This window comes from Muscardinus avellanarius, assembly GCF_963383645.1.
Source record: "Muscardinus avellanarius genome assembly, chromosome: 10".
Lineage (NCBI taxonomy): Eukaryota > Metazoa > Chordata > Mammalia > Rodentia > Gliridae > Muscardinus > Muscardinus avellanarius.
Genome location: NC_137796.1, coordinates 91,276,622 through 91,347,518, shown reverse-complemented (window position 1 = coordinate 91,347,518; position 70,897 = coordinate 91,276,622). Strand labels below are relative to the sequence as shown.

General features: G+C 51.3%; 1 protein-coding gene across 1 annotated transcript; it reads left to right on the top strand.

Moving 5' to 3' along the window:
• Positions 1–26,363: 26,363 nt before the first annotated feature.
• Positions 26,364–44,466, top strand: IL4R (interleukin 4 receptor; the record flags this gene model as incomplete). The annotated part of the gene is made up of 10 exons (XM_080703917.1): positions 26,364–26,433; positions 27,108–27,249; positions 29,378–29,529; positions 32,361–32,512; positions 35,419–35,575; positions 36,647–36,746; positions 38,045–38,123; positions 39,424–39,473; positions 40,251–41,700; positions 44,398–44,466. The coding sequence occupies 10 exons, from the start codon at positions 26,364–26,366 to the stop codon at positions 44,464–44,466; spliced, it is 2,421 nt and encodes an 806-aa protein (XP_080560043.1).
• Positions 44,467–70,897: the final 26,431 nt, after the last annotated feature.

Sequence of the window (70,897 nt, the reverse complement as noted above, 5' to 3'; positions counted from 1 at the left end):
TATCAAAGTTAATCACCAAACAAGCATGGGATCGAGGGAGGGGGAGGGAATGGGATGGGGACTGGATGAGGCTAATTGGATGATGTGTGCTTGTATATCCTCTCAAGTCTTGTATTCCAATGTGATGTACGATTACAATGCACCAATAAAAATAAATTTAAAAAATAAAGTGTTAAAAGGAACCCCATGAACCTAAAATCTTATATCCAGCAAAATTATCCTTCAAAGATTTACAAATACTTTATTCAGAGATTTAGAAATACTTTCTTGTGGGGGGGGTATTTCTGGGGATTGAACCCTGGGGCTTTTTACCTCCAAGCTATACTCCCAGCTCCCCCCCCCTTTATTTTATATTTTGAAACAGGATCTCGCTAAGTAACTATGCACTGGCCTCCAATCTGAAATGCACTTGTTTTAACCTCCCAAATACTGGAATTACAGCCATGCACCATTGTACCCAGCTGAAAAAGTTTCTTAGACAAGCAATAACAAAGGGAACTTATTGCCAATAGGACTGCCTTCTAAGAAATGTTGAAGAAAGTTTTTTTTTTTTTCAGAGCTGGTGTAGTGCCTGTAGTCCCAGTACTTGGGAGACTGAGACAGAATGATCACAGATTTGAGGTCAGTCTTGAGGTCAGTCTTGGCAATTTTGCAAGATCCTTTTTCAAAATAAACAATAAAATAGGGCTGGGCATGTGGCCCAGAGGCAGAACACCCGTGAGTTCAAACCTTATTACCATACACACACACACACACACACACACACACACACACACACACACACACACACACAGGGTTTTCAGAGAGAGGGATAATAATGTAGGTCAGATCAGATGCTTTAATCCATGTAAAAAAGTCCGGAGCCAGGCATGGTGGCACATGATTGTAATGCCTGCATTTGAGAGGCTGAGACAGGAGGATCATGGTTCACGGGCAGCCTCAGTTACTTAGTGAGGCCCCTAGCAACTCAGTGAGACCCTGTTTCAAAATAAAGAATAAAAGAAATCAGGGTGTATTCATTTCGAGTCACCCGCCCCCCATGCCATTTTGGCATGGGGCTGTATTTCTATTTTCTGTATTTCTGTCTTTCTAATAAACTTCTTTAAATCTTCAAGATTTAAAGAAAAATCAGGGCTGGGAGTGTAGCTTGGAGTTAGAAAGCCCCCGGGTTCCATCCCCAGGACTGAAGGGAAAAAAAAAAAAAAAAAGACCATCAGACAACGAATAAATTTAGGCAGAATTTGTACTGGGTGATCATAACCTAGAGAAGTGAAATGAAAGGCAGGAATGGCGCAGGAGCCAGGAGGGAGGGATTGCAAGCACCCAGTTACAGGACAGTGTTATTGAAAGTGATCTGAAATTAGTTTGTAAGTGTATCTTGCAAACTATACAACAACTACCAATTTTTTTTTAGCAGTGTGTGTGTGTGTGTGTGTGTGTGTGTGTGTGTGTGTGTGTGTGTATTACTAGGGATTAAGCCCAGGGGCTTTCTACCTCTGAGCTACACCTTCAGCCCTATTTAATTTTTTTGTTTTGAAACAGGGTCTCACTAAATTGTTGAGGGCCTCACTAGGTTGCCGAGGCTGCCACGAATCTGTGATCCTCCTATCCCAGCCTCCCAAGTACAGGGTTACAGGTGTGCATCACCATAACCGGCTGCACAGTATGATTTATTCACTGAGAAATGAAAAATCTATTTCTAGATGTTTCTTTCTTAAGTATACTTCATTTATTTCTATTAAAAAGCAGGGTCCTGTATGGAGAGACTTCACCTGGTCCTCGCACTGGGATCTCTTTTTATCTTGACTTATCTCCAACAAAGTTCATATGTTTCTTAGTCAAATGAAGCGCATGAGCTGATCACAGTGATTACTAACATATTTCTTGGTAAGATATTCCAAATGCCTCTCAGGGAATCATTTTTCAGAAACTGTCATTTTATTCCGGAAACATTTAATGTTAACAGCATTGAGGTTTCCGGTTTTACGTTGACTTTAAAATTCTCCGTAAAAATTGTCCCCATTTTAAAATAGAAAGAAAAGTAAAACTAGCGACTAAAACCCCTAGATATGTATGAGGAAAGCTATCAAAATTTCCAGAATCAAAATTCCTCATTTTGGAGGTCATACACCTGGGCAGTACATTATTAGTTTGCCACTAGTTTGCTGCAGATAACACCTCTTTCCTGTGGGTTATGAGGATAACCCAGCAACCTGACTGTCACTTTTGCTAAAAAACACGGACTCTTCCCTTGTGCCCACAGATGTCCACGGGCGACGGGAACGGGACCGGCACAGCAGGAATCTCTATCTTCACGCTGTGTCGGGTTCCTTTGTTGACCAAACCTTTGGCTCAGATTCTACTCAGCTCAGCATGGGGACAGGTTGACCATTTGAGAACTATTCTATCCCAAACTATAATCTAGGTGGGCGTGGTGGTGCACGCTTGTAATCCCAGTACTTGGGAGGTGGAATCAGAAGGATCACAAGTTCACATCCAGCCTCAGCTACTTAGCGAGGCACTCTGCAACTTGGTGAGACCCTGTTTCAAAATGAAGAATAAAAAACTGGGCTGGGGTGTAGGTTGGAGGTAGAATGCACTGGGGTTCAATCCCTAGTACCACAAAAAAAGAACTGGGGGTATAGCTTGGAGGTCAAATGTCCCTGGGTTCAGTCGCCAGTACCGCAAAACAACAGCAACAACACTATAATAAAGAGCTAACTTGACCTAGACTTGTCTGGCCTCTCCCTCCACCCTCCTGCCAGCCACTAGAAAGAAGAGGCGGCACCTGAGGTCCTGGAAGATCTCCACCTATTCCCAGAAAAGACATGAATATTCCTCCCCTGTATTAGCCTACTTCTCTCCTCTGTCTGTAAATTCTCAGCTTCCGGGAGCTGGGAAGCTGATTTGTGAGTAAAGCTCACCCTTCTCCATCCTTTGGCCACTAAACAAAGCCCTCCTTTCTCCCCAGCATGTGCCTCTCAAGATGGGTTCTCCCATGGGGTGAGCTTCCAGACCTGGGTTCGGTAATCGTTCTTTGGGAGAAAAAAAAAATTCTACTCATGCTAACCAGGAAGATGAGAGAAGACATAAATTAATATTATCAGAAGAGAAGGGTGGGTTCTTCACCTAGAGCTTAATATACCTAGAGCTCAGTCCTTGGACTTTCTCCTTTGAAGGAGTTGGGAGGAAATTGTGCTGCTATAAACATGCTGATTTCAATCCCTTTGGGAAGATCCCCAAAAGTGGTATGGCTAGGTCATATGATGGCTCCATTCCCCCCTCTTTTGTGGTACTGGGGATGGAACCCAGGGACATTCTACCTCTGAGCTACACTCTCACCTCTGTTTTTATTTTTTCTCTTTCTTTCTTTCTTTCTTTCTTTCTTTCTTTCTTTCTTTCTTTCATTCATTCTTTCTTTCTTTCATACTGTGGTGGAACCCAGGGGCTTTTCTACCTCCAGGCTATACTCCCAGACCTATTTTATACTTTACTTGAAAACAGGGTCTCACTAAGTTGCTGAGAGCCTTGCCAAGTAGCTGAGGCTGGCTTCAAACCTGTGAGATCCTCCTGTCTCAGCCTCCCAAGTGCTGGGATTACAAGCGTGCGCCACCACGTCTGGCTTATTCTTTATTTTGAAACAGGGTCTTTCTGAGTTGCAAAGGGCCTCACTAAGTAGCTGAGGCTGTCTGTGAACCCAGCCTTATTTTCTATTTTTTTATTTTGAAACAGGGTCTCACTAAGTTTCTGAGGGGCTCCCTAAGTTGTTGAGACTGGCCGCGAATTTGTGATCCCCGTCTCAGCCTCCCAAATAGCGGGGTTACAGCACCCAGCCCTAGCATAACGGATTTTTAAGGAGTCAAGACTATTCTTTTGTTACTGTCAGTAGATACATGACATTGCACAGTTGTCAAAAGCCATAGAACTATACAAGAGAAAGAATAAAAGTCAATGTGAGCTCTCTCTCTCTCTCTCTCTCTTTTTTTTTTTTTTTTTTTTTTGGTGGTACTGGGGTTCCTGGAAGCCCTTCTACCTCCGGGCTACACTCCCAGACTTATTTTATATTTTGAAACAGGGTCTCTTAAGCCAGCACAGCTGGCTTCGAACCAGCACGATCCTCTGGTCTCCGCCTCCCAAGCGCGGGGATTACAAGCGTGCGCCACCACGCCCGGCTCAAAGTGAGCTCTTTAATAATAATATACGGGTCCATCACTGTGTGTGTGTGTGTGTGTGCATGTGTGTGTGTGCGTGTGTGTGTCCATGTGTGCGTGCATGTGCGCGCGTGTGTGTGTGACTAGGAATTGAACCCAGGGGCATTGTACCTCAAAGCTACACCTCATCCCTTTTTTTATTTTTGTTTTGGAATAGGGTCCCCATAGGTTGCTGAGAGTATTACTAAATTGCTAAGGCTCTCCTCAAACCTGTGATCCTTCTGTCTCAGCCTCACAAATACCGGGATTACAGGACCGCGCCACCATGCCCAGTGGTTCACCGCTTTTAACAAATGCACCACACTAAAGCAAGACGTAACCAGTAGGGGAAATTGTGCATGAGGGAGGAGGAAACTTGGGAGCTTTCTACTATACACTCACTTATTCTATCAATCTACAACTGTCTCCCAAAGCAAAACTATTATATTTTTATTTTATTTTATTTTTGGTACTGGGGATTGAACTCTGGGCTATTCTACCTCTGAGCTACACCCCCTGCCCAGCCCTATTTTACTTTTTTAATTTTGAAAGAGGATTTTACTACGTTGCTGAGGCTGGCCCCAAACTTGCAATCCTCCTGTCTCAGCCTGTCAAGTACTGGGATTACAGGCGTGTACCACCACACCCATCTGCTTTGTAAAATCTGGGATTAGAGGCATATACCACCAGGCCCAGCTAAGTCTATTTTTTTTTTTTTAAGAACCAAAAGGCAGGCTCAAAAACAATGAACCGTGTTGAGATGTAACATGAGCTTAGTTTATAATGATGCAGGACAGACTTGGGAACCCCCTGGTTTGGGAGACAGCGTTTATTATTTGGGGACCAAGACAGAGCAGCCACGGATACAACTGGAACCACTGCACAGTGGACCTGTACATGAGAAGATAAACCTTCCACTACCATCTCTTTTGGGCCTCAGCACAATGCCTTGTTTTCTCTGACTGTTTAATTTTGAACTAACCTCAGAATTACACAAAAGTTGAAAAAAAAAAAAGCACAAAGAATTCCCATAATCCCCGCTCCCCCCGCCCCCATCCAGATTTCCCAAACATCTTCCTATCTGACCACATCTGTGCAATCCTTTCCGGTCTTGTCATTGAAATTCTCATTTCACAACCTAGAAAACGGGCGGGAGGAGCAGGCTCCGCTTCTCATCCTTCTCAGCTGCCTTCTAAAGGGTTTGCTCAGCCCTTTACAGGTGCCAGGCATCCTGCTAAGCACTTTTAAAGTGTCCCTCCCTGTTCCCCTCACTAGCCCTGAGAGACAGGTCCAATGTCCTCTCTACTTCACACAGAAGGACACGAGGCCCAGAGAGGCTGGACCACTTCGCCCAAAGTCACACAGGCAGCAGGGAGCAGAGTCTGCATGCAGGTACCAGTGGTTGTGTGGCAGAGGAGGAAAGGACTTTTTCTGGGGAGAGAAGAGGGATGCTGAGGATTGAACCTGGGGCGGTCTACCTCCAAGCTACATCTCCAGCCCGATTTTAGATCTTATTTGGAAACAGTCTCACTAGGAAGCTGAAAGCCTTGCTTAATTGCCGAAGCTGGCTTTGAATCCAAGATCCTCCTGTCTCCGCCTCCCAAATAAAGGGATTACAAGCGGGAACCGCCACACCCTGCTAAGATGATTTAAAGACTCCAAAAAACAGGCAGGGAAGCCAGGTATGGGGATGCACACCTGTAATCTCAGTACTTGGGAGGCGAGACAGGAGGATCACGGGTTCCAGGACAGCCTCAGCAACATAGTAAGACTCTCAGCAACCTAAAAAGACCCTGTTTCCAAATAAAAATTATAAAGGTCTGAGGGTGTAGCTCAGAGGTAGAATGTTCCTGGGTTCAATCCCATTACCACATGGAAGGAAGGAAGAAAGAAAGGCAGGCAGGCAGGCAGGCAGGCTGGGAGCCCAGCTTGGGGGCCAGGAGGGCTAGAGCCCAAGCCACACATTCCCAAGAGACTTTGCAGGCCGACTTTTTCTGTGTTTCTCTAGAAGAGATTGGGTACAAACGTAGCTTTGGTCTTTAATGGGGGAGGGGCTTGTGGAGCTGATCGCTCACTGGCTGGGGTCCCTGTGCGTGTGTGTGAAGGTGAGCCAGTGTGGACAGCAGTGCGGGTCACTCCCACCTCTCTTGTGCCCTCTGCGTGGGCACCTGGATGAGTAAACACAGTGGCCTGGATCTTTCACCTGACCCTGCCCGGCCAGAACCCCCCAGCCTGGCAGCGCAGTCCGCATCTGTCTGTTCCTCAGTCCCGCAGCCCCAGCCCAGCGCTGGCACACACGGGCATCCAGGAATAGATGCTGACAGATCCCGCTGCCCACACCCAGGTGGCTCACCTGCAGGCATCTGCTCGGGCTGCCCCTCACCTCTCCATCCCAGTGTCTTCCCTCCTTCCCACCCTGGCCCCCTTCCCAGGATTCCCAAGGTCACCAATGAGAGGCCGCCTCCTCCAGGAAGCCACTCCCATCCCACCGTCCTGTGGCTTAGGTGGCTGTCTGGCTCACGGTTTGGAAGGTCTTGGAGGCAGGGCCTCTGTTTCACATCCTCCTCTCTGCACCCTCCTCATCTGTCAGAGGGTTAGGCCCACAGTAGGGACCAGACCCAGAGGGTGCTTGAAGGAATGAAGTCCTGGGAGCCTCCCCTAGGAAGCCAGCCTTCCTTGCCCTCAGACCAGGAACAACTCCAGGGCAGGATGGGGTCACAGCACTCTCCCCCCAAGCCCAGTCTGCACATCTCACACTGGACATCTCCCCCTCCCCTCCCTCAAAGCTCTACAGACACCTGGCTTCAGGCAATCCCTCCCTCAAGGCTAGGTTGACCTACCCCAGGGCCTTGGCACTTCACATTCTCTGCTCCTGAGGCAGATTTCCCTAGGTCCTTAGCCTCCTAGGTCCCCCTCTCTGTCTTACTTTCTTCTTGGAGCCTCTTGTTACCTGTTGAACTTTGTTCCGTGGTTTGGGTTTCGTTTCTTTTTCTACCATCTAGCTCATTCGGGGCTTTTATGGCGTCCACTGGTTTGTAGGCCTGAGTCTGAATCCCAGGGGCTTACCTGCTGTGTGATTCTGCATAAACGTCTTCACAGCCCAGCGCCTCAGTTTCCCTATCTCTAAAAAGGGCTAGCGCAGCCTAGCTCCCTCCTCGGGTGGCCCTGCGGATGCCCAGTGCCCTAGCGCGTGGGGGGGGGGGGGGCGGGGCGGGCGCTGACAGGTCGTGCTGGCTACGGACAGAAAGTGTTTATTTTGCTATTTAAATTTTTCTGGTTTAGGGCTGGGTGACCATTTACCAAAGGAAGGAACAAACAAAGCTCTTTCGAAATTGGGTTGCTGGGAAAGGGGAAGGATCGAAGTCGTGCGGCTCTCCAAACCCAACCGCGACCGTCCCCCAGATCCAACCGCGACCGCCCCCAACCCACCCCTCGGGCAGAGGTGAGGCCGGGGCTTTGCGGGAAGCCGGGGACGGCGTTCCGGAGCACCGGGCTCTTGGCGGGGACGCGACTTCGGCTGCCGAGAGGACGCGGCGAGCCGGGGTCTCCTGCAGAGCCGAGGGGCGTCGGGCACCGAGGCTGGGCGCCGGATCGTCCTTCTCCGCGCCAGCAGCTAGCCCGGCGTGGGGGCGGGGCCTCACATGCAAATGATACGACGCGGGGAGGGGTCACGCATGCAAATGTATCGCGGAGCGGGGCCGCGCGTGCAACTGAGCGGGGGCGGGGCCTAGCATGCAAATGAGACCGCGCAGGGAGGTACCGCGCATGCAAATCATAGCGTGGGGCGGAGCCGCGCATGCAAATGTACCGCGGGGCGGGGCGGGTCCGTAGGAAAGCCCCACGCGCGGCCGGGGCTGGCAGCCCCAGCTCCCCTCTTCCCGATCCGGCCGGGGTCAGCGGATGGAGCAGGAGCAGCGCGCAGGTAGGACCCGGGCCGCGCAGATCTGGGCGCGGGCTGTCGTCCCGGGCACGCGTTCGGCGTCGGGCGTTGGGGAAGGGCTCGTGGTCCCAGGTAGAGGGACCCCGGGAGCCGCCCGGACCCCGTGCCGGGAGCGCGCGCTCGCTGGGCCCCCCCGGACCCCGAGCCTGCCCCTGCCCGTGAGCCGAGGGGCTACAGGTCCGTCCCTTCCCCCGGGCGACAGCGGAGGCGCGGGGCGGGGAAGGCTAGCGCGCCCCCGAACGCGCGACAGCGACGGGGACGGCTGGTCGGGGGCTTGGGGACCCCGCGAGCGAGGGTGAGGACCGCGCATCCCTCTGCCCTGGGCGGCCACCTGGCCCGGGGCCCAGGAAGTCGCGAGGAAGCGGAGAGATTGAGTGGGTGGGGAGAATTCTGAGAACTGGGCGGTGGGGCGCCAGCAGGTCCTGAGTCCGGGAAGCCAGCCGGGTCGACCCGTCGCCGTCCCCCCTCCCCCGCCGAGAGTCGAGGGGCCCAGGAGAGTGGCCGGCCCTGGGACCCCCTTGCTCAGGCTCGGTTGTGAGTCGTGAACATCTCCAGTGAAGCCTCCGACAGCCTTCCCGTGGCCAGTGCTTGTATTGGGGTCATTTTACAGATGAGGACAGGCAGGCTCAGGCGGTTTTAGTGGCTTGCCCAAGGTGACAGCCGCGGGAAGTAGGGGGTCAGGATCGGAACCCATCCAGCAAGGCCAGGCAGGCGCCCCTGCCGCCTCCCTCCCCACTGTTTGTGGAACTACCCAGATAAACCGGATTCTCCAGGGGAAGTTTGTAAAATGGAGATTACCAGGCGCTCCCCTTTATTCAGTTTCAGTAACCCCAGGAATCTGACACCCCCCCCTCTCTCTGTTAACAAAACCTGGATCTCACAGAATTGGTCAAGACAGGACCAGCAATTCCTTGGATGCTGTTGATGCTGGAATCCAGAGAACACCCCCAGGCCAGCACTTACCCTGCCTGAACCCTAGGAGGTGTGGTCCCTCCCCTCCCCACCTGGCCTTTTAGGGCCCCTAGGTGTTCAGGGGGGCATTAGACCCATCCTAAAGTGTGATGGGGAAACTGAGGCACAGGGGGATGTCTGGCCAGGGGGATTCTGGAGTCCCGCCAAGGCCAGGCCTGACAGCCTAACTCATATTCACAGAGACTGGAAGGGCAGGGGACCCAGCATCCCAGCTCTTCTGGGGGGCTGTCTGGCTGTTCCCTGGAGGGAGCTCCAGGTCTAGAGGAAGATGGGGGTGGCAGTGGGGGAGCCCTGAAGAGGGCTGCAGGGGTGGGCTGAGGGTACACCTAACCTGATCCACCCTTCCTAGGGCAGGACAGGCTTCTTGGAGCCAGGACTAAGCTGACCATGGAAAAGCATCGTGGTGCTGGAAATGGGAGGCCTAGAGGGCCGTGCTGCGCAGTGGGCACAGCTTGGGCAAAGATGGGGAGGCAGGAAAAGGTGCCTGGAGCCCAGGAAGTGGAGAGGAGCTGGGACCATGGAAAGGCAGGCCAGGCCCTGTGTGCGAGGTCTGAGGTGCCCCGCGGAGGAGCATGGGGCATTAGAGACGTAAGCAGATTCCCAGTCCCACCCTGCACCCCAGTCTGGACGGAGGCCATGGGGAGCGGCAGGGAGGAAACCCCCCGCTGAGTTGCCCACTTACAACACACCCAGTTCCTGGCAAGTGGGGTGACCTGAGGCTTTCTAGTACCTGGCAGTGAGTCAGTAGCTGGTAGGGCTTGGACAGTGCCATCTCAGGGTGCAGAAGGCCCGGGCAGGGCCAGGGAGGCGGCCGTGAAGGTGTGCAGCTTCCTTCGCTTAGAGTTAGAGAGGTGGACATGGTACATGGAAGAGGGCAGGAGAGTGGAGTTCCCTGAGCGCCCCTGCCTGCAGGGGTTTGTGGGGGGATGGAGACAGGCTTGGGGGTCAGCCGACCCCCATGCTCTGCTACACTTGGGCCCAGCAGGACCATTTCTTCACATGTGCACAAGTTGGGTTTTCGTGAGGGTCCAGGACATCATGTTTTATAAGTCCTCCGCACGTGGTAGGTCCACGATCTTTCTGTCTCGTGGTACCTGTCAGGAAGTATGCCTGGGCGGGAAGGCTTGGACAGCAGAACCACATCGCCCACGGCCCTGTGGCTTCCTGTGCGGCTCGGTGCATGGAGACTGACGGTCGTAGTCATGATTACATGTGTTAATTTATGTCCTCCAAAGGCTGAGTCGGGTATGGAGTAGCTCTATGTGTTTGTTGAATAAATACATCTGCCGGCTGTAATGGTGCACATCTGTAATCCCAGCAGCACTTGGGAGGTTGAAACAGGAGGGTCGCAGGTTCGAGCCCAGCCTCAGCAACTTAGCAAGACCCTGTTTCAAAATAAAACAGGGCTGAGGGTATAGTTCAGAGATAGAATGTCCCTGGGTTCAATCTCCACTGCCACACACACAAAATAAGTAAATACATCTTTATTGTTGCCTCCTGTGAACTCCACTGGTGGGCCTCGGTTTACCCATTTGCTGGTGAGGAGACTGAGCCCTAGAGATGTGTGCAGCAGCTTTGGCTAAGGCCTCACATCGAGAGTGGCAGAGGGGGGCTTCAGACCTGCCTTTCCTCTTGGCCTGTGCCCTCTCCCACCGTTCCAGTTTGCTGGTGTGGCCAAGGACAGTCAGTGTTCCTCTGGGCCGGCACTGTGGCAACGTGCCCAGGCACATTCAGCAGGACCTCCCTTGGCAGGGCTGGAAGAGGCGCAGGGCTTGCCGGGACGGCGCTCAGGCCTGCCGTCGCTTGGGCTCCATCAGAGCAGCCGGCAGAGGCTCGAGGGTCCTGCAGAGCCAGCAGGAGTGGTCCAGCACCAGGCTAGCCGTGTCCCTGTCCCTTGGCTGGTGCCTTTCAGCACGTTGTTCTGGCTTCCTGAGCCAGTGCCAGACAGAAGGGCACGGGCCAGAAGACAGGGGACCCAGCTTCAGATCTGAACGTTCTGCTCCTAGCTGTGCCACCCGGAGAAAGTTGTTCAACCTCTCTGAGCCCCGTCTTATCTGCCAAGGCTATGCGGGATGCGTGTGTTCATGAGATTGCTTTCATAGACCCTGTGCCCGTGGGAGGAGTTTGGCGATTGCTCTTTCTCTCCTCCTGTAGGACAGGAGCACCTGACTTTCTGGCTTGTTTCTTCTTTGAGCATTTATTGAGCGCTCATACGTGCCAGGCACCGTGCCAGATGCTAGTGAGAGCGCCTTAGACAAAGTCCTCGCTCTCCTGGGGTGTGGATTCTAGTCAAGGAAACAGGCATTGCACATGCAGATGAGTACATGAAGATCCGCAGCCCTTCCGGCATTCCGAAGTCTGCAAGCTCTAAAAACCAAAGGTTAGCCGGGCGTGGTGGCCCATGCATTCGGGAGGCTGAGACAGGAGGATCTAGGTTTGCAGACAGCCTCAGCTACTTTGGGAGGCCCTCTGCAACTCAGTGAGACCCTGTTTCAAAATAAAGAATAAAGCCGGGCGTGGTGGTGCACATTTGTAATCCCAGCATTCGGGAAGCTGAGACAGGAGGATCTGGGTTCGTGGCCGGCTTCAGCTACTTAGTGAGGTTCTTTGCAACTGAGACCGTTTCAAAATAAAGAATAAAAAATAGGACTGGGGTGTAGCTCAGAGGTAGAATGCCCCTGGGTTCCATCCTCAGGACCACACACACACGAAGAAGAAGAAGAAGAAGAAGAAAGAAGAAGAAGAAGAAGAAGAAGAAGAAGAAGAAGAGGAGGAGGAGGAGGAGGAGGAGGAGGAGGAGGAGGAGGAGGAGGAGGAGGAGGAGGAGGAGAAATGGGGCTGGGAGTGTAGTTTTAAAGTACAACACCCCTGGATTTCATCCCCAGTACCGCAAAAAACAAACAAACAAACAAACAAAAAAAAAAACAACCACCACCAACAAAAAACACCAAAGGCTTATAACTCCTTTGGAAGCAGCGGGGCTCTGTGGAGTCCCTTGACCCTCGGCGGGAATGCTCAGGCGTCCCTCTGTGGTGACACTATTGCCAAAGATGGAGGAGTGCTGCCCCAGTGCCCTGGGGTCTGGGCACAGCTCCCGGTATTTTATACAAAACAGCCTCCTAGGACCTGAGCCATTCTGAACCCTGTAACCCATCTGAGCCCCAGGATTTCACACAAGAGACAGGGGCCTGTGGGGTCCTGGCAGGCAGTGCCCACGCCCGGGGAAGTCTGCAGGCAGGGCGAGGTGGCATCCAGGGAGCCTCTGGAAGAGGCGGCATTGGAGAGAGACAAGGGGCAGGGGCCTGGGAAGCACGGGCCGAGGGGACGCACTGAAGACCCCGCTTCCGGCCACCTGCTGCCCTCCCGCCCTGGCCCGTGTGCATAATTCTGTCTAAATGCGCCTGTCCTGTCTTTCCAAGAAGAGCCGCTGATGTGTCTGAGGTTTCAGGTTCGGCCCAGGCTGACTCATCCTGTCGCCAGGGGCCCCCATGAGCCTCCCCCGGGTTGCTTAATAAACTCAGCGGTAACAGCAAGTGCAAAGGGCCTGGGGTGGGGCAGGCGTGGTACTTTTCATCATAGCAAAGAAGCTGGTGAGAGAGAGAGGTAGGAGCAGAAGTCAGGGAGGTAAGCAGGCGCAGGTACCTGTATTATCTCATTTCATTTATATATTAGCCCAGTGACAGATATTCTACCTCCATCCAAGCCACACATCCCCAGTCCTGTTTCTCTTTTTCATTTTGAAACAGGGTCTCACTAAGTTGCTGAGGGTCTCACTAAATTGCTGAGGCTAGTCTCAAACCTGTGATCCGCCTGTCTCATCCTCCTGGGATTACAGGCGTGAACCACTGTGTGTGGCTAAGAACTACTCTTATCCGAGTCTTATGGATGAAGTCACGGGAGCACTGACAAGTTCAGCAACTTGCCCAAGGTCACACAGCGGCACCGGGCTCTGCACTCCAAGTCCCTAGAGCCCTCACTTTTCAGCACCATTTTTAAACACGGTGAAAACTATGCTAACGTGCGTCAGCCCACCTGCCGCCTAGGTAGATCTACCTGTCCCGGGCTGCGAGCGCTCGCTGTGTCCTGCCAGCATCCCAGTGCGTGTGGCCAGGCCAGGGCTGTTCCGCTCAGCCTCGTTTGACAAGCGATCCACCTGTCTCACAGATCGCAGCTGAGATGGGCCCGTTTCCCAGCAACACAGAGGGTGAAGATGCCCCAAAGCAGAGGGCGGAGAGGACCAAGGATAGAGGAGACCTGACTCCACGACAGGTACAGTGCTCACAGGGCGTGCAGAGGAGCGGACGTCCTCCCCGTTTCCCCAAGGGGAAACTGAGATTCAGGCGGACGCTTACCTGGTGACGCAGCTCTCAAGCCATAGAGCTGCTGGCCCAAGAGCCCGTGCATTTAACCACTGCTCTGAGCCCCCAGCCCGAGGAGGAGAGTGTAAAATAACAAAGCTTCGTGGTCAGAAATAAGGGAGCAGAGTCCCCGAGAACCATTTTAGAGAACTTGGGGAGGCCTGAGGTTTTCCTGAGGCTGCCAGGGAGGAGTTCTCTCTTTTCGAAAGAGGAAACGAAACTCCTCCAGGGAGGAGAGATGCCAACCCCTTGCACTGGGCCTCCCTTCTATCCCGCAGAGTCCCAACCTCCTGGCAGCTTTGCCTCCGCGGATCTAGAGTGTATGCCTCTGCTGATGCGACCTGCGGTCATGCTCGTACAGCCGCTTTTCACTTCAGGCTCCCTTCGGAATTATCAGCTAAAACCTTCATCTTTCTCTTCTACACGAGCCCCTGTCAATCAATCTCTCGTTTGAGGGCAACAATTGTTTTCTTCTTTTTCTGTGTATCTTATTTCAGGCCAAATGGCTACGATTATTCCTCTGAATACTGCTTTGGATTCATTTGACAAGTCTGTTACACTGTCATTTACTGCCCAAGTAGTTTATCTTTTGATTTCCCTTTTGATTTCCATTTTCAGAGTTATTTAAAAGTGTTATATGAAGCCGGGCGTGGTAGCACACGCTTGTGATCTCAGTACTGGGGAGGCTGAGACAGACAAGAGGATCATGGGTTCACGACCAGCCTCGGCAACTTAGTGAGGCCCTCTGCAACTTAGTGAGACCTTGTTTCAAAATAAAAAGCCGGGCGTGGTGGCGCACGCTTGTAATCCCCGCGCTTGGGAGGCGGAGACAGGAGGATCGCTCAGGTTCGAAGCCAGTCGTGCTGGCTTAAGACACCCTGTTTACACTCTGGGAGTGCAGCCCGGAGGTAGAAGGGCTTCCAGGAACCCCAGTACCACCAAAAAAATAAAAAAAAGACATGTTATACAATCAGGCGTGGTGGCATATGCCAATAATCCCAGTTCATGGGAGGCTGAGACAGGAGGAGAGCAGGTTCCAGAGCAGCCTCAGTGGGTAGTGAGGCTCTTATCAACCTAGGGAAACCCTGCTTCAAAATCATAATAAAAAATAGAACTGGGGGCGTAGGTCAAAGGTAGAATGCTCCTGAGTCGAATTCCCAGCACCCCCCCCACCACAAACACCAAGTGTTATGTACTTTTTAAACACTTTGAGGTAGGCGGAATTTTTTTAAAGTTATTCTGTTGATTTCAAAATTGGGTCATTCTGGTCATTGTAGTCAATACATGTGGTTTTCACCTCAACTGTGAAGAATGTAGTGAGGTCTTGGTAGAATTTCCTGGCCTCTCCCAGCCCTGCATGTTCCTCTTATGTTTGAAAAGGACATCTATTTCCCATTGAGTATAAAGTTCTGTATCTATTAGGTCAAACTTACTAATTCTGTTGCTCTGTGTTTTACGTTGGTCTCTGTTCTTCTCTACTCGTCTCCCACGATCATGGAGGAGCTTTTCATTTGTCCTTGCATTTGTATGGATTTTTTGCTTTGTTTTTGAAGCAACGATAAAAGCCGTGTAAGTCGGGTAAGTCAGGTAAGGGTCACGATTTTTACCTTCTTAGTGAACTACTCCTTTATTAATAGAAACCTCTCACATTTCTCCTTTTATCTACTCATTGTCCTGACTTCTGTCCTCTCGATCTTCATGTGAATTTTCTCCATCAATTTTCCAACATTCTTTTGTTCAACCTTGAAGTCGTAGGACTTAGCTTTGACCCCAGCCTGGTCAGATTAGTTTAAAAATAACAAAAACAAGGCCCGCGCTTTTAGTTTCTGCTCCATAACCGTAATCTTGAGCAAATCATTTTCCCTGTCTGGGCCTCAGTTTCTCCCTGTACATGGATATGCCCTGTCCTGCCTTTCCTTTGAGGGTTTTGGTTAAACATGATACTTAGGGCTGGGGATGTAGTTCCGTGGTAAGGCTTAGCACGTGTGAGGTCCTGGGTTTGATCCCCAGCACTGCAATAAATAAGTAGCTAAGTAAGTAAATAAAGGCATTATAAATATCCCGGTATACATATCAGTCACAGGGTATAAATAAATCCGTGGCCATTCCAGGCAGTGGGCGGGAGTGCAAAGGCCCAGGGGCAGGCCCAGGCAGCGGTGGGTGCGTACGTCATGAGGCTGCTCATGACTTGTGTTTGGCCACCACTGGTTGGCTACTTCTTCTTGGCATGAGGCACAAGGAGGAGCCTGCCCCTGCCCTGGATGGACCTTCAGTCTGCAAAGAGCGAGAATCAACGGGCACAGCTCGCGTGGACGAGCATGGAAGGGGTATTGAGACCAAAGTGGCTGAGGAAGGGCGGGTTGGACCAGGAAGGGGACACCTGGGGACTGGTGGCCTAGCGGCGGGAGGGGACAGGGCTTATAAAGAGAGCTTCTGGGCTCCTGGCCCTCCCCAGCGAGGAGGACGGCACTAGGGCTTACAAAACTTTTGAAATCTCAGACATCGTGATGCCGCTCAGCAGCACAGAGCATTCCCCAACCAGCATCTTATCACCATGACAACCAGCGTTTTATAAAGAGCATTCCTGCTGGGCACACGCTTGTAATCCCCGCGCTTGGGAGGCAGAGACAGGAGGATGGAGCTGGTTCGAAGCCAGCCTCACTGGCTTAAGAGACCCTGTTTCCAAATGAAAAGGTTAAAAAAAAAATTGGCCAAGTCGGTCGTGGTGGCGCATGCTTGTAATCCCCGCGCTTAGGAGGCGGAGACAGGAGGATTGTGCAGGTTCAAAGCCAGTCGTGCTGGCTTAAGAGATCCTGTTTCCAAATAAAAAAATATATATAAAATAGGTCTGGGAGTGTAGCCCTAAGGTAGAAGGGCTTCCAGGAACCCCAGTACCACCAAAATAAATAAATAAATAAATAAATAAATAAATAAATAAATAAGTCTGGGAGTGTAGCCTGTGGGAGTGTATCCCAGAGGTAGAAGGGCTTCCAGGAACCCCAGTACCACCAAAAATAAAAAAAAATAAAAAAATTTTTTTAAAAAGCAATCCTGTAGGCACAGGAAGGGCAGGAAGACCACGTGAGCAGCCTCATCCCTGGAGGTGCCAGTGATCGGGTGGCCTAGGGGTCCTGTCTGTTGCCCTCCTTCCTCTGCTTGGGGTCTTCTGCCTCAGGACAGTGGGCCCTACCCAAGAGGACATTGGCTGGTGACCATAGCCAGATGGGGGTCACAGATATGGGACTTCAGAGCCACCGACATTAGTTTTTTTTTTGGGGGGGGAGTGTTTATGTTTTAGTACTGGGGTTTAACCCCAAATGTATTCTGCCTCCAAGCTATGCCCCCAGCCCATTTTATCTTTTAATTTGAGACAAAGTCTTTCTAAATTGCTGAGATTGTCCTAGAATGTGCCATCCTCCTTCCTCAGCCTCCCAAGGGCCATGATTATAGGAGTGTGCCTGAGCCTCAACTATTTCTCAGCCTTTTTTTTTTTTTTTTTTTTGAGGTACTGGGGATGGAACCCAGGGATATTCTACCTCCGAGCTATATCCCCAGCCCTATTTTTATTCTTTATTTTTGAAACAAGGTCTCATTGAGCTGCAAAGGGTCTCACTAAGTAGTAGCTGAGGCTGTCTGCAAACCGTGATCCTCCTGTCTCAGCCTCCCAAATGCTGGGATTACAAGCGTGAGCCACCACGCCCAGTATTTCCCAGCATTTATAAATCAAGATAATACACATGGACACGTAGAGTTCCAGCTACTTTTCAGAAACCAGCAGCACTTGGGGCTTCCTCCCATGAGGCAGGAGCTGAGCAGGGAAGATGGACGCTGTCCTAGCCACCATCCCACCATCCGCTCAGTTGGGTCCTGCACCCAAGTCCTCTCCAGGAGTTAAGTCTCCTCAGGAGGGGGTGACCTGTGATGGCCCCTGGCCAGGTGGCTGTGAGCAGGAGCTGTCCTGAGAGACGGCTGCACCAGGCAGGTGGGGAGAGGGCAGGAGGGCCTTGTGGAGGCCTGGGGGACCAGAGTGTCATGGGGGAGGACCGGAGGTCACTGAAGATCCCGCCCGCCTCAGGCCTGCCAAGTGCCCCTAGCTAGAGCACAGCCCCACTCTCTTCCTTCCTGCTTGCCTTTCTTTCTTACCTTTTGGTTTTGCTTTGTGTTTTGCTTGCTTGCTTAAGAGACAGGGCGTGGCTGTGTTGCCCAGGGTGACCCAGGGCTCCTGGCCTCAAGCCATCCTCCTGCCTGGCCTCCCCAGTAGCCGGGACTGGGGCGGGCACCCCCGCCCTCTCTCTACCTTTATATTGTGGACTGTAGGCGGGCAGCACAGACAGGGGAAGGCCCCAAGCGATCGCACAGACGAGCACTACGTGCAGCCCAAGCAAGAAGCAAAGCCTTTGCACACGCCTGGAATCCCGGTACTCCCGGGAGGCTGAGACAGGAGGATTGCTGTTTCTCAGCAACTTAGAAAGACCCTGTTTTAAAATAAAAAGAGCTGGGGGTGTAGCCCAGAGGTAGAGTGTCCCTGGGTTCCATCCCCAGTCCCAAAAAGAAAAGAAAAAAGGAAACAGAGCATGGCCCTCCTCTGAGAAGGTCCTGACTTCTAACCCCGACCTCAGCTTCTCTCCTCTTGAGCTGGGTCTAAGTGGATGTTCTCTGCATACGGCTCCCTTTATAGGAGGTCAGCTCGTGCCCATGAGACCCGCCCGGTCCATCCGTGCTGCGGTAGCCACGGCTGCTTGCTCAGGGTCTCGGAGAGTTTTCTTGGTGGTCACAGATGAACCTTTGCTATAGCAGCGCTGTCCCGGGCCTCTCCCACCCAGCCAAGTCTCTTTGACTTCTTGTAACCATCCAACGAAGCAATATGTCTTGTTCTCATATCACAGACCAAGAGACTGAGGACCCCAGCTTGCCAGGTCTCCCGGCCAGTCAGGGTGGAGCCTGCACTTAGTCCCAGAACTAAGCCTCTGTGTCTTACATGCTCCGGGTCCTCGCCCACAGGGAGGCCCTTTGTGTCTGCGTGTCCTCTCCCAGGCTGAGACCAAAAGAGGGGGAGACAACAGGGAAAAAATACAGGAGGGAGAGCTCCTCCCCACCGCCACCCCTGTCTGCAGATAGGGCCACCAATGGGGAGCGGCTGTCTGCTCGCTGGCTGTGGCCTGTCGGGGGCAAGGTCCGCTCACCTTTGAGACGAGTTCACAGAGCTCTGACTGCAGCTTGTCCGCCTTCTCCTTACCACCTCAGGCAATTTCTGAACCCTTCTGAGCCTCAGTTTCCCCTGACGTGCAGGAGGAATATTGAGCCACATCTTCCACACGTGGCTTGCTGGGAAGAACAGAGAGGTGTGTAAGAGGAGCGGGTTTAAGACAGTGACCTCTGTGCTGGGCCCTGCACCAAGGACTCCAGGGCTAGAAAGCCTGGGCTCCAGTCCCGGCTCCACTATTTCCTGGCTGTGCATTCTAGGCAGGCTCCTGAACCACTCTGGGCCTCGTTTCCCCTCCTCTAAAATGGAAATGATATCGATGCACTTGCTAAGCTATGCCTGGTATCAGAGTTACCTGGGTCAGATGCTCCTGTGTTGGCAGAGGCCACTGGGGGAGCCAGGGCCAGAGAGCCCAGGGCACCCCCTCTAATGGCCAGAGGAGCTGCAGACACGCCGGGGCCATGTGGTGACCTCAGGAAGGAGAGCCACCAGGAGCCATAACCGTCAAGAAGACGCCGCTGTCTAATCGGGCTCTGGTGCCGGGCGGCCATCTCTGCCTCTCGGGATGGCACGTAATAATCCCAGTGCTGTGTGCTGTTAGCCGCCTGGCGGCCAGCCCGGCTCCAGGCTGCACGGAGCCACTCCAGGGCCACCCCGCCAGAATCAGTCAGTGTTTATCCAGCGGTGCGAGGTGGAAAATTCCTTCTCCCTGAGCCATACGTATTCTTGCTTCGTTTGGGGCTGGCTGCAGCCCCGGCGGGTGTGGCGGGAGGGCTTGTTCATTCTCCCGTTCAGCAAATGTCCCTGGAGGCCCTCCTGCATGTCAGGAGCTTTGCTTGGTGCTGGGGACACAGTGATGCCCTGATAGACACAGGAAGAGGGAGACTGGGACAAAAGAGGACCCCTGAGTGTGCAGTCGGCTGACAGAGGGGCGCTGTACAGAGGCAGCCAGGGCAGGTGAGGGCGAGCTGGTGGCCTGCTCCTGACCCTGAGTCTCTGGAACCTTCTCTTTTTATTTTTTATTTTTATTTTTTGGTACGGGGGATGAAACCCAAAGACATCCAATCTCTGAGCTATACCCGAGCCCTTTTAATTTTTTTTTTTGTTCAGAACCATTCTCAGTAGATTGTTGAGAGCCTCACTAGGTTGTTGAAGCTGGCCTTGAAGCTGCAATCCTCCTGTCTCAGCCTCCCAAAGAACTAGGATTATAGGCACATGCCACTATACCTGGCCTCTGGAACCTTCTGAAAACAGCCTTGGTCTCTAGGACCCGGGAGGGAGTTTCCTGAATGCATCATGGGGCCCGGTGGCCACATTCTGTGGTTGACTCAAGTGTCTCCATTGCTGTGAAGCAGCCTGGGTCATAGCCTGTCCCTGTCCCGTGAAGGAGGCCCATGGCCTCCAACCCTCACCCGTCCCCTTTCCTTGGCCCGCTCCGCCTGGGTCTCTCCCTTCTCCAGTTCTCTCCCTCGCTCCCCTCGCCCTCTCTTAAGAGCCCTGAGAATGTGTAAATGGTTTATTAAGTTATTTATAAGGCAGGTGTTATTTATAAGGCAAGTTTCTCTAGCGCCCCCTTCTGTCAGGAGGGGGCGCTAGAGAAACTTGAGCCTCTAGGACCGGGTGGCTCTTCCCAGCAGCCTCCTGAGCCCGCGGTGCCCCTCCCATTGGTCCTCGCAGCCTGTTCTCACCCTGGCCCCACCCACAGCCCCCCTCCCATCTTGCAGGGGGCAACTCCATCCTTCCAGTGGCTCAGGCCAAGAACACCCTGGACCCATTTTTGACACCTGAGCTCTCTCCTTTTCTCTTACTTATGCTCAGCCTCCATTCTGCCAGCAGTCCCTGTTGACACAGCCTTCAACACAGATGGAGACTCCAGCCCTTTTACCATCCCCGTCCTCATGCCCACTGCCTCTTGCTGGGACCAGTGCAGTCTCCTTACCAGCCCTCTTCCTGCCCTTGAGCCCATAGGCCTTTTACACCACGCAGCCAGAAGGATTTTTTTTTCTTTTTTCTTTTTTTTGTTTTTGTTTTTGTTTTTGTTTTGCGGTAAGAGGGATGGAACCCAGGGCATTCTACCTCTGAGCTACACCCCCAGCCCTATTTTTTAGTCTTTATTTTGAAACAAGGTCTCACTAAGTTGCAGAGGGCCTCACTAAGTAGTAGCTGAGGCTGGCCATGAACCATGATTCTGCTGTCTCAGCCTCCCAAAGGCTGAGATTATAAGCATGTGCCACCATGCCCAACTTCTGGATCTTTTAAAAATCTCATTATATGCCACTTCTCTGCTCAAAACCGTCCTAGAACCTCTCAGGTCACTCAAATATTTGTCAAAAGAAGAAAGGAACAAACTGGGTGCGGTAGCCCACGCCTGTAACCCCAGTACTCAGGAGGGTCACAGGTCCGAAGCAGCCTTAGCAATGTACCAAGACTCAGCAGCTTAGCGAGACCCTGTTTCAAAATAAAAAATAAGAGCTGGGCGTGGTGGCACACGCTTGTCATCCCAGCATTCGGGAGGCTGAGACTAGAGGATCGCGGTTCGCAGTCAGCCTCAGCTACTTAGTGAGGCCCTCTGCAACTCAGTGAGACCTGGTTTCAAAATAAAGAATAAAAAATAGGGCAGGGGTGTAACTCGGAGGTTCAGAATGCCCCTGGGTTCCATCCCCAGACTCGGAAAAAAAAATAAAAAATAAATAAATAAAAATAAAAAGGGTTGGGGGAGGAATATCTCAGAGGTAGAATGCCCCTGGATTCAATCCACAGCAACACACACTAAAAGAAAAATAAATTAAAAAAGAAGAGAATGAATGAGTGACTGAACATCCTGCTTATATCTGTAATAGTTGACGTGTGGTAGGTGCTTGGAAAACACCAACGACGAATAAATACAAGGCCCGGGAGGCTGGCGGCCAGGCTTGCCCATTCTGGCCCTGGTGGCAGCAGGACCAGTCTGTGGCCACCGCTCTCTTGCTTGGGCCAGTTCGGGGAGGGCAGCAGAGCCCAGGCCACCGTGGGGCCCCGGCCCGGCCTCCCTCACCATCTGGGACGGGGCCGGTTACGTGGCGGCTGCTTCTGGGAACCCCGGCCAGGCTGCTGCCCAGAAGTACAGTGTCCCTGGCCCCCTGCCCGCCTGGCCCAGCTATCCTGCAGGCCAGGGGAAGTGCTGGGCCGGGCAGCTTTGGATCACGGAGACCCAGGCACGAGGGCCTCCGAGGCTCCTCTCACGCTCCTCTCACGTGCCTGGCTGGCGCAGGCCAGCTGCATCTGGCTGCGTCAGCCCCACCTCCCCAGCTGGGATTTCAGCTGAGAGGCGGGAGCTGAAGGGCTCGCTGCCCAGGACGGCTTCTGACCTCTCAGGTCTTATGCTTAACCTCCCTGTTTGTTAAAGAGTGAGCTCCGGGCCTGCAGTTCTCTGCTGGCAGCCGCAGCCATGCCTCCCACCCCAGCGTGCTGTGTTGTGCGTTGCTTCCTTCCTGCGCCGCCGACTTCGCTACGTCCTGGCTCTGTGAGCTGGGCCTAGTCCCTCGCCCTCTCTGGGCCACATTTTTTCTCTTTGGCCAGTGGCGCTAATGACAGCACCTCCCAGGGGCTCGGGGAGCAGGACTCAGCCATCAGGCGTGTGAGCCCTGGGGTAAGTACCCCGCTCTGTGACCTCAAACAGATGTTGTAATCTCTCCGTGCCTCATCTGCAAAGGGGATGCTAGTGGCCCCCACCTCCTAAGGTTGTAAGAACTAAACTGATTAATATATCCCAAGTGCTTAGAACCGTGAGGCTGGTGCGGCTGGTACGCCTATTAGGTGTGTATGTTGATGTGCGTGCCGTTGCTGTGAGCACAAGCTTGGTAGATGGTCTGCGTTTACAAATAGGTCATTGAGTTTGTTATTGCTGAATCGTAACCACTTGCTCATGAGTAGATGTTTATTGAGTACATGCTCTGTGTTTGGCCCTGTCAGAGGCACCGGGGACAGAGCCATGACCAGGCAGCCACAAATCTCTGCCCTTGTGGGGCTGCCACTCCCGAGAGAGTCCAGTGATCTCTAGAGACAGGTTCATAATTTATAAGTTATGTTTTACAGTCCCTAGTTCACAAACTGGCAGCATCCTGAGACTGGCCCTTTCCATCTTCCAGCCGTGGACAACTTCTTTTGCAAACCATTTATGTCCTTTGGCTGTTTTGCTCGGAGGAGAGTTTGTTTTGTTGATGGGTAAGATCTTTATATATGAAGGCCATTACCTTTTGTCATGTGCATGGCTACGTTTCTTCTGGTCTTTTGCTTATTTCTTGCTTTTTTTTTTTTTTTTTTTTTAATCTCCATACCGGAGCTCGAACCCAAAGCCTCACGCATGCTAGGGGAATGTGAATGCTCTACCCCTGAACTTACACCCTAGCCCCTTCTTCTTTTCCCTTTTCCTTTGATCTAGGGAAGTCGAAAACAGTTTTGCAGCCAGATCTTTCTATCTTTATCATCCACATCCTGAGATCAGATAAACATTCACACACTTAACCTCACTAAGGTGATAAGTACTGTTACGGCAGTTAACAGCGCGCAGCGATCAAGTCAAGGGAGAGCCCGCAGGTGGAGCTGGCGTCAGAGGAGGCCTCGCTTGTGTGTCCTGGATGCACAGGCTTGGACAGGGTGTGCCAGCGCTCCAAGGGCCCCTCGAGGGTCGGTGTGGGGAGAGGGGAGAGGCGGGAAGTTTAGCAGGTAGCAGAGGGCTTGGATTCTTTTTTCATTTTCTTAAATTTAAACAGTTTACTTTCAGATGATGAGTATAGATTCACTTGCAGTTGTTAGAAAGGACACAGATATATTCTCTATACTCTTGCTTCCCCCGGTGGTGACGTCTTATCTACGGAGCAATCCAGGCATGGTGACACACACCTGTCATCCCAGACCTTGGGAGGCTGAGACAGGACGATCGCAGGTTTGAGGCCAGCCTCAGCAACTGAGCAAGGCCCTCAGCAACTTAGTGAGATCCTTGTTTCAAAATAAAGTAATAAAATAGGGCTGGGGGTATTGCTTGGAGGTAGAATGCCCCTGGATTCCATCCCTAGTACCACAAAAAGAAAAAAGAAATCTCTAGTGCGGTATCACGACTAGCGGTGAACATTGATACTGTCCACTGATCTTTCCCAGTGTCCCCAGAATTACTCAGAAGTGTGTGTGTGTGTGTGTGTGTGTGTGTGTGTGCGTGCGCACGTGCACGCATGTGATCACATGCAGAGGTTTGTGTATCCACAACCACAGCCGACCCACAGAGCAGCTCTGTCGTCACCCGGGTTCCTCCTGACACCTTCATGAAGCCACACCCAGCCCCCTTCCTTCCCCTGCCTCTTCATAACCCTCAACAACCACTAATCTGGTTTTTGTTTCCATAAGCGTGTTGTTTTCGGAAGGTTACATTAATACAGTCACCCTGTGTACTCTCTCTTCACGCGGGACCTGGATTTTATTGAGTCAGAGGTCCCTGTTGGATGAGGCGTGGGCCCGGGGGTTTGGGGCCTGGTGACGAAGCCCAGCAGGGGCTGTGCCTGTTGGCCAGCGTGAGCAGCATCCGGCCTCGCTTCCCACTCAGGGTGACACCCCAGGACCCAGATACCGCTCCTTGGAACCTCTCCCAAGGAATTAAAGTGAGAATATTCTAGTGCAGTTCGCCGAAGCCAAACTATGGGATCAGCCTACGTATCCCTTTGACAGATGATTGGATACAGAAAATGTGGTCTATACGCACAATGGAGTTTCACTCGGCCATAAGGAAGAAGACAATCGTGTCGTTTTCAGGCAGATGGATAGAACCAGAGAGTATTATGCTAAGTGAGATCTGCCAGTCTCGGAAAATCAAGGGTTGTATATTTTCTCTCGTAGGTGAAAGACAGAGAGAAAAAAGGAAATAAAAGGGATTTCAGAGCTGGGCGTGGTGGTGAGTGCCTGTATAATCCCAGTATCTAGGAGGCTGAGACAAAAGGATCACAAGTTTGAGGACACCCTCAAACTCCTGAGGCTCACTACCTGCCAAGACTCTCAGCAACCTAGAAAGACCCTGTTTCAAATAAATAGATAAATGGATGAATGGATGGATGGGTGGAGGTATAGCTCAGAGGTAGAATGCCTCTGGGGTTGGTCCCCAGCACTATAAAAAAAAAAGGACGGGGTGGGGATTTCAGTTAAATGAAGACAGAGACAAATAGTGGAAGGGATGGAGGGAGGGATGTGGGAGGGGGAAGGAGGATTAAGGAAGGAAACCATTCAGACAAAGCTGTGTCCATATATGAAGGCTTCACTACCCATCTCACTAACTTGTGTGGGGAGGGGGAGTGTGGGAAGGGGATACCGAGAACCACACCAAGTGCCGTGCGCTTGTACATCTGACCATTTTGACTCCGTGTTGCAAAATAACACTCTACCAATAAAAAGTATAGATTTCTTTTTTAATGACTGCTCACAAAGTAGGCATCATAGAACATGGTTATACCATGGTGGTGAAGGACAGCGCCCTTTGTTTCTGAAATATGCACCCCTGAGTAACCCGCCTTCTCCCGCCACACCTTACCCGCTTACCTTAGCACCCAGTGAGTCCCTTAATCCAGCGACAGATTTATCCACTGATGAGTTAGAACCATCATGATTCAGTCATTTTACCTTTGAACACGTTTGCATTGTCAGTACATGAACTCCTCCAGGGGGCATTATCTATCCAATCCCTAACTGGGGACTGGGAGCCTTCCTTGAATTGCCGGGGACTTTCGACCCGTGCGTTGCATGTCAGAGGCAATTAGTGTCAGCACAGGCTTCTGTGCTCAAGGGGATTCTGCTTCTGAGTATTTTTCTCAGTGTTAAGAACCGATGCCCTGGTCTGAGTGTGTTTCCCCAATTTCATATGTTGAAGCTTAATCCTTGATAATATTGAGAGGTGGGGTCTTTGGAGAGGTGACTGAGGATTCTTGTAAAAAGAGATTGGCATGGTGGTACATGCTTGTAATCCTAGTACTTGGGAGGCTGAGACAGGAGGATCACAGGTTTGAAGCCAGCTTCAGCAACTTAGCGAGACTGTTTCTATATCTAAAAGAGAGATATTAGTGTCCTTATGAAAGAATCTCAAGGGAGCTCACTCGTCCTTCCCATGTGATAACACAGCAGCCAGGGGCCAGAGAAGCAGAGAGGAAGCCCACGCTGGCCCCAAACCCACTGCCACCTTAGTCTTGGACTTTCTGGTCTCCAGAGCTGTGAGCAAGACATGTCTCTTTATTCTAGATTATGCAGGATAAGGCATTTTTGTTATTACAGCCAGAATAGACTAATACGCGGTAACATTCCTTGAGCCCTCATCATATTCCCATCTGTGTCTGAAGACTGCATCTGTCTGCTCTTGTAACCCCCACAACACCCCAGCACATAGCAGATAAGGAGACGGAGTCCCTGAAGGCCAGCTGGCTGCAAGGCCACAGCCGGGAAGTGACCGAGCTGTTGAGCCTGAGGAGATCTCCTCCCGTGTATGGGGATGGCTCAGCCTCTGGCTTTGTGGACCTAGGTGGTGCCTCATGGTTGTAGAGATTGTGCATTGATCACAAAGGGCTCCGTCAGCATGGACACAAATGGCCAGGGCCGGGGGAGCTGCATCTTGAGTTGGGGGGCCCTTCTGGAGCCCCCAGTCAGCACTGACCTGCCTCTCTCTCTCTCTCCAGGCGCCTTCGCATCTCCCCATGGGGTGGCCTTGCTCCGGGCTCCTCTTCCCTGCCAGCTGCCTGATCCTGGTGTGGGTGGCAGGCTCCGGTAAGTCCCACCTCTCAGTCCTTCACTTGCTGACTCCTGACTGCATGCCAAGGCCCCAGGGTACATCAGTGAGCGGAACAGAGATCCCCCAGCCTTACAGAGATTCCATCATAGTGGGAGAAGGGAACTGCCAGTGCCACGTGGAATTGAATGGAGTCATTTTCATTGATATTAATTCAGTGACAGTCAAGGTTGTCCTAGAAGTGGGAAGAAAATAGTTCAGGGTAAATGCTAACACCCCGCTGGCCCACTGTCAGCCGGGGGCCTCGCTGTCTCCTCTCTCCCGGAAGCCAGAGGACAGGGACCTGGCTATGGAGACCGTGGGGCTCAGCCTGGGGTCCAGAGAGGACTGTGGGTATTCCAGTGGGCAGGGATGAGCGAGTGGGTAGTGCCCTGCCCCTGCCCGCTTGCCGGGGTGGAGGGCACTCCTCACCCTTTCTCTTTTCACCTGGCCAAGGGCATGCAGTTGTGTTTAGTTAAGGTTAAGGATCCCCAGGCTCATTCCCCTCCGGGGGCCGTGTGCCCAGCTGGGAAGCTCCGGGCACCCTGGTCCAGCCCGGCTCTGTGGGAATCAACGCTCAGCTTTGCGGCTTTGCTGGAGGCCGGGGCTCTGCTGGCCCCGCTCCTGCTCGGGCTGATCTTCTGCTCCTCGGGCGTCTCCTGTTTCCCCACAGGCTGCCTAGAGATCCTGCAGGAGCCCACCTGCTTCTCTGATTACATCAACATCTCCACGTGTGAGTGGCAGCTGGACAGCCCCGTCAACTGTAGCGCAGAGTTCCGTCTGTCTTATTGGCTGGACTTCGAGTTCCCTGAGGAGTAAGCACAGGGCCGGGCAGGGGAGGAGGTGCCTCTGAACCTTTGTGTCTTGGTATTATTTTTATTTTTATTATTTTTTTTTTGGTGGTACTGGGGGTGGAACCCAGAGCTTTCTACCTCCAGGCTATACTCCCAGACCCATTTTATATTTTATTTGGAAACAGGGTCTCACTAAGTGGCTGAGAGCCTCACTAAGCAGCTGAGGCTGGCTTCAAACTTATGCGATCCTCCTGTCTCAGCCTCCCAAGTGCTGGGATTACAAGCGCCACCACGCCCGCCCGGCTATGTCTTGGTATTATGATGAATAGAGTTTGACCCATTAAGCTGTGAGTGGTGGTGTACACGCCCACAGTCCCGGCACTTGGGAGGCTGAGACGGGATCGCAGGTTCAAAGCCAACTTCAGCAACTTAGTGAGGCTGTCGGCAACTTAGAAAGACCCTGTTTCAAAATATAAAAGTAAGCCAGGCGTGGTGGCGCACACTTGTAATCCCCGCGCTTGGGAGGTGGAGACAGGAGGATCCTGCTGGTTCGAAGCCATCCGCACTGACTTAAGAGACCCTGTTTCCAAATAAAAATATAAAATAGGTCTGGGAGTGTAGCCTGGAGGCAGAAGGGTTTCCAGGAACCCCAGTACCACCCCCCCGAAAAAAAAAAGTTTTTCCAGGCATGGTGGCGCACACTTGTTATCACCACACTTGAGAGGTGGAGACAGGAGGATCACACAGTTTCGAAGCCAGCCGCGCTGGTTTAAGAGATCCTGTTTCCAAATTTAAAAAAGTATAAAAATAGGTCTGGGAGTGTAGCCCAGAGGTAGAAGGGTTTGCAGGAATCCCAGTACCACCAAAATAAATAAATAAATAAATAAATATAAATAAATAAAAAAATAAAAAATAAATAAGTAAAATAAGACTGGGGGTGTAGTTCAGAGGTAAATATTCCTGGGCTCAATCCCTAGTACCTCCCCCCCACACACACAAAACCAGCCTCAGCAACTTAGTGAGACCCTGTTTCAAAATAAAAACTTTAAAAAAACAAGGAAAGGGGTGTAGCATGGAGGTAGAATGCCTCTGGGTTCAATCTCCAGTACCACAAAAAAAAAAAAAAAAAAAGAAAAAGAAGGTGACCTGGTGACCCCTGACCACCCGGAGAGCCGCTGGACCAGAGCCCTGGTGGGCCAGGGTGGGCCACAGTGCCAGCAGCAGAGTCCACTGTGACAGTAGGTGTCCAGGAAGAAAGGACCTGATGCCACAAGTGTTGTGCTGGGTGATTCCATGGCAGACAGAGTGCCCTGGGACGGTGGTGTCCAGGATGTGGCCAGGGACACAAGGGACAGTTACAGGCACACTGGGGTGATGGCACCTTGTGCATAGGGAATCTAGATGGAGGTGCTATTTCATGAAAACTAGGGTAGGTACACGGTGCATATGTGTGTACATTAGTGTTGACCAAGGATCGGCCAACTGTGAGCCTTGGGCTCAGTCCGGCTCATTATCTGGTTTTATAAATAAAGTTTTATTAGCACATCACCACGCTCATCTGGTTACAGATTTTCTATGGCTGCTTATGTGCCATATCAGCGCAGGTGAGTATTTGCCACAGAAACGGGATGATGCTTAAAGCCAAAAACATTCAGTGTTTGGCTTTTTTTTTTTTTTTTATAGAAAAAGGTTGCTGACTCCTGGCCCAGCCCATGAGCTTTGAGGTTGGCACACAGAGCATGCACCTAGGGTAGCATGCCAGGGCTCGTCACAGCCCACTGAATGCTGGCGTAAGCTGTGTTACCTAGAGGACACTGGGTCGCACATGCATGTTATACATTATTTGGTGCTATGGCTTCTTCCTTTTCATTGCCTTCTTTGGGCAAGCTGAGTGCTGGAGTTGGGCCTGCTTGCAGCCAGGGGTGGAGACATGAGAAATGCCCGTGGTGGGCTGTGGCCAGCAAGGATGGCAACCTGATGTCCTGTCCCCACCACACCTGGCCACTCTTCAGCCTCCAGACCTGGTCCTCCAACCCAGGCAGTGAGGAGGCTGTAGGAGTGTGTGCTTCCTCGATTCGTGTCCTGGGGGCAGCTGTGGCTCACAACCAGCTCTCACAGGACCAACCTAACCTAGCACCTGTGTCTGCAGAAACCGCACGTGTATCCCGGAGAACAGCAGGGGTGCGGCGTGCGTGTGTGCCATGCACATCAGCAACGTGGTCTTAGTGGACACCTACCAGCTGGACCTGTGGGCCGGGAGACGGCTATTGTGGCATAACTCCTTCAAGCCCAGCGAGCACGGTGAGGGGCCTGTGGGCAGGGGCAGGTGTTCCCATGGGGGGGCAGGTACCGACAGAGCAGGTGGCTTGAGCATCCTCTTGCGTGTCCCCCAACCTGGTGGGTTCCAGTCACAGCACAACAGCTTCAACTCCTGGATTAAGTGTCCAGGAAGGCGGGTTGACAGGAGGCACTTAGATGGAGCAGGGGCTTGCTACAGATGGAAAAACAGCTGGGACCAGCCCTTACCCTCTCTGGAGACTGCTCAGTGGTGCCTCTTCAAGTGGTCTTGACCACGGAAGGCTGACGTTACCTTGGTACCCAGAAATTCCTGCAGCAGTTCCCCCATGGGTTTGCTCCTGGGTAGATTTATTCATTTGCAGTAATGGGAATGAAACCCAGGGCCATTCTACCTCCAAGCTGCACCCCCAGCCCTATTTTTAAATTCTTTTATTTATTTATTTATTTATTTATTTATTTATTTATTTAATTGTGGTACTGGGGATGGAACCCAGGGGCATTCTGCCTCCGAGCTACACCCCCAGCCCTAATTTTTCTTCTTTATATTGAAACAGGGTCTCACTGAGTTTCAAAGGGCCTCACTAAATAGCTGAGGCTGTCCGCAAACTGTGAGCCTCCTGTCTCAACCTCCCAAATGCTGGGATTACAAGCATGGGCCACCATGCCTGGCTTTAATTCTTTTATTTTGAAACAAGGTTTCACTGAGTTGCAAAGGACCTCACTAAGTAGCTGACGCTGTCTCCAAACCTCAATCCTCCCATCTCCGCCTCTGGAATCCTGGGATTACAAGTGTGCGCCATCACACCTGGCTTGCTCCTGGGTAGTTTAAACCAGGAATTTATTGCTTTGTGTCTTGGAGCAACTCACATTACTTCTCTAAGACTCAATTTTGAAAAGAGAATTATTACCCTACTTTTTGCAGTTGAATAAATTATAGTTCAGAGAAGGCAAGTAAACCCCCTTAGACCACACAGCAACTCTACAAGCAGAGGCAGTGCTCAAACCTGGGTTTCTAGAAGGACTCAGTGGTGCCTAAAAGTTTGTTCAGGTGCAGGTGGCCCACAGGTTATTGGATTGACCCATGAATGAATGAACTTTAAAATAATTTCTAAGCCAGGCGGCATGGTGGCGCACACTTGTAATCCCAGTCATTGGGAGGCTGAGGCAGGATGATCGCAGGTAACTTAGATCAGTAACTTAGTGAGACTATATTTCAAAATAAAAATTGAAATAGGCCTAGGGGTGTAGCTCAGAGGTAGAATGCCCCTGGGTTCAATCCCCAGCACTACTAAAGAAGTAAATGAAATAATTCTTAGAGGCTGGGGTGTAGCTCGGTGGCAGAGCACTTACCTAGCATGCATGAGACCCTGGTTTGATCCCTAGTCTCACAGAATAATAATGATATTTATTCTAATTATTTTTTACATTTATCAAATGTAAAACTTTTAACAAACCCAAACTCTATTGATTTATTACCTATTCTATTCTTATAATCTCATGGATGTGAATTTATAAAAAGAGACTAAGGCATTCCACTTGTAATCTCATGGATATGAATTCTTAGAAAGAGACAAATTTTTTTTCTTTTTGGTACCAGGACTTGAACCCAGAGGCATTCCATGTCTGAACTACATTCCCAGCCTTTTTTATTTTTTTATTAGAAACTGGGTCTCACGCCGGGCGTGGTGGCACACGCTTGTAATCCCCACGCTTGGGAGATGGAGACAGGAGAATTGAGCAGGTTCGAAGCCAGCCGCGCTGGCTTTAAGAGATCCTGTTTCCAAATAAAAAATAAAAAGTATAAAGTAGGTCTGGGAGTGTAGCCCAAGGTAGAAGGGTTTCCAGGAATCTCAGTACCACGAAAGAAAGAAATAAAGAAATAAAGAAATAAAGAAAGAAAGAAAGAAAGAAAGAAAGAAAGACGCCGGGTGTGGTGGCGCATGCCTGTAATCCCTGCGCTTGGGAGGCTGAGACAGGAGGATCGCACAGGTTCGAAGCCAGCCTCATCTACTTAGTGAGGCTCTCAGCAACTTAGTGAGACCCTGTTTCCAAATAAAATAGAAAATAGGTCTGGGAGTATAGCCCAGAGGTAGAAAGCCTCTGGGTTCCACCCCAGTACCACCAACAAAAAAAAAAAAAAAAAAAAAAGGAAGGAAGGAAGAGGGCCTCACTAAGTCTCCTTTTTTTTGTGGGTCTGGGGATGGGACCCAGGGGCATTTGACCTCTGAGCTACACCCCCTGCCCTATTTTTTATTCTTTATTTTGAAACAGGGTCTCACTGAGTTGCAAAGAGCCTCACTAAGTAGCTGAGGCTATCCACGAACCGCGATCCTCCGGTCTCAGTTTCCCAAATGCTGGGATTACAGGCGCGCGCCACCACGTCCGGCATCTCACTAAGTTTCTGTGCACACTGGGCTCGAACCTGCGACCCTCCCATCTCAGCCCCCCCAAGTACTGGAGTTGCAGGCATGTGCCACCGCACCTGACTTGAGAGACTTAAGTTTCGAAACAGGCAAATCCAAAGGAAGACAAGTACTGAGTAAATAACAGGGCAGTACTCAGCTGTGTCCACCGGGCAGGATGCAGGTTACTGCTGGGTTACTTTGGCGCATGCAGTTGTTTTGCTTTCACTGTAGAAAGGTAGGTAATAAACACCAAGGGTCCGTGTAGAGTTTTGGCAACGTCATCACCAGTCTTAGGATTATAAGACTCTCAAGCTGAGTGATGTCCTTACCAAAGCTAGACGGCCCGTGGTCAGCCTGTGGGGCTAGCTGGCGCAGTGCTTCCCTGCTCGCCTGGACAAGCCCCTCATGCAAGCGCTGCTTCTCCCGCAGTGAAACCCAGGGCCCCCGAAACCCTCACGGTTGTCGCCGATACCCACGACACTTGGCTGCTGACCTGGAGCAACCCGTACCCTTCTGAAAATTTCCTGCACAAAGAGCTCACCTACCTGGTCAACGTTTCACAAGAAGACAAACCCACGGAGGTGAGCGGGTATGCTGTGGGTTTTTCCAGACCACTGGGGATCAGGGTGGGCGCAGGGACTCAGACTCTGGAGCCGGGAGCTTGGGAGGTGGCCGCGAGGCTGGACAGCAACCCTGGGGACCCTGGACAAGTCTTTCCACTTCAAGGGGCCTGATTCTCAGTATGCAAAAAAGGGACTTATTCCTGCCTGCTGCTCCTCAGCCACCATAGAGGGGCATGGGGACACATCTATGCTGCCAGTGGGACATGCATGGCCATCAGACGCACACTTTCAGCACCCAAATCCCATGTCCAGGAGCCTGTCTTGGTGGAGCTGATGTGCTTAGCCATCTCCTCTTAACAAAGAAAGCAGAGGCCGCAGGCTCAGAATCCCCTACAGAAAACAAGCCCAGCCAAGTTCAACGTGCATTGAATTTTTTTTTTTTTTTTCCGTGATGCTCACAGCAGATGATCCTTGTCTCCCGTTCACAGTAGTGGCAGTGGGGTTCGGGAGGGAGTTTGGACCTGGGCATTGAAGGATTCGTAGGAGTTTTCTAGAGAGAGGAGAAAGAGAAGGGTAGGCCAGGCTGGGGGGAACCATATGAGAAAAGGCTTGGAATTAGGAAAAGTTGCGAACTATCTAGAGGTTTTTATGATGATTATTTTATGGCGTATCTAGGTCTCTAGGGACGTAGAGTCTAGTGAACAAACAAGGTGCCAAGTCTGTTTCGAGCCATGGATCCCAGGCTCACAAAAATGATGGCTACATTTCTTCTGTGCCTGCTCTGCACCAGGCAGAACAAGTCGTATCCCCTGCTGTTGGCAGAGCTGGCAGGCCGGGAGGCCTAACGCTCTATCCACTTTAGAGATAGGAAGCTGAGGCTGGGGGAGGAGAGCGACCTGCCCGGGGTCTGCTGGGCCTGGCAAGACCCTAGAGCCTGTGCTGTTTTTCCCACCCTGGGTGTTTCAGTGTGGACTCACAATGCCGGCCATCGTGATAGGAACCAAACCAAGGCAGTTCCTTGGAAGCTCCGATTGCTGTTTTGTTTCTTGGTAAAACATCTCCCAGTGCTCTGCGGCCTTCCAAGCTTCAGAATTCCTGTGGTGACATCACCCGGCCATGTCTTCTTACTTACTCATGTAGAGAAGAAAGAGACCCAAAGGGAAGGAGAGGGTCCTCCCACTCCCTGACCTCCCCATCTCACGCCGCTCCAGGGTCACGCGGCCTCCCCGGCAGCCCCCTGAGCTTTGCTTCTTTCTTGTGAACACCTCTGGCTCACTTTGCACCAGGCTGTTTCCCAAATAGGCTTCCAGCAGCAGAGCTGGAGCCTCAGGGAGCTGGGAAGAGCTCCCAGGCCGGGAGGTGGGGGGCTGGGGGTAGGGTCCTGCAAGGGAAGAAGTCCGGGCAGAGCCTTCGGGCCTCTCCCTTGCATCAGAATCCATCATGAGCACAACTTTAATTTTGTTCTTAACTTTTTAGTTATTCTTTACTCTTAAAGTTATTTCACTCCTTTCTGGGGGGAGGAGAGGTAGTGGTAAAAGTAATATTTGCAAGCCGGGCGTGGTGGCGCACTCTTGCAATCCCCGCGCTTGGGAGGCGGAGACAGGAGAATCGCGCAGGTTCGAAGCCAGCGCACTGGCTTGAGAGACCCTGTTTCCAAATAAATTATAAAATGGGTCTGGGAATGTAGCCCAGAGGTAGAAGGGTTTCCAGGAACCCCAGTATCACAAAAAAAGTCTGGAAATCATAACCTAGTGTTTATGTATCCTTTATATATTTTTCATGTACATATGAAATATATATGTAAATGCTCTTATCATCTACCTATTACTTTTCTCAAAAGACTGAAACTGTAATACTGAAGACAGTATTAGCTAGGCATAGTGGTGCACTCCTGTAATCCCAGTATTTAGGAGGCTGAGACAAGAGGATTCACAGGTTCAAAGCCAGTCTCAGCAACTTAGCGAGCCCCTCAGCAACCTAATGAGGCCCTGTTTCAAAATAAAAAATAAAATAGGGCTGGGGGAGAGTTCAGAGATAGAATGCCCCAGGTTCAATCTCCATTACCCTTGCCCAAAACGAGATATTATTTCAAAAGTTAGCATTCTTGTGGGTGTCTTACCAACCTGTGCCCTTCGCCTGGGTGGTAGATCTTGGAGTGAGACTGGACAAGGCTTGAGGTCCTGGGCCAGAGAGTTTGGGCGTGGCCGTGGCTGGGGGGGTGTGCTGGCCCTCCCAGGGCTTCACGGGCATCACTGGATGCTTCCAGTTGCCTGACCCTGTCCAGAGTGTTCTCCTGGGTTAATATGTTGAATCCTTGCAGCAGTTCTGAGAGATGGCATTTTTATCATCCCCATTTTGCAGAAGAAGACAGAAATTGTATCACTTAAGATCACACAGCTCCGTATCCTTGTTTTATTGGTGAGAAAGCTAAAATTGGACATGTTTTTTTGGTTGTTGTTTTGTTCTTGATGGTGGAGTTTGCACCCAGGAGCATTCTACTCCAAGCTACACCCTAGGTCTATTTTATTTTATATTATTTTTATTTTTTTATTTGGAAACAGAGTCTCACTAAACTGCTAAGCTTGCTTAGCTACTGAGGCTGGCTTCAAACCTGTGATTCTCCTGTCTCAGCCTTCCAAGTACTGAGATTACAGGCATGTGCCACCACACCTAGCAAAACTGGGCAAGTTTAATGGATTCTCCCAGTTAATATAATACAGCCTGTCAGTGGGGGAGCCAGGGTGAAGCCTGACACCCTGACCCATCCCATTGGGAAGGTGCCAAGCAATCATCTCAATAGGCAGGACACCCCACTACCCAGGCTGGCGGCTCTTTAACAGCTCAAGATCAGCCACAGCCAGCACCTGGGGTGGAACTGATGCGCTCCCCCACTGACACAGGAACATCTCCCTTTCCTCCACCAGTTCAGAATCTATAACGTGACCTACCTGGACCCCACACTCCGCCTCCCAGCCAGCACACTGAAGTCTGGGGTCTCCTATGAGGCTCGGGTGAGGACTTGGGTTCAGAGATACAATAGCACCTGGAGTGAGTGGAGCCCCAGCACCACGTGGCATAACTGTGAGTACCAGAGTCCCGAGTGGTTAGTCTCTGATCCCTGCTTCTCATGGCCACGTATTTTCCCTGGCTGAGTCTCTGGGTTTTCCTATCATAGAATGCCTCCAACTATGGTTAACAGAATTCCCCACTGATGTGATTTATCAGTCAGGTTAGGTAGACTACAATGCAATAACAAATAAGCCCACGATTTTCGTGGCATAGCACTGCAGAAATATGTTTCTTCTTCCCGTTACGTTCCAGCGCAGACATTGCTGATTTGCAAATAGGAAGCGTTGACTTTGTGTCTGTCTTCAGTGCCTAGCACAGGGCCAGCCACACCGCTGGGACTTGGGAAAGTTGTGTAAAGTTGATCTGATTCTCCCACTTGCCTGAAAGGGGAAGATAAATAATTAGTGCTGGACACTCATGAATTATTTCAGCAAATATTTACTAACCTCCTACAAAGTGGCAAGTCCTGTGCTAGTCACTGGGGACCCTGCTCTTGCTGACATTCTGGAGAATGGAGACAAAAAAGAAACAAGAAACACATCAGATAGATTCAGACGACAGTTAAGTGCTGGGGGGAAATAAATTAAGTAGGGTAAATGGTTGGAGTGGTGAGAGGGGACAGTGATGGAGAGTGTGTTTAGCTTTTCCACCATTGTGACCAAAATGCCTGACAACAGCTTAGAAGAGGAAAGGCTTATTGGGCTCGCAGTTTTGGAGGTTCCGTCTAGGGTTGGCTGGCTCCAAGGCAGAAACCAGGTGGAGAGGCATAGTGGAAGCAGAAATGCAGCTCACAAAAGCTGTAGGCAGCAAGAGCTCCAGGCAGTGGCTATGGACAGATAGAGCTCTCAGACTGTGCCCCAGTGACCCGTCCCCACCAGCCATGCCCTGCCTCTGAACTTTGCTGCATAGCCAGTTCATTAAGTTGAGGTGAATGTTCCAAATTCAAACCATCAGAGAGGGTGTTGGGGAAGTCAGAAACCAGATGGGAGAGGGTGTCTGAAGGGGGCCTCTGTGCCCAGCCCTGGGAACCGAGCTCACAGTACCCTACACGAGGCAAGCTCACGACTCCCTCCCCACTTGCAGACTACCAGGCACCCCTGGAGCAGCACCTGCCGCTGGGCGTGAGCGTCTCCTGCCTCGTCATCCTGGCCATCTGCCTGTCCTGCTATGTCAGCATTACCAAGTGAGTCCCGGGCTTTGGCACAGGACGCCGCCCAGCCCGGGGGGCGGGAACGGCCCTGCCCCATCTGCCTGCTGTCCCTCCATTCAGTTATGCATGTTCATCGAGCAGCTACTATGCACCAGGCACTGAGGCTAGACCTGGGAACAAGGACGCTGTATTTCTAAAACCAAACCATTCTCCACAGTGACCCGTGCTGGCCGTGGGAGGGGGGAGAGGCCCTGGGGTGCTCTGTGGATGGGGTCAGGGCAGGCCTCTCTGAGAGGGTGTCCTTGGGCTGGAATGGACTGGGGAGAATGAGGTGGCTGGGGACAGGAGGAGAAAGGGCCTTGTTTTGGCATAAGGGAGATGGGGCTGCCCCCAGGGTGGGTGGTGAGAGCCAGGCCACTTGGCTGACTGCTCGCATGAGCCAGCAGACTCGGGATGGGATCTGGGCCTTGGCACTCGGTGGCGGGTGGCTGGCAGTTCGGCTCCCCACTGCGAGATGAAATTGACCTTGGGAACACACTTCATCAGGGCTGAGACGCTGAACCCCAGTGGAGAAAGAGGGAAGGAGGGGGAGGAATAGGCAAGGAACCCGATTTCCAGTGAGTTCCACCCTGTGCAACCTCAGTGTCTCAGAGCCTTGTCTGTGCTGCACCTTGACCTCTCACCCCTCTCCAAGGTCCGCTCCACAGAGCAGAGGTCTTTGCCTCTGGTCTCTGTTGTGGCCCTGAGGACCTGGCATGGTGGGGGGTGCGTAGAAGATGCTCAGTAAATAGGCGTTGGCTAAAAACGTGGGCAGAGGCTAGGCCAGAAGTGTCTGAGGACATTCCTTCCTGGTTCCAGTGCTCTGCGGCTCCAGGCAGATGCAGGAAGAGAGAATCTGAGCCTCTGGTCGGGGGCGGGGGTCCCCCAGATTTTTAGGCTATCCCAAGCTCCAGAGAGGGGGCTTTGGAGAGGCAGAATTCTCTGCAGCTTCGGTCTCTCCTAATTCCTTGGGGCCTTTATTTTCACTGGGGACGGAGGCAGCCTCATCGGGAACTCCATCCTGGGTACCGCAGTGCTGGAGTGGGCACCAGGCTCTGCCACCTGCCAGCTGTCACCACACGTCTGTGGGCCTCTTCTCCTCGTCTGTAGAATGGGGTTAGCAGTAAAATCCTCCTCACAGGGTTCCAGTGGGGTTTCAGCCATGTAACAGCCAGAAACTAATCAAGGCTGTCTCTGATGCTTAGTTAGGATCAGCAATGGGATTGTTGTCACAAGATGAGCATTAACTAGTCCGTTAAGAGAGACCAACACCTCTTCCTTTTGTTTTTCAGGATTAAGAAAGAATGGTGGGACCAGATCCCCAACCCAGCCCGCAGCCCCCTGGTGGCCATTGTCATCCAGGACTCTCAGGTAGTTCGCGGTGGGATGCTCTGGACTGTGCGTGCCGGGGGTTCAGTTCAAAACATCCCGGAGCTTAAGGACACTCGGTTTTCACAGTGGCAAATGATTGGCATATTAGACGGGCTTCAGTGCATGTTGATCCAGTACTTAGCGTGGCCACCAGGTGTCTGGAGGCTTCCATCCCCTCCCTCGGCTCCTGTGGCTACTGTCTGAGCCTGGGGCAGGCGCCTCTGCCGTTGGCCTCTTGGCTTGGGTCATCTCTCCCTCACATACCACCACCCACCAGTGTCTATCAGGGCAGGAAGCCGGAACTGGGGGACAGAAGGTGATAGACTTCTGGCATCTTCTGAAGATCAGGAAGCTGCCCAAAAGCTCTTTGGCCCAAGTTGTGTCCCTGGCTCTTTTCTGAACGTGTCACTAGGAAGGAGTGGGGGTGCCTGAGCCCCACTCGGTGGCCGCGCCTGAGCTGGGGCAGGGTCAGCATCTCTGACGTGTGGGTCTGCCTGAGCAGTATTAGGGTTCCCTAGGATGGAGGGAAGGGACACAGGCCCTGTCTAGATTCTCCAGGGACTCTACCAGCCTCTGCCACAGGCAGAGATGCTGGCTTTTAATCCCGGGCTTGTCATTACCTGCAGTGTAGACTTGAGTGGGTGTCTGAACCTGCCAATGCCTCAGTGTCCTTCTGTGGATCCTAACAGCGTTTGCCCATTAGAGCCACTGTCGGAATTCATTGAGGCAGTCCATACGAAGTCTCTGTTAGCGCTCCCACATGCTAATGCCATTCACGTGTCTTTTGCTACATAACAAAATACCCCCAAACCCAGAGGGTGACGTGGCCACCGTTTATTGGGCTCCTGCTTCTGCAGGTTGGCGGTTTGGGTTTGGGCTGGATTCAGAGGAAGGGTAGAGGGAGAGTTGGCTGGGCTGGACAGGCGTCGACTGACTGGCCTCATTTATGGTTCGGTGTTTGGCGACTGTCACTTGGGGAGCGGAGGCAATTGAGTAGGCCAGCATCAGAAATGGCGCGGCATCCCACGGCCAGGGTAGGTTTCAGGTGTGTGTGGCAGGCTGATGGGCGGGGATGTGCAGGGTGCTGGGGCTGTTCTCACCATCGCTGCAGTCCCTGTGTTTATTAGGACAGCCTCATCAATTCCCAGGACACTGAGGCTCAGAGAGCTGAGTGGCTCTGAGATCCATCCTTTGGACCTCAGACCTGTATGACGTCAAGACCCACGCCCCTCCACAGCAGACGCCTCCGGGCACTGCTGCCCCGGGCTGCTCTGGTTCATTGGCTGTCTCTGTCTTTCAGGTGTCACTGTGGGAGAAGCGGTCTCGAGGCCAGGAACCAGCCAGGTGCCCGTATGTATCTGATCTTTGGTTATAGCCTGTGTAGAGTGGGGCAGGACCCCTCTGGGTAGCAGAGTCCCGTTCCCACCTCCCTGTCTGCTCTCTCTTCCCGACTGAGAGGGGTGGCAGGAGATGGGTATGTTTGCTACTGGCTAAGACCCCTGGGTTTCTCTGGTGGGCCAGGCACACGCTGAACACCCTGTCCTGGCCTGCGCAAGACCGATGTGGTTAACAACCAGGGCAGCTGTGCCTGCTGGTAAAGCGGTGACCTCATTGTGTACTCACTGGCAAATAGCCTGCACCTTTGAATACGCCACCTCTCCATCCTCCTTAGCAAAGCTCCTCCCCCAGGGCCCCCTGGGTCGACAAAGTCCAGTAGCTAAAGGACTTATCCCTGGTACAGCAGCGTGCTCCGGGACCCTGCTTCAGTCCTGGGGCCCCACATTTATTCTCATTGTCATGACTTGGACTGTGGGGTCGTTTTTTAAGGCGTACCCCTATAATCTCAGTGCTTGGGAGGCTGAGGCAAGAGGATTGCAAGTTTGAGGACAGCCTTAGGGCCCAAGCCATGGGCTGGGCTCCAGAAATCCCCAAGTAAGAATAGCTTCTGCCCTCAAGGAATTCCCAGTCCAGCAGTAAAGACAGACTCTTGGTTACTGATTTTAAAGCCAGAGGCGAGTCTGCAGTGCATAGAGATCAGTACAGGTTGTTTTCAAGCTGGGCTCTGAGGGATGAATAGGAGTTTTCCAAGTGGCAAAGCTGAATCCTAACCAGACTTGGCTCTTGCAGGCGCTGGAAGACTTGTCTGGCCAAGCTCCTGCCCTGCTTTCTGGAGCATGACCTGAAAAAGGACGAGGAGTCACCAAAGACAGCCAGAGACAGGCCTTTCCAGAGCCCTGGGAAGGGAGCATGGTGCCCCATGGAGGTCAGCAGGGTGGTCCTCTGGCCAGAGAGCATCAGCGTGGCCCCGTGCGTGGAGCTGCTGGAGGCCCCTGCGGAGATGGAGGAGGAGGTGGAGGAAGAGGAGAAAGGGGACGTATGTACATCGCCGGAGAGCAGTGTGGGCGGCTTCCCGGAGGGTAGGGAGGGCATCATGGCCCGGATGACCGAGGGTCTATTTCTGGACCTGCTGGGGGTTAAGGATGGGGACTTTGGCCAGCCAGGCTTGGAAGAGTCGTGCCTTTTTCCACTGTCAAATCTATGGCCCAAAGGAGCAGCCTCCCAGGGCAAGGAGCAGCCTTTCCACCCCGACCTACCTCTTCGGACCATCCTGGCCTGTGCCGAGCTGCCCGCTGTCGTCTCAGACAACCCTTCCTACCGCAGCTTCAGCACCTTACAGAGCCAGGCTCCAAGTCCCAGCGAGGAGGACCCGGACCCCCAGCTGGCCAGAGGCCCAAGAGAAGGGGGTCTCTGCACCCCCCAGCCCTCAGAGCCACCCAGCATGCTCCAGCCCGAGCCCGAGACCTGGGAGCAGATGCTTCGGCAGAGCGTCCTCCAGCACGGGGCGCCTGCGGCCCCTGCCTCCTCCTTCACCAGTGGCTACCGGGAGTTCACGCAGGCGGTGGAGCAGGGCGGAGCCCAGGATGGCGAGGCCGTGGGCTCCAGCTCCTCTGGAGGCACTGGCTACAAGGCTTTCTCTAGCCTGCTTACTAACAGTTCCATCTGCACGGGGACGGAGGGGCTCCGGGCTGGCAGTGGGGACGGGGGCTATAAACCCTTCCAGAACCTTGTTCCCAAGCTCCCAGCCCCAGTTCCCTTGCCCCTGTTCACCTTCGGACTGGACATGGAGCCACCTCCTGGGGCCCAGAACTCCCTCCTCCTCCCGGGAAGCTCCTTGGAACACCTGGATCTGGAGCCAGCACTGAAGGCTCAGGACCAACAGCAGCCCCCACAGACCACGGGACCGGCCCCTCAGTCCCCCGCGGATGACGACCTGGGCAGTGGCATTGTCTACTCGTCGCTCACCTGCCACCTGTGTGGGCACCTGAAGCAGTGTCACGGCCAGGAGGAGGGCAGCCAGGCACCAGTGGCCGCCAGCCCGTGCTGTGGCTGCTGCTGTGGAGACAGGCTCCGGCCCCCGGGGAGCCCCATGGACCCTGCTCTCGGTGAGCTTCCTGGGGAAGCCAGGCTGGCGCCGGCATCCCTAGCACCTTTGGGTATCTCAGATGAGGCCAAGTACTCACCGACCTTGCATTCTGTCTCCAGCGGTGCTCAGAACTCAAGCCAGATCCCCAAAGCGGTGAGCCTGGTCTCCCCGGCATCCCCATGTGTGAGGGTTTCCTAGGTGCCCATCCTCTCGTCTGTGGACGAAGACAGGGGCTTATCCATGGCTGGGACGTGCCTCCTACCAAGAGGCAGACAGGCTGGCGGGTTCACCAGAGCATCCGAGAACTGTGGAAGGAAGGTGTGAACCTGGCCCAACACTGGGGCTGCAGACACTGGACTGCTCCCCGTCCCACAGCAGCGCATATAGGGATGAGGCCCCTGTGCACTTCTGCTCGTGAAGGAGTCCTGGGCCACCCTGTCTATGGGCAGCTTCTCCAGCAGCCTGCTCCCCTCCTTTCTGCCCAAGCCAGGTTGTGTCTACCAAATTCCTGTACTGCTCACCACTCGCAGCGATCCTGGGATTCTCTAGCCTCCTTCCATTGAATTGGAAGCTGAGCCTAGAAACTAAGGAATCCAATGTGGGGATGACTTGGGAGGCCTCAGAAATTGATGAGAAACTGAGGTTTGGGGAGGGTGGTCATTTGCCCAGAGAGAGGGGCCCGGTGGCTCGGCTCCTACGGCTGCTCAGGCAGGTGTAAGCAGCAGAAGAAGACATGAAACGCCGGGCGGCACGGCTGTGGCCAGGTGCCCCTGCACAGCCATCAGCCTGGGGCCCCCATGAAGCGTGGGGTTCCAGGATAAACAAACTCAGCCACCAAGCAGCGGTCTCAGGGACACCGTGGTCGGCAGCCATGGAGAGACCAAAACGGAGCTAAGGAGCAGCTCCGGCCCAGGCCCCGGCCCCAGCCCGGCAGCCCTGGAGGCACAGGGCATCTCCGCCCAGGCTGGTCCCACTCAGGTGCAGGAGCTCAGGTTGCCTAGCGCGTGTTTGTGCAGGTCTCTGGGATTGTTTTATCACCTGGTGTCTGTGTTTGATGCGGAGGCCCGAACAGGCCTGGGTGGAGTTTTGTATAAATAAAGGTTCCTTATCTCTTTATGTTTTGTTTGTTAAACAACACACTGCCAGGTACTGTCCTGGGTGCTTCCTTAACACTCTGACCCCATCAAGACGGACTAAGCACTAGAGGTGAAGCAAGTGGTGGTCTCTGGTTAGGTTCCCTGGGATAGGGACCCACCTACAATTAGTGAACAGGAGGTTTCTCTGGAAACCTGTTTGGGTGATGGAGAAGTGAGTGAGGGAATGAGGAGGACCCTCGTGGGTGTGTTACCAGGCACTCCAGCGTGGGCAGCAGGTGCTTGTCTTGCACGGCGCATTCCCGGGGTTATTGCTGCAAAGAGGAGGGGCTGGGTCTTTTGTTCTTGGACTCCCATCTCTCGTTGGTGGGGGTTGTTTCAAGAGCAAGAGTTCTCCAGCACTTCACTGCTCCAGGAAAAAACAAAAACCAAAAAAACGACAGCGTTGGATTTGTTCAAGGCGCCTTTGGAACGTAGAGATGAGGATGGAGCGTTGGTGCCCTTTGCCAAGGTCACACAGCTAGTTCATGGCTGACTTCTCATGTTCGAGGTTCTGTCAGTGATCTGTGTTGAACATCTCGGGCAGATCCAGGGATGGGATGAGTCCTAGGGAGACTTGAAGCCCCTATGTTGGAAACACCAACAGGTGCTATGAAGGAATTAGAGATCTAGCCAGGTGTGGTGGTGCACACCTGTAATCCCAGTATGTGGGAGGCTGAGACAGGAGGATTGCTGATTCAAGACCAGCCTCAGCAACTTAGTAAGACTCTCAGCAACCTTTAGCTCAGAGGTAGGATGCCTCTGGGTTCAATCCCTAATACCGCAAAATAATAATAATAATAATAATAAATAATAATAATAATAATAATAGAGATATGAGAGGAAGGAGTCAATAGCTCCCTGGGAGGTTTTCAAGCTATGACATTTGACCTGGATCCGGGGTGACTGGAAGAATCCAGGATGAACTGGGTGAAGAACATGCTAGGCAGAGGATAAGCAAGGGCCCTGGGGCACAAGGAGATTGTCATGTTCACGGTTCAGAAAGAAGAGCTGCAGAGAAGTGCGCCAGGGACTATGTTGGGGCCACAGTGAGGCATTTGAATTTTGGCTTGGATGCACATTAGCCCCACCCACTGAGAAACCCACCTCTCGTCAATCTCCCAATTCCAGAATACACTTAAGGCACCCAGAATCAAGAGCCAACTAGAGGAAGTGGAGCCACTGGGAGTGTTCCACCAATAGGGCTCCCCCGGCTCAAGACACCTTGCAGAAGTGGAGGACTAACGTTCCTCCTTCCCACCATGCTGTCTGGGCTGGTTGTGCTCCATGTAGCTCAAATCTTCACTCAGGAGCAGTGACTCCATACAGGAATGAGCTGGGTCACACCCCAAGATGACTGGCTGCAGAGCCTTCCTGGGAATGTCCTTGTAAAGGATTTCTTTAAAGTTTTCCAAAAACCTGGCTCTGACCTCCCATGTCCTGGTGTCTGAATTAGTCAAGAAACCCCAGGACTGACCTTTAGGGTGTGAAGACCCAGACTACTTCTCTGGTTCTCTGCACCTCCTTTGTTCACCTGCACCTTCCTTTTTTTGATTTGTAAACTGGGAAAGGTGATAAAATCTCCATCGTGGGGTTGTCTCTCTTAGCATTTACCATCTCCTGGGTTCCTCCCAACCTGGCTGGGGCACAGAAGGCAAGAGGGGAAAAATGCAAACAGCTTAGGAATCTAGCCTTCCGAACACGTACACCCCGGCAGGGTGGGGGCGTCAGTTGGTCCAGCCACTACGGAGATCAGGATGGAGGTTTCCTCAAGAACTCGGAATGAGCCACCCGGCGACCAGTCACACCACTGTTCGGTGTCTTTCCAAAGATGCATGCATATCCACGTTCATAGCAGTGCAATTTACAAAAGCCCCGGGGTTTGTCAACCGATGAATGGGTAAAGCAATTGTGGTATATACACACACAAGGTTTACTCAGCCATAAAGAAGAACAAAACTATGAGTCCTATGCAGGAAAAAAAATGGATGGAGCTGGAGAACATATTGCTAGATCAGCCAGTCTCTGAACACCCAGGGTCACGTGTTTCATCTCTTATGTAGAAACTAGAGAAGCAGAAGAAAAGAAAAGGGACCTTATGAAGATCACGAGAGAGTCCAGTAGAAGAGGGGCAGGGGATGGAGGGAGGTCAGGACGGGGAGGTGCTGGGGAAGGAGAGAGACCAAATAATTTTATGTGCATATATGAATGCGTCACCATCAGTGTGGGAAGAGAGAAGAGGCGGGAGAGGGGAGGTAGAGGACAGAAAATCAAATTATGCTCTGTGCATATATTAGCGTATCACGATAGATAACACCACGAGGTAGACCCAGCCGGGTGTGATGGTTCATGCTTATAATCCTAGTGCTGGGGAGGCTGAGACAGGAGGATGGCAGGTTCGAGAATAGCCTCAGCTACTTAGTGAGGCCCTGTTTCAAAATAAAAAAAACAAATTAAATGGAGCTGGGGTTGTAGCTAAGAGGTAGAATGCCCCGAAGTATCCTCAGAACATTAATTAATTAATTATGAATAAATATATGTCGCCGGGCGTGGTGGCGCACGCTTGTAATCCCCGCGCTTGGGAGGCGGAGACAGGAGGATCGCGCAAGTTCGAAGCCAGCCGTGCACTGGCTTAGGAGACCCTGTTTCCAAAATGAAAATGTAAAAATAGGTCTGGGAGTGTAGCCCCGAGGTAGAAGAGCTTCCAGGAACCCCAGTACCACCAAAAAAAATAATAATAATAAAATAAAATAAATAAATAGAGTGAATTCACCGAGTCCAGTACAGCTACATCTACGTACTCAAGAACAGTGAGTCAAATTGCGGGCCACAGAGGAGAAATCCCAGTATTGTGCCTCCTGGGACTTGACCCAGTGAGGGAGTGGTGGTGGCAGAGATATCACACCATAGGAGAGCGTGAAACCTGGCACCCCCCATAGTTTAAAGCAGCCTCTATCGACTCCCTGGGTCGGAGACTCTGTGATATAACCCAGTAAAGGAGTAGTAGGGTCTGAGATAATACAGACTCGAGATCCAGAGCACCTTAAGTGAAGCCATAGTGACCCAAGGGAAGAACCCAGAGAAGGCACAAACCTCCGAAATCATGGGAAAGAGGAATAACACTGAAGTAATGAATGTGCACAACCCCACAACATCAGAACCTGATAAAACAGAAAATCAGAGATTTCTAGAAGATCAAATCAGGAAAATAACTGTAGAAATAATAGAGGTGCTTCGAAAAGAACTCAGAGAGAGCCAAAAAGAGATAAAGGATGCAATTAATGAAGTAAAGGCTTCAATTCAAAGCACAAACAACCGATTAGACCACATGGAGAACAGAATCTCGCTCTTAGAAGATGAGCAATCCAAAAATGAATGTATAGTTTCTAATCTAGAAAAAGATATCCAACAGCAGGAATCTGACATTGAAGAAATATGGGCCCATCTTAAGAGAGCTAACCTAAGAATAATTGGAATAGAGGAGGGAAAAGAAAGTGATACCAAAGGGATCAACAATCTCTTCAAGGAAGTAATAGCAGAAAATTTTCCAAATATAGAGCAAGAGGTTGATACACAGATCCAGGAAACTTATAGAACTCCCTTTAGACAGGATCCGAGAAGAGGATCCCCACGCCATATAATTGTCAAAATGACCAATGTGGAAGCCAAGCAGAGAATCTTAAAGGCAACAAAAACAAAGGGCCAAGTGACATTCAGAGGCAAACCAATTAGAATCACTCCAGACTTCCCAAACCAAGTCATGAGAGCCAGAAGGGCTTGGAGTAACATATTCCAAACTCTGAAAGAAAACAACTTCCAGCCAAAAATTTCCTATCCAGCAAAACTTTCTATCAAATTAGATGGAGAAATAAGAAGCTTCCATGACAAACAGAAACTGAAGGAATTTATGTCTTCAAAACCAGCGCTAGAGAAAATACTCAAAGAGGTTAACTACAAAGAAGAAATAGGTAACACACACCAGAACCAGAGAAACAAGAGTTTCCATCCAACAGACAACTAAGATTGGTTATCTGTGGAGATTCATTATTTATGTTAGTCTTTTACCTATCTCTAAGTTGTATTGTTTGCCTTTATTGTTGTTAATTTTTAGGATTTCTAGTTGGAATATTAATATACCTTCAGATATAGCATTTGGAAATATTTTATCCCATTCTATTAGTAACTCTTAACTCTGTTTACATTGTCTTTGGATATACAATATTTTCTTTTATTTTTTAGGGAGTTTGTATATTCTTCTGTTGCCTGTGCCATTGAAATCATATCCAAGAAATCACTGCCAATTTCAATGTTGTGAGGTTTTATGACCCAGATTTTCTCCTAAAAGTTTATAGTCTTAAGATTTATATTTAGGTCTTTTATCTAGTTTGAGTTAATACTTGTATGTGGGATTAGGTAAGGGTCCAATTTTATTCTTTTCCATGTAATTATTATTTTTCAACAATATTTAGTTAAAAGATTATTATTTCCACCACCAAATGTTCGTGGAAACCTTGTCAAAAATAACTTGACAATATAGGGAAGAAGTTAGCTCTAGGCTTGTATTTAACTCCAATGGTCTATATATCTGCCTTTAGAACAGTACTACACTGTTTCAATTATTGTAGCTTTATATGGTTTGAAATCAGAAAATATACATCTTCTAGCTTTGTTTTTGCTTCGAGATTGTTTTGGGTATCTAGAGTCCATATTCCATATCAGGATAGATTTTTTTTCTGAAAAATAAATATATGATAGTTTCACCTAAAAAAAAAAAGAAAAAAATATTCTCTGGTAAGAAAGAAAGCAAAGAGAAATATTGAAATGTTATCTTTAAGTCATCAAAAGCTTGGTATCAGACAAATGAAACTGTTATGTGAGATTATCATTTTTAATTTTGGATAAATTGCTATAATACTAGATGTCAACCACTAAGCCAAGCATGGGAGGGAGGGATGGGGAGAGAATGGGGTGGGGATCGGGTGGGGGCTGACTGGGCGATGTGTGCATGTATGTCTACAAAAGTTTGTATCCCACTATGATGTATGAATACAGTGCACCAATAAAATAAAATTAAAAAAATAAAATAAAATAAAATAAAATAAATAAATAAATAAATATATGTCTAGGCCTTACCCTGGCTTCTGCTGAGGGCCCCTCCCAACCTCCATTGCACAGCCTCTGCTGGCTTTTGCTGCTACAGTAAGTTTATTTGGACAGGGAGCTGCACAGCCTGGGCCCTTCCTGGCCCCTGTGCCCTCGGGCTTGTGCCTGCTCCTTCATGGGCATTTCCTGCAATAGTCTGGCGATTCATGACTTCATCTCAGGATTCATCAAGCAACTTCTCCCTGAGAGGCAATTGTTAAAAAAAAAAAATAATAAATCTCAGGACCGTGGATCGAAAAGTCTTTTTTCAAATGTACAGGAAGGACATCAGAGAAAGAGGACACTGTTTCAAAGCACAATCCTAGGGATTTTATAGTCAGACAAATGAATGTCTTCAGTAGCTCCACCCAACAGAACTTTTTGCTACAATGGAAAGTGTCTTCTTAGTCTGTTTTCAGTTGCCGATGACACAATACCACACAGAGGGTACATTATAAAGAAAAGAGGTCTGCTTGGGGCTCACAGTTCTGGTCCAAGGCCGAGGGCCCGTGTCTGGTCAGGTCCCTCTTGCTGGCAGCATCCCCAGGTGGTGGAGAGCATCCCCTGGCAAGAGACAGGAGGTGTAGGTGTGCGTCCTCTGGTCTCTGCCAGGATCCAACCATGGGGGGCTACCTGACTACCCCTAGTCGTCCCCCTGAGGTCCCACCTTTAAACACCGGAGTCGATCAGGTTTCCACCCTCAATACCTCACGACGGGGATTAAACGCTAGCAGGAGTGGACGAGCCATATTCAAACCATAGTGGAATGCCGGGCGTGGTGGCGCAGGCTTGTAATCCCCGCACTTGGGAGGCAGAGACAGGAGCATCGCACAGGTTCGAAGCCAGCTGTGCTGGCTTAAGAGACCCTGTTTCCAAAAATAAGAATAGGTCTGGGAGTGTAGCCCGGAAGTAGAAGGGCTTCCAGGAACCCCAGTACCACACACACACACACACACACACACACACAAAAAAAAAAAAAAAAAAAAACATAGCGGAAGGTTCATCATGTCCCTGAGAACTTGAGATGTGGCTTGAGCAAATGAGGGTTTTTAAATTTCACTCAGAGCCAGGCAAGGTAGCACACACCTACAGCCCCAGTACTTGGGAAGCTGAGACAGGAGAATCGCAGGTGAGAGGCCAGCCTCAGTGAGACTGTCAGTAAACTAGCAAGACCCTTTTTCAAAACAAAAAATAAAAGCCGGGCGTGGTGGCACACGCTTGTAATCCCAGCATTTGGAGGCTGAGACAGGGGGATCACTGTTCAAGGACAGCCTCAGCTACTTAAGTGAGGCCTTTGCAACTCAATGAGTCCCTGTTTCAAAATAAAGAAAAAAAAATAGAGATGGGGTATAGCTCAGAGGTAGAATGCCCCTGGGCTCCATCCTCAGTACCAACACACACACACACACACACACACACACACACACAATAATAATAATAATAATAATAATAATAATAATAATAACAATATAATAATAACAATATAATAATAACAATATAATAATAATAATAATAATAATAATAATAATAATAATAATAATAATAAATAGGGCTGGAGGTAGCTCAGAGAGATAGAAGGACCCTGGGTTCAATCCCCAGTAACACACACACACACACAATCTTAATTAACATTTACATTTGTTTAAGTTATTCATTAAAATTTTAACTTTATTTTTATATAACCTTTAACCAACAACTCAGTGTAGTGGGGAGAAGAAACCAATCTGGAGAGATGGAAGAAAAAAAGACAAAGAGACTGCACTAGAAGTGTGCCTCTGGAGCCCTGGGCTGGGGAATCATGTGAGCTCAGCACAGGCCGCCCCTACCTACCCTGGCTGCTGGGGTGGAGGGGTGGACTGAGGATGATGCCGGAGATGCAGGTGCGCTGAAGGCTGGAGCAGTGTCCCCTGGGGACCAGCAGCAGGCCTGGTCCCTCAGGAAGAGCCCAGCAAACTCAGAGACCTCCAGACGCATTGATGTTGGGGTCCTTCTTCCTCAATACTTTACCTCCCACCCCCACCCCAGTTCCACTTTTACAAAGATGGGAAGCCGAAGAGGTATGGAGTGCACCTGCTTTATTTGTTTATTTTTATCGGTGCACTGTATTCATCCATCTTCATTGGGCACAAGGTGGTAGGGGCATATGTGCACACCGTCTGCTTTAATTTTAAACAAAAAAAAAACCCCAAACTACCTACAGCATGTTTCTGATGACTAAATCGGCGTGTGCCAACCTATTCCAACTCAGAGAAAACTTGAAGGTATTGAAGAGGAAAGTAAAACCCACCGGAAGTCCCGGGCCCCTCTCCGGTGCCTGCCGCTCTGTGGGTGGTCACAAAATGAGTGTTTTTGCAGGAGAACGACTTCCCTTCACATCCTGTTTATAAACCGTTCTGACAGAGTTTTTCCCACGAAAGTTATTAATTAAAAGACAAGAAAAAAAAAAAAAAACAGCAAGTTTTTGAGCCCTGCTGCAGGGAGGTGTGGCCTCATTGAACGCTCACAGCAGCCCCATGACGCTGCCTGGGACTTGCCGGTGTGAAGTGCGCTCCTAACCACTCTTTATACCACCTACTCATGTTCTTCCCCCTCCGACAGCTCAGAAGAGCGAGCCTGGGAGGGGAGGGGCGAGGGCTCCACACAGACCCTGCCTCCTGGACCCTGCCCTTGCCTGATTCCAAGCTGTGTGATGGTAAGCAGAGTACTTGACCACTCTGGGCTTGTTTCCTCCCAGGTCCCCACGGTGGCGGGAGAGGAGCAGACGAGGCGATTCCCAGCCCCTCTGGTGATTCTCTGGCCCAAGCCCGCCTCCCCAGCTGCACCAGCTTCCACTGATGTTTATGAACCAGCCAAGGGCACCTGCCTGTGGGTGGGCACCCAGAGGTCAGCGCCTTGGTCCCTACTGCCCCCTGGTGGCCTGCACTGGCCCCAGTGCCTGTAGCCCGCCCAGTGGCTTCTGGTCCAGCCCAGAAAACTAAGCCTGGGAGACGGCACCCAGCCCTCCTTTATCTCCCGGCGTCTCCCTCAACCCAGACCTGGCAAAAAGGTTGACATTAGACATTTGCTCCAAAGGCCGGGTGTGGGCAGTGGGCCAGTATGCGGCCTCTGGCCTTGCATCTCGTGAGAATTAAACATGTTAAGACTGGTTGAGATCCTTAGAATGTGCCTGTGCATAGTTAGTCCTGTAATGTTTGCTAATGTTATTTTTTTTTTATTTTTTATTTTTGGTGGTGGCGGTACTAGGGTTCCTGGAAACCTCTCTGCCTCCAGGCTACACTCCCAGACCTATTTTTATAGCTTTTTATTTGGAAACAGGGTCTCCCAAGCCAGTGCAGCTGGCTTCGAACCTGCAAGATCCTCCTGCCTCCGTCTCCCAAGCGTGGGGATCACAAGCGTGCGCCACCACGCCCGGCTGTTGAGGAGATAGAAAGGAAATAGGCAGATAGGGAAAAGGCCTTGGTAGAAAAAAGCTAATTTCCTGAGTTTCCTGAGGGGCGACAAATGCCTGAAATTCCAAAGGCTCAGGAGATAAGAAGGCCAGAGCTTCACAAAGCCATCCTGAGTTTCCTAATCAACAAACCCACCGAGCAAGTCTGGCATTCCTGAAAGGAGACCCTTCAAAGAACTTGCAAATGTCCTATGCAAATTCTCCTTGGAGTCACCACAACCACAAACGGACTTGCAAGCGGTCAGGCATCAGCCAGTCAGATGGCAAAAGCGGGTCACTTTCCCACTCGGGACCCCCTCCCCTTCTGGGGAGCTGTTCTCTCTCTCACAGGTCGTGTTGGCCCTGAGAGAAGGCAGAGTGCATCTGAGGGCACGTGGCACGTGGCACGTGGCTCGGGCGACTCTCGAGTAGTGACCTGAAGGCCTCTGCTGGACATCATGGCTGACCAGGCCCTTAGGGGTGACCTGTACCTCTTTTCTGGCAGATCGCGTGGACTCTGGGAGAAGGTAGTTTGTAATTGATGGCACTTGGCTCGGGCGACACTCGAGTAGTGACCTGAAGGCAGCTACTGGACAACAGAGACCCGACAGCCCTTAGGGGTGTTCGGCCATTTTTCTCTCCAGAAGAAAGCAGCCTGCACCTGAAGGCAATTGGCTTGGGCTACTCTCAAGTGTTGTCCTGAAGGCAGCTGCTGGACCCAGAGTTCCAGCCCCTTTGGGGGTGTTCAGCCACCCTTGCCCTATTCCCTGCTGCTTCCAATAAACCTTTTACTCCCCTTCCTGAGGTCTGCGGGTGTCATTCTTCGCTCTCCGTAGACAAGAACTCGCAGGGGTTTTCTCGCAAGAGTGGCTTCGAACCTGCAAGATCCTCCTGCCTCCGTCTCCCAAGCATGGGGATCACAAGCGTGCGCCACCACGCCCGGCTGTTATTCTTGATATCACTCTGAGGGGGTCCGTGGAAGCGGTGGGAGGTGAGGGTAGGAAGCGTGATTAAAGGTAACAGTGACTTACTCAATTTCATGCTACTTTACTGTAAATAGGACCGAAGAGCCGGGCGTGGTGGTGCACGGTGCACGGTGCTCGGGAGGCTGAGAAGGGAGGATCGGAGGTTGGCGCCCAGGCCCAGTAACTTAGTGAGACCTTCAGCAGCTTGAGACCCTGTTGCAAAAAAATAAAAAAAAAATAGGGCTGGGGATGTAGCTCAGAGATAGAACGCCACTAGATTCAATCCCTAGTACACTCCCCCCAAGAAGGACAGAAGAACAGAAATGTAAGACGAAGCCCAGTGCCGCCGTCCTGTCTGCTTGTGTTGGTGTCTGTCCACGTCACTTCTGCCTGTGGTCCAGGGGCAGGTTGGTGTCTGCATGTTTGCAGTTTTGTATCGTGTTTTTCTCACCATGTTAGGTCATCCCTCAGCATCCAGGTCCCCCGCAGGTACACAAATGCCCCAGTCCCTAATGTGAAAGGCAAGGTGTTTTGCATGTAACTTACATACCTCCTATATACTTTAAATCATCTCTAGATTACTAGTGATGCCTAATACAATGTAAACACTATGTAAATAGTTGTTGCTCTGCATTATTTAGAGAATAATGACAAGAGAAAAAAAAAAACCAGTCTGTACATGTTCAGCCCAGGTGCAAGCTTTGGGGCTTTGGTTTACAGCATTAGGGGGTGAACCCAGGAGCGTTCTTCCTCTAAACTATAACCCCGGTCCTTTTTGTTTTTTATTTACAAACAGGGTCTTGCTAAATTGCTGAGAAAATTGCTGAGGCTGGCCCTGAACCTGCAATCTCCTGTCTCAGCCTCCCAAGTACAGGGATTGCAGGAGTGCACCACTGTGCCTGGCTCAGAGAAAAGTTTTAAACATATTTTTCAGATATGGTAGTTCATGTACTGTAATCCCAGTACTTAGGAGGCTGAGATAGGAGGATTGCAAGTTCAAGGCCAGCAGGCAGTAACTTAATGAGACTGTTTGCAAATAAAAAATAAAATAGGGTGCTGGGCGTGGTGGTGCACGCTTGTAATCCCAGAATTTGGGAGGCTGAGACAGGAGGATCACAGTTCAAGGACAGCCTCAGCTACTTAGTGATGCCCTTTGCAACTCAGTGAGACCCAGTTTCAAAATAAAGAATAAAAAATAGGGCTGGAGGTAAAAGCTCGGAGGTAGAATGCCCCTGGGTTCCATTCCCAGTACTACAAAATAAATAAATAAATAAATAAATAAATAAATAAATAAATAAATAAATCTGGCTGGAGGTGGTGTAGTTCAGAAGTCTAAGTGTCCTACTGGGGTGGAGGGAGAGACAGAGACAGAGACAGAGACAGAGCATGCTACTCGGATCTCAGCTTCTTTTTATTATTATTATTTTATTTTATTTTATTTTATTTACTTTTGCAGGTTTGGGGATAGAACCCAGAGGCATTTGACCTCCGAGCTACACCCCAGCCCTATTTTTTAGTCTTTATTTTGAAACCGGGTCTCACTGAGTTGCAGAGGGCCTCACTAAGTAGCTGAGGCTGTCCGCAAACCGCGATCCTCCGGTCTCAGCCTCCCGAATGCTGGGATTACAAGCGTGCGCCACCACGCCTGGCTGATCTCAGCTTCTTCCGATATCTGACTCCGACCACGGAGTCACTGACTGAGCCACAGAGGAACCGTTGATCCCGGCTGCAGTCCAACTCTGATCCCAGCCCCTGAGGGATCTGTGATGGAGCCCCAGGCTGATTCCTGACCTGAGCTCTTGACCTGTGAGTCATCCTGGCTGAGCCTAAACCACACACTGACCCCAAGCGCAGCTACAGACTAATCTTTGACCCCAGCCTGAGAGCGACCTCTGATCCTGGAGACTCTGCCCCTGACTCCTGCACAGGGACCCCGCCTCAGCAGGTCCCTCCCAGCAGCCACATTTCTCATTTGCAGCTGGTAGATTGGGCTGAAGTTGGTCAACACAGCCCTTCCGCTCTCCCTGAGTCTCCTGAAGGAGCCCTGTGAGGCTTTCCTGACTCCTGACCCCCAGGGCAGTAAGATAGCAAGTTTCCAGCTTAAGCCAGTAAACGTGTGACAACTGGCACATACAGCTAACACACAGCCAGCCTAGGCTCGGCCCCAGCTTTCTTGTCCCCAGCCCCTCCCCCGCTCCCCATCCGCACCTTGGTTCTTGGCACTCAATCTCCACTTCTAGAGGATTCTGTCAGGTGCCTGCCCATCCCCCGCCTCTAAGGGCAGCTACCCTGTCTTTGTAACATGGCTGTCAGAGGGGCCAGCTCCTGGGCTGTGGCACCAGGTGGCACCTGTTGCTGGAGGGGCCTCCCTTAGCTTGCAATGCTCCAAAATCCCCACCGTGAAATTCCTTTGTGTGTGTGTGTGTGGGGGGGTACTGGGGCATTGAACCCAGGGGCATTCTACTCTCTGAGCTACACCCCCAGCCCTTTGTGTTTTCGCTTTGTTTTGTTTTTTTGGTGGTACTGGGGTTCCTGGAAGCCCTTCTACCTCCGGGCTATACTCCCAGACCTATTTTTACATTTTTATTTGGAAACAGGGTCTCCTAAGTCAGCGCGCGCGGCTGGCTTCGAACCTGCGCGATCCTCCTGTCTCTGCCTCACAAGTGCAGGGATTACAAGCGTGCGCCACCAAGCCCGGCTTGTTTTGTTTTGAAACAGGGTCTCGCTAGGAGGCTGAGAGACCTCTTATATTGCCAAGGCTGGTTTCAAACCTGCAATCTTCCTGGCTCAGCCTCCCAAGTCCTGGAATTATAGGCATGTGCCACCACTGCCTGCTTCCATCTTGAAATTTGTAGCAATTTTATCTTTGAGTTTGAGTCTTGTGTGGGAACTGGGAGCAAGCGCCAAGGGCCTGAAGCCTGGCCTCGCACAGGGCCCCACCTCCTGCCACCTGCCTGCTACCCCTGGAAAGGGTCTGGACTGCCTGCTGCTGGGCCCGGTGTGCAGGAGCCGGCTCGTCTCCCACTTCCATCCCACCCATGACCGCTGCAGCCCTTCTGCCCTCTGCCTCTGGAGGGCGCTTGTGAACAGGGCAAGGAGATTGGGACTGAGTGTTCGCCTCATGTCTAATCCAGGTCCCGAGGGTCACCATCTCGAATCCTTAGCCCTTGTATTTTGTGTATGTGATGCTGTGGATTGAACTCAGAAGCATTCTACCCCTGAGCCACACCCTAGGCCCAATTTTATTTATTTTTTTTTATTTTGAAACAGTGTCTCCCTAAGTTGCAGAGGACCTCACTAAGTAGCTGAGGCTGGCCGCGAACCTGTGATCCCCCTTTTGTCTCAGCCTCCCAAGTGCTGGGATGACAAGCGTGCGCTACCATGCCTGGTGTTACCCGGTGTGAGATAGGTCGACGTGGGTTCTTGTTCTTAACTATTTTTGGAAAAGAATAGCCAGAACTGTTCGCTGTAAGCTTAAGCAATTTTTATTATTACAAAGGCAGAAAGAAGGGACAGAAATTATAAAGCACCACATCAGAGAGAGACATAGTGGAGTGACTTGAAAATAAGGCACTGAAGTTTTGGGATATAGTACAGTTTTTATAGGGATTCACTATCTCCTTTTCCCACCCTGCTTTGCCAGTAGTCCTTTTACCTCCCCCTGCCTGACCTGGCAGGCGCAGGCCCACCAATGACCTCCACGGTGTTGGCCTCTCTTGTTAGATTTATGACCAAGATGTGTCACTTGGTTAACAAGGTCAGGGGTCACATGGTAGGTGCCCACTTTGGAGAAGGCGTGTTCCATCTTCCCGCATCCTTGGGGAGTTTTTAGCTATTTTTATCTCTATCTGCTAGAAGTTATTTATTATGTAAACTTGTCTTTAAAGTATGGAGACTTTGGGCTATAACTCTCTTGTATACTTGGTAATTAATATAGGCTTTGTAAGGATTGAGTCGCCCCCTGGCCCACAGGGGGCAGGGCCGGAAGCTAGGAGGTGGAGCTCTGCAATTCCGGAGGGAACCAGGCCTCCCAGGCCCGGAAGAAGAGAGTGCAGAGTTCAGAGAGGAGCCCGAGAGGGAGGGACGCACGCTCTCCCTCGCCACCAGCCCCCGCGGCCACGCGGGGGCTGGAGGCCGATCTCCCACGAATAAAGATATCCGTAAGACCGATTATAGATCTCGGCGTGTCTCTATGTGACTGGGGGACACACACGCTCATTCAATCTTACATTTGGTGTCGAAACTCGTATCGGACTTATGGAACCTGGCTTGGATCTGCGCTTCCTGGACTCGGACTTTCCATCCCTTCTCTATGTGTCTAAAAACTCGTATCAGACTTATGGGACTTGGTTTGGATCTCAGCTTATTTACCTACATGCGCGGCCTCTGCGCGCCCGCCCGCCCGGCCCGCAGACTTCTGCAAAAAAGCTGAAAAAGATACGCAGCGCCCGCCCGCCCGCAGCACGCCGCGGCTTGAGCCGCTTCTGCTGGAATGGGCGCCCGCGCCGCCCGCTGCTGGGATGGACTGCGCCGCCACACGCCACTCCCGCCACCACCGGGACGAGACCGTGCCGCCCGCGGACCCCCGCCCCGCGCACCTGTGCTTTCTCTGCGCCTGGCGCCGCGCCCGCGGACCCAGGATGGGGCCGCACTGCCGGCGCGCGCCGCTCCCATCACCGGGACAGGTCCGCGGCCCCGCGGCCCCACCGCGCCAGACTGTGCTGCTTTCCGCCGCCACTCTGCCAAACGGCGCCACTCTCCCTCGGCCCGCCAAGTCCAGCCTGTGCCGCACATGCCTTCTCTGCGCCTGGCGTGCTTAGACCCGCCCGCCCCTGCCTGCTACATGGCGCAGGCCCCTGCGCCGACTCTCTGCTGATTGCGCCCTTCACCCTCTGCCCGCCCACCCCCGCTGCCCGGGCCCGGCCATTCCGGTAAGCACCCACATGGGATCACTGTGGGGGGGAGGCTGCAAGCTTTGGCCCACCATCTTTGGCCCACGTGTAATCACTGGTAATCCGCCATCTTTAACCCCTCCCACCTCATGGCCTCACTGGAGACCTCGCCATATTTACCCCCTCCCACCTCATGGCCTCACTGGAGGCCTCGCCATCTTTAACCCCTCCCACCTCATGGCGTTGCTGGAGGTCCGCCATCTTTCTTTAAACCCTCCCACCTCATGGCCTCACTGGAGACCTCAAATCCCTCCCACTTTCCACTCCTAACCAATCCTAGGAGTCGGCGGCCATTTTTAAAAAAACTTTTTGCAGCCATTTTCAGGCCAGATCTCCACAGCAGCCTCTCTCAGCGATAAGCTTCCTCTTAAGGAAATAAGTGGGTTCTGCCTAACTCGGAGGATTCTGACTGACTGACTGACTGCTATTAAACCCGGTATACCGGTATCCTCCAGTTCTCCGATCATCCAGGACGATTGCGAGGTGTGTAAAAGAGAAAAGAGACGTCTTCTCTCTGGCACTCCTACTCTGTACCGAACTAGGCAGGGCCCTGGGACGCTGGAGTTTCCTGCCTTTGTTCTCGCCCACTTACAACTCATGGGGGGAAGTAAGCCATCTAAGATTGAGATTGATTCTCAATCCCCGCTGGGCCGTGTATTATCTAATCTGCAGGCTCTTGGATTCTCTGGAGAACTGTCTCCTCAAAACCTCGTATCTCTTTGCACTAAGGTCTGGCCGACATAATCGATGGCCTACCATGGGCACGCTAAACCCTAATATGCTGATGGCTCTCAGTAAATTTTGCACGCGTTCAGCAAAATGGTGTGACCTCGAGTATTTACAGCCCTTCTGGTGGCTGCATTTTCTGTTTTCTCCCTCTACCGGCTCTACTGCTGCCCAGGGCATGCTGGCTGGAGTATCCCGTCAGCCACAGCCGCCATCTTGGACACCACGTGGCAACTCACAGGCACCACCTGGTGGCCATTCTGGGTCACAGGCTTACAATTCTGCGGACCCACAGTCGGGGTCTGACCCAGCTGGGTTACAAGCCCCATCTTCCTCTCTCCTGGCCCCACTTCGCGAAGTGGCTGGGGCTGAAGGGATGGTCCGGGTCCATGTTCCTTTTTCCCTTCCTGACCTCACTCAACTGGAAAAGAGACTGGGATCCTTCTCTACCAATCCTTCTGGTTTTATCAAGGAATTCCAACATATTGTGCAGGCATATGACTTAACGTGGCGGGATTTGCATGTCATTCTAACCTCTTCTCTAAATCCAGACGAACGTGATCGGATCCTGAAGGCAGCCAGAGAGAGGGCTGACCAGACTCATTTAACAGATCCAGAGCTTCCTATCAGTGCAGCTGCAGTTCCATCTGAGGAGCCCCACTGGAATTATAATGTAAAGGAGGGAATAGAAATGAGAAATTATATGATACAATGTCTTCTTGATGGTATGCGAGATGCTTCCCATAAGGCGGTTAATTATGATAAGCTCAGGGAAATCACCCAGGGTCCAAATGAAAAAAGCTAAAGAAAGCTGAGGATGGCCCACAGACTCCTGTTCGAGATTTGATGAACATGGCATTTAAAGTCTTTAACTCCAGAGAGGAACAGGCCAAAGTGGAGCGTACTCTCCATCTTCTTCAGATGGCGGACTTACAGTCCCAAGCCCTGATAGCAGCCCTGAGGCCGGAGGAGGAAGGACAGCTTTCCGGGTGGCAAGCGCCACCCAGGAGAGGACGACAGTAAAGACAACCACCTCCAGGAGCCTGTTTCAGGTGTGGAGTATATGGCCATTGGAAAGGCGAATGTCCTTTAAAAAGCGGTGGACCTCAGGTACCTCACTACAGGGGGTCTACCCTTCTGGACAAGGACCCGCCGCTGGCCCTATTTGGTCTGACCAAGGACTGACAGCTCCTGGAATCCCTCGTCCTCCTTCCTCCATCTTCCTTGCTGGCCCAGGGTAACTGCAGGTACAGGGTAAGCCAGTTTCCTCTTTGGTGGCCTGCTCGATCTTTCAGGCCTTAATCTCCTTCTCAAATCTCGATTCAGGGTGATGACGGCAGGGACAAATTCTCTTGCACGGTGTTGGGATCCACTAAACTTTGTTTCTCTCGACATAACTCTCTTTGATGTTTATATTTTAGCAGGTCCACTTGTTTACATACTATGGTGCTCTCCCTCCTCGGATGCCAAATTGCCTAAGTATTAAACTTCTAAAATGGGTAACTGATGCTCCTAATGCAGTAACAGGTGTTTGACCAGACAAATCCATACTCACTCAATGCTGAAAAGAGTGGTGTGGGGTCTGCTTCGGGAATTGCTGCTATTAATAACTCTGGTCTAATGAAAAACTGCTAAAGGGGCAGTAGACGTTCTCCTCAGGAAAATGTTGCTATTTAAGTTAGTAGATCTAGTGACTGCCTTGCGTCTAAAAGGGCTTCTGCCCAGCCTGGGTTCCACTCTCACAGTTTTCTTTTTCTTTAATAGCACCTTGCCTGTTAGTCTCCTCAAAGCAAACCAGTCACCGAGCTCTCCAGGGTAACCTCCAACTCTCGCTGCGACCACAGCCACCTGCTCCCTTCCAGCGGCTCAGATCCCGGTTTCTCCCGACCTGGGGCCTTTGACTGGGGCCCTTGACTGACGGCGCCCCTTCTCAGCATGAAGCCACTAGATGAGCAAAACCCACGCCCTTCTGCACCCCTTAGTCAAAGCCCTTCTGCACCCCTTAGTCAAAGAGGTCGGAATGTAAGGATTGAGTCGCCCCCTGGCCCACAGGGGGCAGGGCCGGAAGCTAGGAGGTGGAGCTCTGCAATTCCGGAGGGAACCAGGCCTCCCGGGCCCCGGAAGAAGAGAGTGCAGAGTTCAGAGAGGAGCCCGAGAGGGAGGGACGCACGCTCTCCCCCGCGTGGCCGCGGGGGCTGGAGGCCGATCTCCCACGAATAAAGATATCCGTAAGACCAATTATAGATCTCGGCGTGTCTCTATGTGACTGGGGGACACACACGCTCATTCAATCTTACAGGCTTCTCTTAACCTTACTGTGAGAATTTAGTGTTTGTTTTAACATTCCACAGTTAGCTGGGCTAACAGCTAACTTTTAGCTGACCAAGGTCAATATTGGCTGCAGCTCTTGGCTGACAGCTTAGAGGCAGAGAAAAGGATTTATTGTTTTGCCTAAGTATGAAAGTTTATTCTTATTAGCCATTAATACAGCTCTTATTGACAATCAATACAGGCTCAATCTCCATCACCTGGCTTCTTTTTTTATTTTGAAAGAGGGTCTCACCAAGTTTCTGGGGCTAACCTCTAACCTGCAATCCTCCTGTCTCAGCCTCCCAAGTACTGGTGTGCACCTCTGCACCGAGATAACTCCTTCATTTCATATTTCTTAGCAGGTCTTCTGGTCTGGACGGCAGACACCAGGGAGGCAGGGATTTTTGTCTGTTTGATTCACTGCTGCACCCCAGGGCTCAGAATGGTGTCTGATACATAGTAGGTACTCAATAGATATTTCCAGAATCAGTGAGTGGGCTCAAACTCAGTGTACCCAAAAGAGCTCTACATCACCCTCCCTGCAACTCCTCCTTCTGCTTCCTGGTCTCGATTGCTACATCTGCAGAGCGGTGTCACCGAGACTTCTCCTCCCTTCCTCACCCCAAGATTCCGGCGCTGTCCATCTGTCCCTATGACCGTATGACCGTCCTCTCCAGCTCCGGTGCATCACACCAGCCACTCAAATTTATGCTAGCAGCACCTTATCCAAACACTCTGCTCCGGAACCATTCCCTGCTCCCAGTGAGACACATGCCCCTGGGGGCCTTAAGATGATGTCAGATGGTCCTGGGCACCGATCCGGGAAACTGGTTCCTTTTTCAGTTCTCTTTCTCCTCCTCCGATGAGACTCCCACAGGCTGCAACAATTGCCAGAATTGAATAGCTGGGTTTTGGTTTCATTGTGTTTGTTTTTAGTTTCCCTTCTATTATGGTAAAGGATGCTGGCTTTCTGTGTGTGCTGGGGACAATGTTTCCTTCAAAAATAAAGTTAGTTACATAAAAGGAGTAAACCAACATGAGAGAAAGGTTTGGAAGGTGGTGAGGGAGAAGACCCTGTCAAGATGGCAGCACTGGTGTGCGCAGTGTGTGTGGATGACAGCTTGGGAGTCACGGTGAGTCGACAGCCAGGTCCTGGTCCCCCACCTCTCATCTCTTCAGACACCCCTGGTACCCACCTCCGCACCAAGCTAACTCCTTTATTTCTTAGGAGGCATGGCCACCCTCAGACACCTGGAGCCAGCGTGGCTCCCAGACCATGCCACACAACTCCAAAGCCCCTCGGCTTCTCTCCGTCCCTCCCTCTGCCGAGCTCGCCACCCACCTCTCCACCAGGTGCCTCATCTTCCTCCTGAGGACTCTGTGCCTCTGTCAGCCAGCATCGGCTTCCCCGCCTCTGATGACAGCGCCTGGTCCTCCTCAGAGGTCCCTCTCCCTCCTCCCAGCTCACCTGGCTCCAGGGAACTGATCTCCGGCTTAGCTTTCCAGCAGGGCATGGACTAAGGCTTGACCAATCAGAGCACTCTTTCCACAATCTGTACAGTGATTGGCTCAGAGACAGACATGAAATTAAAACTGACCAAAGAGAGCCTTTCCCGGTACTGATGCTGGAATCATTAAAAAGATGCATTCTTCTGTATGTATTTCATGTTAGGTGATAAGCCTTGACTTCTCAGACAGACAGACAGACAGACAGACGCACGCGCACGGGCGCGCACACACACACACACACACACACACACACACACACACACACACACACTTTTGGCCACCACGGAGTGTCACTCAGCCCTCTCAAAGATGAGAACAAAGCCAATAACAGAAGCAAGCAGATCTGGAAGTGGAGCCTTCTAACCTGCAGAAATCATTTGAATACCCTGATCCACCCATGCCTGAAATTGTATCTCCAGTAAATCTATTTTTCAAAGCCAGTTCTATCACTTGCATGGTTAAGGCATGCGTTTATATTTTATTGAGATAAAAGTCATACAACATAAAATTCATTATTTCTGGGCGTGGTGGTGTATGCCTGTAATCCAGTAGCTGGGAGGCTGAGACAGGAGAATTGCAGGTTCGAGGTCAGCCTCGGCAACGCAGTGAGACTTTGAGCAACCTAGTGAGATTCCGTTTCAAAATAAGAAATGAAATAGGGCTGGGGTGCAACTTGGAGGTAGAGTACCTCTGGGTTCAATTCCCAGCACCAAAAAAAAAAAAAAAAAAAAAAACCACAAAACACAAAACAGCAAAAAAACAACCATCAAGTTTAGTGTATTCACAATATTTTACCCACATATCATTGTGTAATTACAGAACATTACATCACTACCCTCGCTCCAAACACCCAAACCTCGACCCATGAGGCATTTCTCCCAACTCTCCCCACCCCATGTCCTGGGAACCGTGTGAAACTTCACCTGCTAAAGCCTGTCTATATACAGGGCAGGACCATTTTCTCCTTTTACCCTGCTTTTATCACTTATTGTGATTTTTTTGTGTGTGTGTGGTACTGGTGGTGGAACCCAGGGGCTTTTCTACCTCCGGGCTATACTCCCAGAACTATTTTTTATACTTTATTTGGAAACAGAGTCTCACTAAGTTGCTGAGAGCCTCACTAAGTAGCTGAGGCTGGCTTCGAACCTGTGCGATCCTCCTGTCTCAGCTCCCAAGCGCGGGGATTTAATAATGGAATATTTCAAACACACAGAAAATCACTCCTTGGGTGTGCTTCCTGCTTGGTTCTTGGTGCCAGGAACTGGAATTTGATTTCTTATTTCTTTCTCCAGTCCCCAGCCCCAGGCCTGGCCCTGACAAGATTTTCCATAAAGCAAAACAAACAAACAAATAAACAAACAAAAAACAAGCCAGGACTTACTCCAAACACCTCGGCCCTGGGCTGGACCACGTCATAAGGGTTCCGACAAGTGTTGACTGCCTCGCTGACATCTTGGTCCTCTTGACCGTGGGTGAGGGCTGCGGTGGGACAGGGCGCGAGGGGCATTAGCTGAACGGGTCACTTCCCACACGCTGACATTTAATTAAACCCAACTGATGGTTGTTTGCCACAGCCGGTTACCCCCTAAAATTTCCCCAAGCCACGCCTACTTCTGATACTTAGAGGTAGAAGAGATGGGGGGGAGTAATGGTGACGGTCACGTGACTTCTCTCTCCCTCCATTGGCCATCCATGTAAGGGGAATAAAAGTGTTAAGTATCTCATCAGATCACTGGGCGCTCAGTGAGGGAGTACTGCTAAGGTGCTTAGCACAGTGTGCTTTGGCTATGTTAACCGAAGCTGCATGAGATGGTGCAGCCAGGCGCGTGCCCTTCCTGTGTCTCACTCCCCTGTCTCGGCTGAGAGGTTCCCTCCTCCGGGGAGTCCTCTGGCTCCCAGACCTCGGGTAGGAGCCTCTCTTCTGAGCTGCTTGGCACCTGTTCCTTGCCATCAGTGTCAGCTGGGATGGTCTCAGACCACAGTGCCCTGAATTAGTGGAAGGACACACCAGAACCCATAAAGAAGGATGAACACGAGTTGGGCATGGTGGCACACGCCTGTAATCCTAGTACTTGGGAAGCTAAGACAGGAGGATCACAAATTTGAGGCCAGCCTCAGCAACTTAGCAAGGTTGTTTCAATATTAAGCAAAATAGGTGGAATCAGAGGTAGAATGCCCCTGGGATCAATCCCCAGCACCAGAAAGAAAGAAAAAAAGGTGAGCAAGGGCTTTTGTTCTTGACTCTGGCCGTCTGCCTGGGTTTCCTCTTCCCGTCCCAAGCTCAGGAGGCCCCCAGGTCCTCCGGGTGTCCCCGGGAAGAGCTGCCAGCGCCCACGGAGGCTCCGTGTCCTGACATCGGCCCTGGTGGGAGTCTGTGCACCACGAGAGGCAGCGACGGCCAGGCCTTGGTCTGGGGTTTGTCTCTTGTTTGTTGATCGGCTTACCAGCGCACCACTAATCGTGTTATGAGGGCCACATGAATGGCTGTTCTGGTCTGGGCAGAGCAAGCTTTCCCACCACCAGGTTTTGTGCAAAAGAAAAAAATAAAATCTCCCTCTGCCGGGGCCGCTCTTCCCCGCTCTGGGCTAACCACAGCTCCCTGCAGGCCCACGTTCTGTCGATAGAATAGGGCTCCTGCTTATCCAGCCCCTTCCTTCCCAGGGCGGGAGCTGCAGCGCTCAGTAAATGCGTGTTGATTGACTAACGGACAGTTCTTGGTAAATATTTTTGTGCGGGTTTGACCTTTTCCCCATGCGAATGTGGGGAAACCACGGCCGCCTGAACTTTCAGTAAGGCAGGGCCTCTTTGAGGAAGGGAGTCTTTGCCGAAACTCACCACAGCTGCCTGGAAGCCGAGTCACTGTGGGCCATCCTCCCGTGACCGTGGCCCCTTGAGGAGCCGGGCGTCTCTGGGCCAGGACTCCATTGGATGCTAGAGGAGGTTGGTGACTCCGGGACGGGGCTGTAGGTGGTGTGGGGGCCCGGCAGTGCGGAGGGGCTTACACACACATGCATACGCGTGAGCACGTGTCTGCAAATACGTGTGCGATTTGACACTTGAATCATAGCCCAGTCCCGGGATGGGCGGAGGCTCAGGGTCCGCAGGCAGCACGGGGGCACTCAACGCAATGCCGACCTATGTCCCTGCACCCGGTCGACTCCTGCCCAGAGCCCAGGCTGGACCACGTGGCTCCTGCAGAGAGGCCGGTATATACACGAGCATCTAGGCAGGGGCTGTGGTGTTCACAGCTCAGCCCTGTGTCTCCATCACTAGGGGCTGTCTGCCGTGGATACTGAATGCACTCCCTCCCCAGGATCAAGCTCTAGGTGGGCGGGATCTGTTTCATCATCCCTGCTCCAAGCACCATGCCAGGCGTGCCGTACTGTGCACCATGGTGCTTTACCACCCGCACGCGTAGGAGCCTGGGCGAAGGGGGTCCTGTGTGAACAGGCCATGTGCCTGAGTGTGCCTGTGCCGGCAGAGTGAGCACACACGAGGGTGGACACGAGCCTCGCTGGCCTGTTGAAGCTTGTGCGACGTGAGAGCCTGTGCCTCTCATGTGCGTGTGAGCATCGGTGGGCTGTGTGCGTGTGCGTGTGTGTGTGTGTGTGTGCACGTGTGTGGTGCTGGGGATTGAACCCAGAGGCATTCAATCTCCAAACTACACCTCCAGCCCTATTTTTTTTTTTTTTGAAATAGAGTCTCACTAGGTTGCTGAGGCTGTCCTCGAACCCGAGATCCCTCTGTTTCAGCCTCCCAAGTACTGGGATTACAGGCGTGCACCACTACCAACTATGGGTGGGATTTCATGTGCCGATTTGCACATATATGTGTTGAGATAGGTTCATGTGTACACAAGAGGTCTTGTTCGGGCATTTGTGAGGAAGAGCGTAATGTAGTGGTGGACAGATTGGGTTCTGGAGCCAACTGTATGGGTTCGAGTCCCCATTTTAGGTCTTCTTATTTGTGTGGTTGTGGACAAGTTAAATTCCTTGTATCTCGCCGGGCGTGGTGGCGCACGCTTGTAATCCCGCGCTTGGGAGGCGGAGACAGGAGCATTGCACAGGTTCGAAGCCAGCCGTGCGCGCTGGCTTAGGAGACCCTGTTTCCAAATAAAAATGTAAAAATAGGTCTGGGAGTATAGCCCAGAGGTGGAAGGGCTTCCAGGAACCCCAGTACCACCACAAAAAAAAAAAAAAATTCCTTGTACCTCTGCTTCTTCAGCTGCAAGATGAATAGATAAAAATGTCCGCCTCTAGAGTTGTTTAAGGGGAATAAATAAGATACTGGTATCTGGCATACGGTAAGTGCTCAGTGTGCACTCCCTGGACTGATTTTGCGTGTGTTACATGCACCTGTATAAGCATGTATGTGTGCCCCAGTACATGGGATCACCCAGGTCCTAGAGAGAGCAGCAGCGCCTCGCTCCTGGGCAGCGGTGACTGGAGGTGCGGTGGGTCACCATGAAGCTGTCCCCTCTGACGTCACAGCCCGTCTCGTGGGCACTCCGTCCTCCAAGCTCATCAAAGGGAACTTGCTTTTTCCCTGCTCACTACTCCATCCTCCAGCCTGCAGTGGCCAGTTTGCCAGGCCAGCTCACCAGGGCTCAGGGAGGCAGGGATGGGGGGCTGGGTGGGCTCCCCCAAGCTAGCAGGTGGTCCCCGGGTGTGCCATGAGTCCATCTGAGTGGGCTGGAAGTGCCCATCCAGGGGCTGTCGGACCTGTTTCTTCCACAAATGTCCATAAGATGCCTCTGAGGTCTCTAGAAATGGCTGGGATGGTCCGGAGGGAAGGTCAGTGCTCCAGGACACAGCAGAGATGACTGGACCCCCAGGAGTGGCCACAGAGGACCCCCAGGCCTGGGAGGGGCTGGGGCAGGAAGCGAGCCTTGGGGCCACCTAATCCAGGGGCCCTTGCATCTTCTGATTCTCACACATCACTTCCTCGAGTCTCAGTGAAGTTCCTGGTGCTGAGGGATGCTACGGCCCCCCACTTGGGACTTGAGGTCGGGCACAGCAGACGTGCAGTGTGGTTGGGACCTCTGTGATGTGACTGGGGGGCGGGGGCAGCTCGGAGGGGCGCAGACCTGCTCCAGGAAGATCAAGGTTTGTCTTTCAGATGATGAGTGAGTCTTGAAGGGTGCAGATCCTGGAAGAGCTGTCTTCCTTCTACCTCTGAGCTACACCCCCGGCCATATTTTTTATTTCCTTCCTTCCTTCCTTCCTTCCTTCCTTCCTTCCTTCCTTTCTTTCTCTCTCTCTTATCTCTTTATTTTTATTTTTTGCATGTGTGGGGATTAAACCCAGGAGCATTTGACCTCCGAGCTACACCCCCTGCCCTATTTTTTATTCTTTATTTTAAAACCGGGTCTCACTAAGTTGCAAAGGGCCTCGCTAAGTAGCTGAGGCTGTCCGTGAACCACAGTCCTCTGGTCTCAGCCTCCCAAATGCTGGGATTACAAGCGTGCGCCACCACGCCCGGCTACCCTATTTTTTATTCTTTATCTTGAAACAGGGTCTCACTAAGTTGCAGATGGCCTCACTAAGTAGCTGAGGCTGTCCCCAAACCCAGATCCTCCTGTCTCAGCCTCCTGAATGCTGGGATTACAAGCGTGTGCCACCACGCCGGGCCCAAGTTCTGTTTCTAAATGATTACCCTGGCTGCGGTGAGAATGGAAGGTTTGGGCAGGAGAGCTCCAGAGGCTAGAGCAAGAGAACATATAGCTGCAACCAGCCGTGCAGGTGAGAGGAGCTGGCGCTCAGAGCGGGGCCCTGTTGAGGGCGGGGTGGCAGGGATTCCCAGTGGGTGGGTTGGGAATGTGCCGGTCAGTGGCTGTGGTCACCAGGGCTCCACGGCATCCCTCGGCTCCCAGGGCCTTGCGGACACCCCCACACACCAGGGGTTCAGTGGTTCCTCCCTCAGAAGGAAGTGCACTTGTGCCAAGGCGCCGCGGGCTGCAACAGCGACAGTTCCTGGAAAACCGAGCGCTAAGTGGCTTCTCTTCTCCTTTTAGTCAGCCCCGGCCCCTCTTCTGCAGATGTTATCCAGAGGTGCTACCAGTGCCCAGCCTGGTCCGATGGCTGTGTAGCTTGTTCTATGGCTCCCAGCAGCCACAGATGGGGCCCTGCTCCTGCTCTCCTGCGGGGAAGCTCCTCCGCTGGCTCCTGGCTCCCGCACTACTTACCCTCCAGGCTCTGGCCTCGCCCCTTCCCCCTGTTCTCAAGGCTGGCTGGGTCCTTTCCACCCACACCAGGGCCCTCATCATTCCCCAAAGAGGCGGTGCAGTCACGCTCCCGCCACTCTGGCTCACCAAAGAACCAAGTTTGGGCTTGGTCGATCTCTTTGTGGTGTGTCTCCTTCCCCTTTCAGCCGGCTCTGGTCTTTATAATTTCCCTTCCCTTTCTTTCTCCTGAGTTTATTTTGCCATCATCTTCCGACTTCTCAAGCTAGAGGCTAATGTTCAGAACATTAACGGTTAGCTTTCCTTCTTTTCTGATGTATAGATTTTTAAGGCTACAAATTTCCCTCTAAGTACTGCTATAGCTGCAACCCACGAGGTTAGATGTGTACCCTTTGTACCAGTATTGGGGATGGCCTAGGAAGATTTGAGAAAGCTCTGATTATTAATAGATACATTTCAAAAATAATTGTGTCAACAATGGCAGACCTGGGGAAAGGAAGACTTGGTCTTGGTTTCGGTCAGGAAGCAAACAGCTGTTGAAACCTAGATTGACTTAGCCAAAAGTAATTAGCAAGTCCATAGGAGAGGGGAGCTAGGACTTCCTCTGTCTAAAGACAGATCTACCTAATAATCTAGCTGGGATGGGAGGAGGGGATTGACCTTTGTGAAAGACACCTTGCCGGGGGGGGGGGGGGCGGGGGGGACTTACAGGGTTTTTACTATGTCAGAATTACATGAACAAGATGGAGGGTGTCATGTGTATAAAAAGTCCGGTCCACATGTTGTATCTTTGGTGGGTGAATTCATTCAAACCGCACCCCCCCTGCTTGAATGGCATGGGGCTGTAACTATCTTCTATATTTCTATCTTTTTAATAAACTTCTTTAAATCTTCAGCAAGAATCCAGGCTAATGTGTATTTATCCTTAGCTCAGGACAAGAACCCACGGTTTTTCTGTTTTTCTCTTTTTGTGGTTTGGGGGAAATTATGTCCGGGACCCTAACAGGGGTCCCCGGGGACAGTTTCCCCCAAAGATGACATATTCTCAAAACCATAACACCCTTGCTATCATTCAGTTCATTTCAAAAATTTTTCCCCTTATGATTTTTCTCATTGTCCCTCGAATGATTTAGAGGTATGTTTTTTGGTATCCCCATTTATCTTTTTGAATGCTTTAGGATGTCCTCTCAGTAAGTTGCAAGGCTGACCTTGAACCTGTGATTGTCCTGTCTCAGCCTCTCAAGTACTGGGATTACAGTTGTGTGCCACCACGCCCAGCTGATCTTTTCAGTTTTTAATGAAAAAACTTGCCGGGCGTGGTGGCGCACGCACGCTTGTAATCCCAGCATTCGGGAGGCTGAGACCTGGAGGATGGTGGTTCGCAGACAGCCTCAGCTACTTAGTGAGGCCCTCTGCAACTCAGTGAGACCCGGTTTCAAAATAAATAATAAAAATAGGGCAGGGGGTGTAACTCAGAGGTCAAATGCCCCTGGGTTTCATCCCCAGACCTGCAAAAAAAAAAAAAAAAGAAAAAACCCCGATCCAAACTGGCTGGAAGCCAGGTGTGGTGGCGCGCGTCTGTAATCCCAGCATTCCAGAGGCTGAGACCAGAGGATCGCTGTTCTCGAACAGCCTCAGCTACTTAGTGAGGGCTTTGCAACTCATTAAGACCTGGTTTCAAAATAAAGAATAATAAAAAAAGGGGGGGGGGCTGGAGGTGCAGCTCAGAGGTAGAATGCCTCTGGGTTCCATCTCCAGTATCACAAAAACAAAACAAAACAACAATTAAAAAAAACCTGGCTGGAGTAAAAAAGAAACTTACTGTCTCATTCAACTAAAAAGTCCTGGCTTTCAGGCACAGCTGGATCAAGAGAACCTGGTTGGTGATGCCCCACTTCTTCCATCTTGTCTCGCTTATGAAGCAGGTCCTCCCATTATGGCTGCAGATGTCTGCAGTAGATCCAGAGGCCGCATTGCTCAGCTCCGACTCCACAGTCTTTCCTAGTTGTTCCAAGTGTCTCATGGGGTTTCTCTGGCTGTCAATTAATGTGACCAGGGGAAGGAATGTACTGGATTGGCTTAGAGCAGGGCCATGCTCCCTTAGGGAAGGGACTGAAAGTGCAGGTGATAGCCTAGAAAAAATTCAGGACACAATTATCAGAAGAAGGTTGAGTCAGGACTGAAAAGCATATATATAATTTGGTACTAGGGATTGAACCCAGGGCATTCTACCTCTGATCTACATCCCTAGCCCTATTTTTTATTTATTTATTTATTTATTTATTTATTTATTTATTTATTTATTTATTTCTGGTGGTACTGGGGTTCCTGGAAGCCCTTCTACCTCCGGGCTACACTCCCAGACCTATTTTTACATTTTTATTTGGAAACAGGGTCTCCTAAGCCAGCGTGCGCGGCTGGCTTCAAACCTGTGCGATCCTCCTGTCTCTGCCTCCCAAGCGCGGGGATTACAAGTGTGCGCCACCACGTCAGCCTTATTTTTTATTTTAAAACAGGGTTTCAAAATATAAACTTTATTTATATTTTATATTCACCTTGTACATATAGCCTCTGTTTTATACAATATTTTTATTGTACCTGCATGTTGACTGTGACCCACCTCATGAGTTTAGGTATGAAATTTTCTACTTGTGTTCGTGCTCAAAAAGTTTTAGATTCTGAAGCATTTCAGATTTTGGATTAAGGATGTTCACCCCAGAATTACTACTACTAATAATAGTAATGATAGAAACAGTCCTTAAACTCACCAGGGCCACTAACCTGAGACCTTGTGTACCAGCCTTCCTACTGGACTGGAGAATCCTGACAGGGGAGAGAAGATCTGTCTAGAGCTAACAAACTTTTAGAAGAGAACATGAGAGAAAATTGTTGTTATCTTGGATTAAGCAATGACTTTTTACATGTATCACATGTAAAAAGATATAATCTTATGTTGAAGATTATATAGATATAATCTAATGGTTTTTTTCTAGATACAATCCAGA